The following is a 71,762-nucleotide window of genomic DNA, read 5'->3' on the forward strand; positions in this document are numbered from 1 at the left end:
TCTCAGCCAATACAGCGGACAGATAACATCAAGCAGAGAGGCACAGACAGAATATTGGATGATTGAGTGGGGATCCCAAAACATCTTGACAGTCTGGACCACTGGACTGAATTGAATGAGAGGTAATTGAATAGGGAGGAAAAGGAGGTCCTTCATCCCAAAGTGCTAGTCAACTTCTCTCGTGTTGAGAAGTAACCTGGCAGCAGCGCTACCAATAAAATGATAATATGAGCTACACATGTAATTTAAAATTTTCTAGTATCCACATTTGAAAAAGTGAAAAACCAAAACCACCTCAGGTGAATTTTATAATGTATTTTATTTATCATTCTAATAATATATTTCACCAAATATACCCAGAATACTATCATTTCAACGTGTAATCAATATATAAAATTCAGTTACTTTACATTCTTTATTTTGTACTGTATTCAAAATCTAGTGTGTACTTTATACTTATAGCACCTCTCAATTTGTACCAGCCGCATTTCAAGTGCTAAGCCACATATGGCTCCCATATTGGTCAGAGCAGCTCTAGAGGTTCTCATTGACACTCAGCTCTGTGACTGCACTGCCCTCTACTCATGGCATTCTCAGGCTCGCTGCATCAATAGAGGTACCATACCTAAAGTTGTCCCACTCAAAAGTACTGATTTCATTTAGTGGAAAGAGAAAGGGTCTGGGCTCTTTGACATATAAATCACTGTGGAAGCTGTACCGGTACCCACTGCCTGTGACCTGTAGTCAACCCTTGATCATGAGTACTGGTACCATGTCAGTGACTAAAAGTCTAGAATTTTAAAAAAGTGAATACTCATCAAACCATTTTTTCCTCTCTGCTTATCTCCTGGAGTCCTTGGATGTGTATCTTTGTTCAAGGTAGACGTTTTTACTGGAGCTAATTGCAGCTTATCTTTTGTCAAGGAATAGAGTAAAATCTTCCTTCCATTTCTAAGAACCACCAATGCAACTTTTCCAGTGGTTTTGTTTCCATATCCTGTTCCCTTTTCCAAAAACAGTGATTTCTGAGCACTAACACCCATCTAGGATTCAGGAATCTGGCAACATAAACAATAGTGAATGCAGCTGAGGACCAGGAATTAAACATAGATAAATATGTAGCTAAAATATGTTAGAAATCACAAAAGCTCAAATTAAAATATATCACCCTTCATTATTTCCATTTTGCAGGTGAGAAAACAGGTTCAGGGAGGTTAACTGGCTTGCCCAGTGTCACAGAATTGAATCCCATCCCAGGCCAACCACCCTTTCTGCTTCATTACATATCTCATTGGAGTGACATTTTTCCTTGCAGGGGTGAAGACATTATTATTTGTTCTCTCACCATAACTACCTAGAATACTTCTTCCGCACCATTTATTTTCTCTAAGTAGAAATCATGAATTCATGAGTTAAGAGCACATTCTCTGAAGCAGACTGCTTGGCTTCAAATGCCAGACCCACACTAGTAAGCTGTGAGGTGTAACTCATTTCCTTATCTGCAGATTGAGGATAATACTCCCTCTTCCATACAAACAACCTCATCTATATAAGGCACTTGAACAGAAACTGGCACATAGTAAGGACTCAATAAATACTTGTTACTAAATGAGTAAGAGAGCAAGTTTTCAGTTCTTCACTTGAAAACTCTGTAACACTTAGAAATCTTCAGCTTGAAGGGAACATATACTGACCATTACAACCTCCCAAGCCCATTTCTGGTAGGGAGCTTGCTGCCTCGGGGACCACCGCTCCATTTGGGGGCAGCATTAACTTCTGGGAAGGCAGTTGTACCTTAGTGCAAAAAGCTTGGGCTTTAAAGCCTGGTTTTCCGATCTTCCTGTCATCTCCACCGCACCACCCTGTTACTATGCTTTATTACAAGAAAATCTATGGAACTTTGATACAAGTCTTTCCATGTTATAATGTGCTTCAGAGAAAGCACTTAAAGTAAACTGAAGCTCACAAAGAGTCAATGGTAAAAGAATATTCTTTTTTAACTCATTCATTCATGGCCATCTGGACCATGGATAAACAGTAGTGACAAAGCCCCGTGAACATTCTTATTTATAGAAAAGCGTTATATCTGGGGTCTTTCTAGCTAAGAATAATAACTCTAGTTTGGTATGTGACTCTTTGCAAAAATCTTGGAAAAAATCAGCAAGTGCAAAAAATGATCAAGAGCTCTCCTAGGCTAAGATATAGAAGAGAAATGTTGATAATTACTCCTAAGAAATTTTTAACTACAGCAACTCAGTACATAATGAATATTAAATGTACAAAAGTTCATGAAACACACATGTATTTATATGGGGCATTTGATTTCTAAGCTAGATTTTCAGCATTTCAAATAAGCCTCTGAATTTTGTTCTTTTTCTTCACAAGTGAACACACAGTTGGATCACTCAAGTCCAAATAGTGTCTGGGAGCTTCCCTGGTGGTGCAGTGGTTAAGAATCCGCCTGCCAATGCAGGGGACACAGGTTCAGGCCCTGGTCCAGGAAGATCCCACATGCCGCAGAGCAACTAAGCCCATGCGCCACTACTACTGAGCCTGCTCTCTAGAGCCCACAAGCCACAACTACTGAGCCTGTGCACCACAACTACTGAAGCCCACGTGCCTAAAGCCCACACTCCACAAGAGAAGCCACCACAATGAGAAGCCCGCACACCACAGCAAAGAGCAGCCCCCGCTCGCCACAACTAGAGAAAGAGCCCGCGCACAGCAACGAAGACCCAACACAGCCAAAAATAAAAACAAATAGGTAAATTTTTAAAAAATAGTGTCTGATTGAGGTTAAAAGGTGCGCTTTTTCTTTTTTTAATTTATTTTTGGCTGCGTTAGGTCTTTGTTGCTGCGCACGGGCTTTTCTCTAGTTCCGGCGAGCGGGGGCTACTCTTCGTCGCGATGCGTGGGCTTCTCGTTGCAGTGGCTTCTCTTGCTGCAAAGCACGGGCTCTAGGCGTGTGGGCTTCAGTAGTTGTGGCACGCGGGCTCAGCAGTTGTGGCTCGTGTGCTCTAGAGCACAGGCTCAGTAGTTGTGGCCCAAGGGCTTAGTTGCTCCATGGCATTTGGGATCTTCCCAGACCAGGGCTCGAACCCACGTAACCTGCATTGGCAGGAGGATTCTTAACCAGTGTCACCAGGGAAGTCCTGGTGTGCTTGTTCTTAACTGTTCTAAATGGATGAAATTTCCTCCCCACCGCCTTTCCCCTAATTTTTATAAAACAGGGCAAAATAAATGAAAAGGCAATAGCAGCATTGGCTGCTGTATAGCCAAAGGTGGGAATGTTGCTGGAACCAAACTGATGGCTAGAAGGCAGCTCCACAAACACTCTGCAACAGCAGTTGTTCAACAACATTGAAACATTCACTAGCTAAAGTAACATAAAGAATGTAATTTGACTGTATAATGTAGAAAAGGGAAGGAGGTTACAAAGTCAAATATATTGACGTCACATACCACCTGAATTAGGTTCCACTGGGAGAAGCAAATACAACATGCAACTCTACTGCTTCAAATTCATTTTCTAGGGCCGACAATAATCCTAGTTCCTAACACAAGCCGAAGACTTTTCAAACATGAGGTCAACTGAGATTGGATACATGAAAAGTGCTTTCTAAACAGTAAAGTTTCCATGTCAGATTTGATTATTCCCAAATTAAATGAGAGGGAATATACTTTCTCAAGGACAATTAGGTGGTTGTGTGACCTTGTTTCACCTACTCCAATCTCTAATTTTCTTCAGGCTCCTTTCTAGAAAGTGCCATGTGTGTTTAACTGGGTACAGGGACTGGATCTTCATCACTCTTCCACAGGTTTGTGCATTCATCTTGCTTGATGGGAGGAAAACCCAGCTAGCTCACAGGCCCCAAGGAGGGAAGCGAGGCTGATCAAGGAAAAATGACCAAAATGGAGATGGAAGAGACAACAGGGTAACTACACCAACAAGAAACAGGAGTCAAGAAAAAATTAACAACAAAATTGTATTTAAAAACAGACTTCTCCAGTTGGCATTTCGAATGAAATAGCTAACAATTAACTCCAACCCTTTATACTGTGTCTTTTGCTCCTGGAGTCCTCTTGCAGCTTTAATTCTTGAAACTCAGGTGGCAGCACCAGACATAAATCCCCAAAGGGAGAGGTATTATTAAACCTTTTGCTGGTCATTCTTTTCTCAACACGAATGGACAAATTCTTAAGCCCTCTTATTCATTTCATGACGATCATTAGAAGAAAAAAAAATTAAACCAAACTTGCATATTGAAAATGAAAACAAAAAACCCTGCAGATAATAAATATCGCTGATTCACTTATTTTAAAACAAAGTCCGATTTTATTCGCTCTTAATATCCTTGCAGTCCATTGTATACCTTCTGCACTGACCCTTGATTCAGCAGCTGTTTGATACCTGAGGAAAGAACAAACAAATGACTCCGTTAACAAAAAAGTGACTTCCCCAGAGTTTGAAGACCATGTGTCATGGGGAGGCTCACAAAAGGCCTTATGACAACCAGGGATCTGAATTAAACAAGTAACTACCAATGTCTAACTTTATCGCATGTGGATACCCATACATGCACGTCCAAGGTGAGCCCCTGTCTTTGTGTCTCAGGCACACATACCACACATACATCCCACAAAATCCGATAAGAGGCAATTGAAATGGACAGAAAGCTCTTTGGCTGTCTTCCATTCCTTCTTCTTTGTCCTCTTTCCAGTTTTGACCTCTCTCACCTTTTCCTTTTTACTTAGGACCCACTGACTGGGCCCTCTTCTCAATCAGTCATTGCAGACTTCACCCCTAAGCCTCTAATCCTTCTAATGTAGACCTCATCTTTCCTTGAACAGTAAACATTATACCCTCACCTTCTCTTGCTTCCTCTGATAACTGTTCTTTTGGAAAATCCACATCAAAAGTGATTATCAAAGAGCCCTTGATGTTGTTGTTGTCAAAGTTGGGGAGCCCTTCCCCTTTCTTCCATAGCTTGGCTCCTGGTCTGGTGATCTTATCCCGGGAAATATGTACCTGGAAAGCAAAGGGGATGGACTGGAGCAGGACTGGTACTCTCGAAGCACAACACACAGCTTCCAGTGAGTACTGGCGCCCAGAGCCCATGTCATGGCTCAGAGCAGCAGGATGAAGGGGCAGGGGAAACATCATTAGGACAGTGTGAGCCAAAGAAAGAGAAGGTTTTCAAAAAGAAAAAGAAAAACGAAACACGTAAAAAAGTAAGGCTTTTACCAACGGAGACTGTAAAGACGAGACTGCCAAAGGCTGTGCAATCACCTGAGTAGCTGAGGGGTCTGTGGCGTTGTTACTGCTACACGTTCAGCAGCAGAGTGAGGAAAGATGACAGGACAAAGCCTGAGCACTTAGTTCCCGTGGCTCCAAATGACTGAAGTGGCTGAAGTAACCTCAACAGCAGCCATGTGAAGGCTTTAAAAGGACAGGAAGTGGGAGAACTGGTTTGCTTACCTTGTGACCATCCAAGTGAGCAATATCCATATCGAAGCCCACCAGAGACTCCACGAGGGAGACTGTCACGTTTGTGTACAAGTCATCTCCTCGCCTTTCAAATATTGGGTGCCTAGAACAGAACAAGGTAAAGATCATTAACTTCCAAAGTCTCTCTTTGGGAAGAGTTCAAAAAGTTTTTAGAAAAATCATGGAAAAGGATGAATGCCACTCTTTCAAGAAATAGGCATTTATTAGACACTCCTTCGTGTATAGTATTAATCAAGACTGTAAAGTAGCCTAAGATTTATTAAACCCTAATCTTAAGGAGCTTACAATCAGCAGAAGTCAAAGCACGTAATTAAAATACAAGTAACTAGATTATGGAAAAGAGAGAAGGACAACTTCTGGCTGTGGGACTGGGGGAGAAGGGCATCAGGGACGGGTCCTGGGGGGCTTCTAGAGCTGGGCTTGTAAGGCCCGATCAGCTCTGAAGCTGCAAATAAGGTGGGCGCAGGGGAGGGTGGGGATAGGGCAAGAGGGAATTCTGGCAAAGATAAGGACTTGAGAAGGTACCAGGTTTATTCAGGGAATAGTACATGTGCCAGTTTCTCTGGGAAGTGATGGGAAAGACAAGGTAGGTGAGAAAGGTTGGGGAAAGATCACAGAGATTAAAGAGTGCTATGAGGGAAAAAAGTCCTTGGCACTGGGGGCCCATTTCTCCATATTTGGGTGGGAACCTTGTTTCAATGAATCCTTAGAAACAGAGGTATCACTGGTTTCCAAAGTGGTAACAAGAGACAAGTGATAAACAAGAAAGCCTGAGTCCCAGGTAAAATTCTTATGTAAGTAGAACTGCACGTTGAAGAGAAGCCAACCAGAGAAGCTGCCCAGCAGCTGCAGATCATGTCACAGAAGCTCCTTTCTATGGAAAAGTCTCCCATTCTTGTATGGGGCCGTATTTCCTCAGTTAAAATCTCTGGTCTCCTTGTCTGCCTCTCTTTCACAGCTCCTTACTCATAATATCGATGCTTTCCTCCCAACATCTTTTGGACTTGGAAGTCCTGAGTAAATAAATAAATGGACTCAATCCTAGGCTCCAACCCCAAATTTTCAGTATGGCTGTAGAGTTACATATTTAGGGTATTAAGGGCATGAAACAGAGGAAAAAGTCTGGAAGTGCCCTGGTGGCTACCCATATTTCTTTAACCTGACTCCTCTGAAAAGCAAGGGCTAAAGAGAAGGCCTCTAAACTGAGATTACTTACTTGACAACTTTGATTCGGAACCGTAAGTCTCCTGGCTCTCCATCCACATGAGGCTCACCTTGTCAGAAGAGAAGAGATTACAGCACACTGTAAGCCACGCAAGTTGAACGCTGCAAATCTATTTAGCAGTTGAGAGAATTTTCTAAAGCCACTACCTTAGGCTTTGACTGTCAAGCCTATCTGTGAGAGCAGCGTGTCTGTGTCTACCTGGTTATGTCAAGTCTCAGATTATTAGTGAGGATCACCTGGGACTCAGACACAGCAATAAATAACTTGACCTACTTCCTAAACAAGGAATGATTCACTGGTCTCCTGAATCTGATGTTTTAAAGCTATTTTTCTTCTAGAGATTTAAATTTAACCCCTAAGTGAGGTCTGAGAGCATCTTATTAATGCCAACTAGAGTTACATAACTTCTTTCATTGCTGAGTTAAAATTAATCCATTAAGTTCTGAACATTTAAACTTTGACCTAACTTAGGCTACTTGACAGTAACTTTTGGCCATGATAGTCAAAGGAGAAACAGTAATGCTACTGCTTAAGTGGACCAGCCAGGATGCTTAAGGATGGTCATAAAAAGGCTTTCTGTGTCCTAAAACTGACTGAAGTGTGTTGGAAATGATATATGCATTTACTAGGTGGCCACGAGGTATGGGGTGAGGTGGGGGTGGGAGGCGCTCATAAGCAGGCGAGAGCATAAAGTTACAATAATAAAACATCAATATCAATATTTCACCTTCTCCAATAAAGGGGTACTCCATGCCATCTCTCACCCCAGGTTCAATTTCCACCTCCAGTGTTCGTTCTTCATTCACTAGTCTGAGACAAAGAGCATTTAAAAGAAAAAAAAAAAAAGAAGAAAATATAAACCAAACCCCAGATACAGATAATAAAGTTTTATCTACTCAATCAGACCTTTTCTCTTGGAAGACTATCCTGTATCCCTAAATGACAAAACCACCTGATATCCATTTACACCTTCCACCTGCCAAAAGCCAGGGCAAAGCTACTATATATCACATAACCATGCGACTGCTGACTCCAAAAAAGCCTGCAGTAGACTGATTGTCTTGAAGTGGGTGATCAGTAACAGAGAAAACTACTCGCACTTACATAAACGTGCACCTGAAAGGACAGCATCATGTTTATCAGAAAATCTAACAGAAGAGTTTATCCTATTTGATTTTTTTCACTGATCCCACAAATAACTGAGCTAGTTTTAATATATACAATTGAAGGTTCAATTAAACAGTTGTATTTATAACATAAATCAGCAAATAGTACTTCTCTAATCTGAAATGTTAGCTGTACACATAAGATTGCTCTAAGTATTCCAAGTAGGAAAAAGGAAACATTCCAAGTAGGAAAACGGAAAAATATCAACATTTTTTTAAAGTATATTCAGAAATAAAGGGCACTGCTTATTAGTTCATAAACATAAAAGGAGATATTCTTAATAGATACTTTCAGAAAAAATTAAACTGTACATTTCTTTGCTCTATCCTCTGGCAGAACATGAGGGAGAGAGAGAAGGATGCGGGACAGGGAGGGAAAAAAAATCTAGGTATGGACCATTGGCATTTTATTAGACAAATGAGATGATTAAAGTGTCCCTTGGCAGAGCAAAGAAGGTGCTTGCACTCACTTGACATTCGGGCACTCGTCGCAGACCACCTCCTGGGTCATCTGGAAGCGGCCGGGGCCCAGCTGGGTGGTCCGCATCTCCTGCCTGCAGTTGCACTTCCGTTTGCCAGGGGCCTGCCTTGCCACGGGTTTGTTTCTAACCACCTAGCAAGTACACACACAGGATCAGCTTCTCTCTTGTGTCCCACAGCCTTTGGTTTCCTCACCAGATCGGGACTCTGCGCACCTGCCGGGGTTGGCACTTCCCCTTCTCTCCCAAGCCATCCCTCAGGGAGACCCACAGCTGAGAGAAGTCTTGGAGGAGTTACAGGTCAGCTCCCACATAGGAGTTGAGCAAATGGATCTTTAACTGACTCAAATTCTAAAGTTGGAGAAGAGAGAGGAGGGTAAGAAAGAAGAGAACTGAAAGATAGTATGTGTGGAATCACCTTTTCTAAGCCATGACACAATACTACTGAGTTAAAGTAGTGCACAGAATTACTATCTCTTGAGAAATCTGAGCTGTGTAAAGCGTAAGCCCTGAAGAACAACCACAGCCTTCAAAAGCTGGTTTGTCGCTCCCACCCCACGATTAGTCATGATTAACCTCATGAAAACACTTCCTTGTTTCAGGCAACTCAATCTGGCAGTGTTTTCCAGTGCTGTCTCGATTCAGATACTCTAACCCGTAAGAAAAGACACAACGATCATCTCCTTGTAGCTGACTGCAAGTAAACATTCTGACCCCTCTAAATCACTAGAAGCTAAAATATATGAAGAAATGTACTCTTGATTTTGCCTGTTTAGTCAAACACCTACTAATCACAGGGCACGTGCTCATGCAGTGAGATGACATGAATGCCTGGAGAAAAATCCCTCAATGCCTACAAACATATGAAAGCCCAGGTCAACGGAATAAATAACAATAATTAGAGCCAACACTTTATAGCACTTAGTATGTGCCAAGCAAGGCCCTAATCACATATATTTATGAACTCATTTAATCCTCATAGCAGCTTTATGAGGTAGATGCTGCTATTATCTCCAGTTTACAGAGGAAAGAATGAAAGCACAGAAAGGCTCAGTAATACGACCAAGGTCACATAACCAATGTATGGTAGAGCCAGGATTCTAAACCAGGCAGTCTAGCTCCAAACTCTGTGCTTTTAATCACTATGCTCTCTCAAGGTAATTTTTTCTTAAAAAGAACTTACCATGGGGGCATTTAAATAGCAAGGTCATATACATCCTTTACAATAATTAGATTAAAAAGGAATTTGTTTAGGAGCATGCTAACTGCAAAGAGTGATGCACATTATGTATTAGCAATGATGACAGACAACAGGTCTGCAAGGGAACATGGGAAATTAATATTTTTACCTGGATATATGTACAAGACTTCCTAAAAGCACAGCTTGGAATTGAAAAAACGTGGAGGTAACCTACATGCCTATTGATGCAACGTGGTCACAATGAAATTCTCTTCAGCAGAATTATAGCTATAAGCAAGAACATGGATGAATTCTGACAATATTAAGAGTGAGTAAAAAAGGCCAGTCTCAGAAGATAATATATAGTATGATATCATTTTTACAAAGTCAAAAACAGTGAAAGTAAACAATATATTATTCAGGTATTCCTATATATGTAATAAAACAAACAAACACGAGTGGCAAGAGAACAATAAAGACAAAACTCAGGATATTAGACAGTTACCTGGGAAAGGAGGCAAGTGAATGGAATAGGGAAGTAGCATGTAGGTAGATATATCTCCTGGTATTGTTTTATTTAGTTCTTGGGCTGAGTGATGAGTTCATGAAATAATAACAGCATATCATGAACCAAGAATTATGATTAATTCAATTCTATACACCTCCCCACCCCCTAAAAGACAGAGAAGGTACGTAGAAACCTCTTGTTTTTAGTCATAAGAACACATTCTGGGAGTCAATATGAATAGCTGTATAGTTTGGACTTACTTCTACAAAATTTCCTGCATATACTTCTTCCAAAGTGACTTCTAGATCTACAATAATATCACTTCCTCTTGGAATATTTCTGTCTTGCTGACGAGGGGTTCCTCCAAACATGAAACCAAAATCTCCAAAGAAGCTGTTGGTAAGTGTAAAATCATCGTGAAAAGATATCAGAGTTCACCTCTTACAATTTTAGTTTTCTTCACATTGATAAAATATTGTGTCCCACCAGTGAGCAAAACTGAAAGACATTTTAATACATTGGAGTCATACACCATACACAATTTTTAATTTATATAATGTCAACTATATTGCCCCTACTACAAAAAAATTTACTTTTTAATATTGTCCAGACACACAGTACAGTGTATACAGTATGCCAATGAATTCTTAATCAATGAAAAAATAATCTCTCTCAATACTGACAAATATCAGGATATAATGGAGACAGAGAGAAAGGGTATAGTCTATATAAATTCATGTATTGCCAAACCTAATGGTAATTTTGGACATTTGTAGTGTTCACCTTTACATGCTTTTTTAGAAACTAACTTTGCTGAAACAAGCCACTGCTTTGTACAAGAATCTTGGAAACATAATTAAACTAAAAAAGCATCAGCCTTAGTAAAACTCTGGATCTTACAGAAAAGGAAGTTCTGGTCTCATAAGACGAAAATTAATTTGTTAAGTAACAGAAGCGTCACTTTGAGATTACTATAAACAGTGACTTTCAATTGCATAGGAGTTCTACTCTTGATGTTAAGTTTTGGTTATTAAGAGCCTCAGATGTTAGCATAGTGATGACAAATATACAACAACCCCAACCCCTCCAAAAAACAAAACCAAAACCCAATCTTGGTGAATGGATTCCCTGCATCTTAAATAAAAGCAGAGAGGGAGGATTTTGGTGGGGAAGGAGCAAGGGCAGAGCCTTTTTTCTTTCTGGCATCCCTGGGTATCACTTCTAACTGCTAAGGGGTTCAAACAGGACACTTCCCTGGTAGGCCAAAGCAGCCAAATCAATCCTGGGGAAGAGAAAGATTTCCTAATAATATTACTCACACATCGTCCTAAGTCCTGAAAATCTACTGTCACCCCCAAACACTAAATGAGGGAAGCTGTTGTAGCAACAGTGATTCTTACTTCTTTTGGGGAAGCGTTCACAAATCTGAAGAAATCTGAGAATCTAAAGAAAATTCTCTTTGAGAATCTGAAGAGAATCTGAAGAAAGCAATGCATCCTATCCCCATAGAAATGCATATTCAAACATCTTTTTATTTATAACTTGACTTGAAACCCCAGATCAAGATCTCCTATTTATGCATCATCAGGACATATGAAAATTCAAATGCTCAACAAAGAGGGGCTCAAAGAGCGGGAAGGAAAGATGTTTATTATTCCAGCCTCTCAGCACTCCCAGAAAGCTGGGCCCAGCAAGGGATGAAGAGCCTCTAACCCAACTCCTTCCAACAATGCTGATTATCATAACCATCCCTCTCTGGTGGATGGGATGAAGAGTCAGTTTGGGGTATGAGAGTAGGAATTTCTCTCTCCGCTTGTAAGAATCACCTTTGCTCATTAAGTGGTTTGCAGATTCTAAGACAGCAGGGAGATACAATGAACTGGTTTCCAACATATATCCCCCCCAACACAGTCAGAGTTGATTTAATTGATATGGTTGGCTAGATGGACATCCCTTTTAGTGCCACCTGTCTTTTCTGGAGCTTTGTGAAAATAGAGGAGTATATTCCCACAGAAAGGATGATGAATGACCTCTTGGTCAAGGATCAGTTGAGTTGTATTCTTCATCGAAAGCTTCTGAACAAGGGAGCAAGGATAATTCTTTAATAATCACTAAGTGATCCATTCTCAGACACTAATACCCTGCAGATAGATAAATTACTTACTGTGAAAAAATGTCTCCATGGGAGCTCTGATGCCCATCTTTTAATCCTTCTTCACCATAAGTATCATATTGTTTCCGTTTCTCACTATCTGACAGAACCTGGGGGCAAAAGCCAGTGGAAGAAAAGATTATGAGTTGGTAATATTCAGGTAAGGTGAATTCACATTTATGTTTTTGTTTTTTTAAACTCTGATACTGTGTGTAAAATTTTAGTGGAATTCAGTTTTCATTATGTATGGTATTAAGGCATGTTTATAAAGTTATTTTCTTTATCAGACTAAATTCTTTGATCAGTGCTCATTTTGTAACTTTCCACAATGCTCCATTCATGTTTTTAATTTAAATTGATCAAAACTCACCTAGCCACATAAATATCATGCTGGAGATTAGCGACATGGCTATGAATGTGAGGGCAGTAACAGGAAGAGGTGAGATGAATTCCTCAGGTTTACTTCCCCCGTAGTTTGACTCCAGTGTTTAGGCTGTTAACCACTATGTTATATTCTCTCTCTAAACTATAAACTAGGACATGACTATGACAGACTGTCATTAGTCACAGAAGCAGTAAACTAGGACAGTCGTCAAGTTTGCTCAGCCCTACACATCTATACCATAACCCCTGCACCCCACTACCACACACACATTAAAAGACTGGTAAGTCAAGGGACTCCAATGACAGGTCTCCAGAAAGCTCTACACTGCAATATTTTCATATTCCCTTTTCATTCTTTTGATTCATGTAGAAATCCATTTGTGGAAGAATGCTGTCTGCCACACACAGCTCATAACCTCCTGAGTTTGAACTGCAAAGAGTGAAAAGGGACACTGCTCCATAAAGGACGCTCAAGCTCAATTTCACAACTTGAAAAGACTTTCTGAAGTTTTAATGGTTTTAGCAAACTACATACTCAGTCACAGGTATATGCTTTCTCATTGGGACCATTCCATATATAGAACTAAAGAATGTAAAACAAAATAAGCTTCAATGTTCTTCAAAATTTGCCCTCCCAAAAAAAACCTTCCCATTTACTTAGAGCATTCTGAAATATATGCACACATATAACTTTGAAAATTGAATAACTTTATGTTATTTGATATTCTTAAATGTCTATTTAGATAGCAGACTGAAGGAGAAAGTTATTTCAAACCCATACTTGTGTTGGCTCAGGAAACGTGAGGTTGGAAGTAGATGGGGCTTGTTGACTCAGCAAAAGAAAGGGAAGATCTAACTGGCGTATGTAAATAGGACACACTTTTGGCTCAGGGCCTGAATGATGTGTAAGGTGCCACAGCAAAAATCTACTAACATTTAAGATACATTTAGAAGGATAAAAAGAAATTCAGTGTACAAGAGAGTGAGCATTCTTAAAAGCAAAGACAAATGGGTTAGTCTAGAAGTGACCAGAGTACTCAACTAAAGCCACTGTGATAGACCAGGTGAGAAAAAAATAGTTTGGTAAATATCCTAAAAAAATAGCCACTTTGGGGAAGTAGAAATGGGCAGAGTTAACTTTAAAAACAAACAAAACAAAACAAAACTCATTATTATGTGATCTGGATTTCCAATATTTTCACTTTCAAGTCTACTTCGCTGTTCCTGTCTTGGCAAAGAAATGAACCCCACATTTGGGTCCATAAGAAACACCATTTCAAAACCCCAAAACAAAGACTATTTTTTTAAGTCAGCTTCTTTTTGGACATAGGAGGCTTCTGTAATAACTACCCCCAAATTACTCTTAAAGTTATCTATTACCGTTCACTTACTCCTCACTTTTCTTCTGTCTAAGGAATGCAACTTTATTCCATAGTCTTGGAAACTTTTATTATTAAAAGAAAAAAAGGAGTTTCTTAGTTGATTGGCCAACCAACCAGAGTCTCAACTAATTAAAATGCCAGTAGTAATCCCAGCTCAGTAGAGAAGACAGATTTGTATTCACAAAAGACTCTTCAACTTTACTGGGATTCTGATTTGTGAACACTAATTTATCTAAGGACCAAAGGCAGGCAATCAAGTGAATGATACAAAGAAAAAAGAAAATTTGAACTAGTGACCAGAAAGGTTCTTAAGAGTTAAACTGTAATATCATGAATGATCTATGTATAGCCTTGCCTAGGTCATGGCTAAAGAACATGGTAGAGTTTTTAAAGAGCACGGTAAATTCTTAGCAACAGCTTCCCCAGAAAATATTTTTGATTATTGGGTTCCTAGCAAGCAATGGGAATACTCATGGGAAACACAGTGTGAAATATGGAATCCATATTATCAACGAGAAAGAAAATGTTACATACAGTAATTTAGGAGGGTCCACCAACCCTCTCAAGTTTATTTGTGGGCCCGAGGTTAGGAACTTTGGTCCTACAGGTGTTGAGAGAAGAAAGGGAAACCCCATTAGTTCTAGGTTTCACCTGGGTATATAAGTCACTGTTTTGGTTCATTCACTTCTTTAACCTAGGAGGCCTTGGGATCCCTTCCTTCTGGGTTTTTTCCACTAAAATATTTTTCAGATTTGTTTTCAGTCTTCTCACTATACAGGGATTTAATTTGAATTCAGAAGTTGTAGCTCTCTGACTTTTGGAGTCAAATTATTTTTTTCTGTGCCCTTTTAGAAAATGTGAATAAATGGTGACTAGAATTGATAACACTGTACTGTATAACTGAAATTTGCTAAGAAAGCAGAGCTTAAATGTTCTCACCAAAACAATAAATATATGAGGTGATGGATTAACTAGATGGGTGAAATCCTTTCACAACGTATATGTGTACCAAGTAATCACAATATATACTCTAAATATCTTACAATTTTATTTGTCAATTATATCTCAATAAAGCTGAAAAGAAAAAGTATAACCACAGAATAATAGTATTCTATTTCTAGGGGAAAGGTGAATTGCAACACACACAAAACAGCTAACTCCTAAATTAATACATATGAAAGATTATCAGTGACTTATTTGTAAAATTTTTTCACCACCGTGTTGAAAGGTTCTGTGTATAATGGTTTTTCAAATAGTAAAAAGATTATTAAGCATTCAGTAAATATTCCTCTGTGTTGTTAAAAAATTTTTTTAAAATAGTAATAAGAATATGCCCAGCTCTACTATATCTCAAGGTGTCCTAATGAAGATTAAATGAGATGATACACATGAAAGTATTTTGACCTCTAGATTACAGGTTGCAAATTCAAACTACAGCTGTGTTTTCTTTGATTTGCACGAAAAAGAAAATTTAAAATTGAATCAGTTACCAACATTTTACAACCAGAAGAATTTACCAAAAAATCAGGATTTCCACTCCTCTTGAAAAATTAAATGATCTGGCCACGGTGTGCAAACACAGTGTTTGCATCTGTATATGGCAAAAACTGGCTGGTGTTGAATAACAGCTGTTCCCTTGAAATGGGGCAAGAAGTCTTCAGCTTGTCACAGTCCTCTTCAATCGCTACTGATTCCTAACATGGAGGTAGAATATCCACTCTCCTGTTTTATCTTATACCTGCCCTGAATGTTATCTGCCTGATCCACATGGGCATATGTGGATTTGCAATCCTCATTTAGATTTTATTTCTGTTTCTGGCTCCAACTCTCAAACGGATTGATTGATCATCAGTCTACGTATTAACCTACCGATCCTATTTTCTTTCATTCGTCTTTTTCAACATTACTCTCCTTAATAAGACAAATACTGAAATGAAAAGGGCAGGAAGTAGCACCTACTAACATTAATGTACAATATAGCATCAACTGCTACTTTTATCTATTGTCAATTATTTTTTAAAAAGTGACTTGAAAAATGGGAGTGTTACTCAGCATTACATGGCTTTTTCTGTATCTGTAGGTTTTATTCACACTTTATCCTTTTCCTGACTCACCTCATAAGCAGCACCCAGATCCTGGAATTTCTCCTGCGCTCGAGGATCATCAGGATTCCGGTCAGGATGAAGCTGCAGGGCTAGTTTCCTGTAGGCCTTTTTAATATCCTTTATAGAGGCACTGCGAGGCACCCCTAAGATCTTATAGAAATCTCGCCTGAGGGTGGGGGAGAGGGAGAAGATATTTCATTGAAGAGTTAATACATTACATTTTTAAAAGTGAAATTTTTTCCTTTACATTTAGGTTTGTGTCTGAGCAAAGAGGTAGGAAAATGAAGGTACCCACGTGACACACGAAAAAGAATGACTAAAAAGAGAACACACCAGAATTTGTAATGAGTCTCATATTGAAGTAATCACAATGAGAGGCTATGTACTTTTTGAACAATACTAGAATTATTCAAAATATCTCTGGCATTCTTCTCTTAGAACTACCTTTAGTCAAGAAAGTCATTTTCTTATTTCATGGTCACACATCATTTTCAACCAAGAACTGTATACTCAAATTGACTCTCTTTTTTCTCCCCTATTATTGACTTCAAATGACTTTTGACTGCTTCCAAAGGTCAATCTCAAAGGATGAATTTCTTTGTTCAAAAAGATTATGTCACAGAAATGTTCTAACAGTAGCACTCTTGGAATGTTAAAGATGAAGTGACTGAAGTTAACTTCAGAGGTTAACACAGAGGTTAAGTCAAAGCCCAAATAAAAAGCTTGAAGAGAGAGTAACACCCATTTGAATGGATGAGTTGTGGAGTTTTTTGCTGAGAGAGAAAATTTCAATTTTGCAGTCATTACTAGTGGTTATACTAGTTTGTCTAGGTCAAGTCTTAATTAGAGACAGCTGCTGGAACCCATATGCAGGTGCCTATAAGTCCCAGCAGCTGCAAATATGTACATGGCATGAGCTAGGAGATAAAGTGGAGATCCACTGACCTCCTTGCCAGGAACTATGTTGGAACCAAATTAATTGTAAAGGGAATCTTTGCAGGAAGGGCCAATGGGAAGACAGAATAAGACTAACAAACTTTTAGGGCAGGGACCATAGCCAGCCCATAGAAGACACCAATAAATATTCGTTGAATGAAATGAATAAATAAGCATGCTCACAAAAGTCTATTCATTTTGCCAGAGTCAGCAGAAATTACTCTGAAAATGCATTCTCTCAACCAAAGGGATGGGAAAGTTGTTCACAGGGAGATGATGTAGTAATGATGGTAATTTTAAAATGCAGTGGGGAAAAATGCATTGGGGTATCAAGATCCACGTAATATATGACAGAACTTTTTAAAAAAATGTATTTCATAAGCTCTTAGTCACACTTCAGGAAAATCATTTAATCATTTTATGTATAAATTTTAAAAACTATCACTGACAAGGGGTTCCATGAGGATTATTTAGGTGTTTTATCGCCACACCCCAAAAATCTGCAAAAACTTGACATCTCTTGAGACAAGAACTAAATAAATCAAAAGTTTCACTAATGTTAATGACAAAAGAGCTAGCTATATAAAAAATGAGGCTTAGGATATACTTAATATAAAAATGGTTAAGTAACAGCTGAGAAAAATACAGGGAAAAGATGGCTGGCATAACTCAGCATCAACATGATGGTTCCCAAGAGAATCCTTTAGGAAAAACTGAAGTTTATAGCTACAGTACTAACAGTATTTATCCTGACATCTTGTTTAAACAACTTAAGGTACCCATTCCTTTAAGTGCAAAAAGTACTAACAAAAAACATGTTAAAAAACCCAATAAAGCATTACCTAGGAGAAGTTAATTTTTTCAGAAATTTAATATGTTTCAGAAGAAAAAAACCCAACAAAGTTGAAGCATATATGCACAGGGAAAAAACTTTTAAGAGAATAACAAGTACTTAAAGTTTAAAGCTCTGCTAGGTAGTGCTTTCTACATTCAGAGCAACCTATAAATTTGTCAAAAGCTAAGACTTTACTATTCCCCACATTCTAAAATATGAACCTGGCATATCATACCCTGTGGTCAGCAGGCCTATACGATAGTGGATCTTATTAAAGGCCGGAGAATCTCAAGAGTTCAGGTGGTCCTACTTCCTTCAAACAGGTGGCACATTATCATCCTCATGTCACAGATGAGAATTGAAATGTTCCTTCAAGGTCACATAATTTGTAAGTGGGGTGGGGGTGGGGGGGTGGTCTAGAATCCCAGTTTACTACCTATTGGTGTAGTAGTGGAAATGTTTTTTCCCCGCTCGTAATACCATTCAGCTTCCTAAGAATGCTCCATGGAGAGACAGTGAGGCATGATGACAACTCAAGCTCATCATCTCAAGAAGCTGAGAAGTACAAGGGCTCTCCCAAGGGTCTGCCTTGCTCCCTCAATCCAACTTCCTTCAATCCCAGCATGGCCTCCCTAACCTGTCCTCCCCACTTCCTCACTTGGCCTCGCATCATAACCCACCCACTTAATGTCCGCCCAATGGCTTGTTGTAGGCTCAACACTGCATCGTCCTCTTCTCCAGTTCAGCAGCCCCCTCACACCACGTTGCTTTTGGCACTGCATCCAACCCTCACTTCTCTAGGCAAATCTAGCTCTAGGTCTTCTGGGTCTAAGCCCCTCTCACCCATATCACCCTCTGCTCTCCTCTCCACCCCACAAGCCTGGCCCACGCTACCCATTCCTCCGCTCCACCGCCTCACCATAGCAACGCCCCTCTCCACTCCCCAAGTCTGACAATGCCCCCTCCTCCCTCAAGCCCCCTCCCCAGCCAAGACTGACTTAAGGGCCCCGTGCCCGCGGATGCCAGTTCCTCACCCGGCGATCACGGCCCCGATGAGGTACAGCAGCAACAGGCAGAAGGTGCCCAGGTTCTGCGGGGCCATGGTCTCTCTGTGCGGGCCCCTGACCCCCGCACTCTTCACAGCCTCGGCCGCCGCCGCCGCGTCGGCTCGCCAGCCCACCCGGCCCTGAGAGGCCGCCTCACGCCGGAGTCTCCGACTTAGTCGGGAGCGACAGCTAGCTTGCCCCCCTCCTCTACCAGTCCACTTCCCGGGAGTCCCGAGTCCCGGCGAGAGAAGCACCCAGCGGGCCAGAGCCAATCGCTGCTCGGGACATCACACGCGGCCGGCGCCTCACAGCCAATCAGCGCAGTACACTTCACCTCCGAGGCGGAGAGGCCGGCCAGTTAGGCTTCGGAACTACAGCCGCAGCTCCCGGCCAGTTAGAAGGGGAAACGTCAGAGAATCGTGCCGCCGCAGGAATCCGCTCAGCCCCGGCACCTGCGAGTCGCAGAAAATTACGTAAAGATTGGTGGTGGGGAAGGGTTCCAAAAGCCGGCATCGCGGTACACAAAGTTTCCCTCCGCCCGCCTCCTTGGACTCTCCACCAATCACGGGGCTCCTCCTCCAGCACTGACCAATTGCGGGAGGGCGGTTTTATCTTGGTTACGAGTCTCGGAATTTCATTCACCTAGAGCTAGGCGCTGTACGCCGGAGAGGAAGGACGCGGGCGAAATGGGCGGGGACAATGACTCCACGCCAACAGTACGGCTGATGCACAGCTTAGATCATATTTTATCTTCTAAAAAACCTAGGAGAAAATTGTCTCGGTTTCGCAAAGAAGAGGCTGATGAGGAGTGGCCCTGGAAGCAGACTTAGGTTCGGATTCAGCTTCCACCACTTCCTAGCGGTGAGAACATGCTCCCTCTCCGCTCCCAGCCTGACACTAAGCTGCTTTATCTACAAACCTGAGGCAAAGCATTTACTGGTAGTGTTGTGAATTTTTAGTAGGAGAAAATCTGTAAACCGTCTGGCACATAGTAAGCACGCAAAGAACAATAAATATTACAGTTAAGAAGAGAGCGGATCCCCCCCCCCCATTTTTGCTCATTTCAGTAATTGCACCACCTAGTTGTTCACTACAAAACTTCAGGTGTCTTCCTTGATTCTCTCCTGTATCCCCTATCCAAATCTTTACCTTTAAACCATATATTGAATCTGTCCACTATTCTATTCACTATTCTCTCTGGGCTAAGTCACAACATCTCCCACCTGGCAAGGGCTTCCTAACTGGTCTCCCTGCCTCCACTCGTAATATCTTAGTATCTTTTTTTCACCCCGTCCCTTCCCCCTGCCATGATTTTTTACAAACATGTCAGATCATATAATTTGTCTGCTTAAAAGCCTCGAATGGCTTTTCAATGCACTTGCAATAAGATCCCAAGTCTTTATATTTATACTAGCTTATAGAAACATTATTTCTCAATAAAGCTGGGGAAAAAGAACAAAAATCTTATATGATCTGTACCCTCACCTAGTATACTCCTTACCACGTTCCAATAAAAGTGGTTTCTTTTCTCTTTTCTGAATACGCCAAGCTCATTCCTGCCTAGGGCATTTGTTCTAGCTGTTCTCTGCCTGAAACGCTCTTTCCTCAGATCCTAACATGGGTGACTCCTTTTTAAACTCAGATAACAGCTTAAATTCACCACCTCATAGCGGACTTCCCTGACCAACCAATCAAAATTAGCCCCTACTGAGTCTCTATTCTTACAGTGTGCTATTTTATTATTTCCATCCCTGCCCCCCACACTCAAACACATTGGAATGCCACTTTCATGAAAGCATGAATCTGTACTGTTTTGTTCACAGCTGTCTAGAACAGCAACCTAGAACAGAGCTTGTGACAGAGACAAAGTCGCTTTGACTGTGATCTTCGTGTGCTGGCTTCTTATTCTTCAGGCCTCAGCTCAGATTCGGCACTCACCCCTTTCCCCAAATTTCATAACACTTACTAACAACTGAAATTATTCTATTTTATTTTCCTAATGTATTATCTATTCTCCCTATTAAAATATACACTCCAAGAAAGCAAGAACCTTATCTGTTTTGTTCACTGCTGTAATCCTAGTGCGTAGCACTGTGCCAGACAGAGTGCAGAGGTAAGAGGTAGACCAGGTTACTGCTTTCAGGAAGATGCCTACTAGGGGAGAGAGGCCACATAAAAGAGGAACTAAATTGCATTTTATGGTCTTATTTACCTTTGTATCTCCCATACCTAGAGAGGCCATAAACGAACTAAGAAAGCAGGAAATGACCTTTCCTTTAACATCAGGAACAAGACAAGGATGTCCACTCTCACCATTATTATTCAACATTGTTTTGGAAGTCCTAGCCACGGCAATCAGAGAAAAAAAAGAAATAAAAGGAATACAAATTGCAAAAGAAGAAGTAAAACTGTCACTGTTTGCAGATGACATGATACTATACATACAGAATCCTAAAGATGCCACCAGAAAACTACTAGAGCTAATCAATGAATTTGGAAAAGTTGCAGGATACAACATTAATGCACAGAAATCTCTTGCATTCCTATACACTAATAATGAAAAATCTGAAAGAGAAATTAAGGAAACACTCCCATTTACCACTGCAACAAAAAGAATAAAATACCTAGGAATAAACCTACCTAGGGAGACAAAAGACCTGTATGCAGAAAACTATAAGACACTGATGAAAGAAATTAAAGATGATACCAACAGATGGAGAGATATACCATGTTCTTGGATTGGAAGAATCAATATTGTGAAAATGACTATACAACCTAAAGCAATCTATAGATTCAATGCAATCCCTATCAAACTACCAATGGCATTTTTTATGTAACTAGAACAAAAAATCTTAAAATTTGTATGGAGACACAAAAGATCCTGAATAGCCAAAGCAGTCTTGAGGGAAAAAAACGGAGCTGGAGGAATCAGACTCCTTGACTTCAGACTATACTACAAAGCTAAAGTAATCAAGACAATATGGTATTGGCACAAAAACAGAAACATAGATCAATGGAACAAGATAGAAAGACCAGAGATAAACCCACGCACCTATGGCCAACTAATCTATGACAAAGGAGGCAAGGACATACAATGGAGAAAAGACAGTCTCTTCAATAAGTGGTGCTGGGAAAACTGGACAGCTACATGTAAAAGAATGAAATTAGAACACTCCCTAACACCATACACAAAAATAAACTCAAAATGGTTTAGAGACCTAAATGTAAGACCAGACACTATAAAACTCTTAGAGGAAAACATAGGAAGAACACTCTTTGACATAAATCACAGCAAGATCTTTTTTGATCCACCTCCTAGAGTAATGGAAATAAAAACAAAAATAAACAAATGGAACCTAATGAAACTTAAAAGCTTTTGCACAGCAAAGGAAACCATAAACAAGACGAAAAGACAACCCTCAGAATGGGAGAAAACATTTGCAAACGAATCAACGGACAAAGGATTAATCTCCAAAATATATAAACAGCTCATGCAGCTCAATATTAAAAAAAACAAACAACCCAATCCAAAAATAGGCAGAAGACCTAAATAGACATCTCTCCAGAGAAGACATACAGATGGCTAAGAAGCACATGAAAAGCTGCTCAACATCACTAATTATTAGAGAAATGCAAATCAAAACTACCACGAGGTATCACCTCACACCAGTTAGAATGGGCATCATCAGAAAATGTACAAACAACAAATGCTGGAGAGGGTGTGGAGAAAAGGGAACCCTCTTGCCGTGTTGGTGGGAATGTAAATTGATACAGCCACTATGGAGAACAGTATGGAGTTTCCTTAAAAAACTAAAAATAGAACTACCATACGATCCAGCAATCCCATTACTGGGCATATACCCAGAGAAAACCATAATTCAAAAAGACACATGCACCCCAATGTTCATTGCAGCACTATTTACAATAGCCAGGTCATGGAAGTAACCTAAATGCCCATCAACAGACAAATGGATAAAGAAGATGTGATACATATATACAATGGAATATCACTCAGCCATAAAAAGGAACGAAATTGGGTCATTTGTTGAGACGTGGATAGATCTAGAGACTGTCATACAGAGTGAAGTCAGAAAGAGAAAAACAAATATCGTATATTAACGCATATATGTAGAATCTAGAAAAATGGTACAGGTGAACCAGTTTGCAGGGCAGAAATTGAGACACAGATGTAGAGAACAAACGTATGGACATCAAGGGGGTAAAGCCGCGGGGGTGGTGGTGGTGTGATGAATTGGAAGATTGGGATTGACATGTATACACTGATGTGTATAAAACTGATGACTAATAAGAACCTGCTGTATAAAAAAATAAATTAAATTTTAAAAAAAGCAGGAAATGACCAAAAATCATAATATGGAGTTTTAGAGGAAGGAGTTACGTTCCTATGATGGGTGAAATCCAAAAAAGCTTCCTGAAGGCGGTAATATGTAGGAAAAGCTAACAGTTAAGGAGCTAACCCTGGTGGCTCTCGCTTCAGACATCCTGGGGTTTGTGTTTTAGCTCGGTCTCTGTGTTACTTTCACCTCTCTAAGCCCTCATCAGTAAAACAAACGTACTTAACTTAGAGGGCTCTTAGGAAGACTGAGATAAGATACGTAAAGGTGCTTTAATCGGTGCCCAGCCCACAGTAAGCATTCTATAAATGTAAACTGTCATTATCATTATTGTTACTGATCAAAGCGTGCTGACCTTACCAGCAGCTAGTGGCTGACCACAGCTCTGTGGAGCAATGGAAAACTTCCTAATACCCTGAGTAGAAAGGCGCGACACCACAAAGCGGCCGGATCTGGCTCCACGTTCCAGCATCAAGGACTCTCAGCTTCAGCCAACTGTTTCCCAAATCGCGGAAGAAGTACCGGGCCGCTCTAGCAACGTTTTCGTCCAGCTCTCGGTGGTGCGAGGCCTCGCGCTTGCGCAGTGGGGGGGCGGCGGGCTCTGGCCGGCCTGGCGGGCGAGGTGCGGCTGCGCGCTGGGAGATGCGGCCAGTTGGCCCCTACCTTCGCAGGTAACCGCGCGCGGGCCGGTGCCAGGGAAGGAGGGAGGAACCCATCACGCCTCGGGCTCGGGCTGGGGAGGCCGCCTTCGCGCTCGCCAGGTCTTGGGTCCTTTACGGACCCTGTCAGCTGGGGCTTCTCCGTTCCTGAAGTGAGATTGGGGCGCGCTCGGACGGCCCACTCAGAGCCGCATCCTGGACCGCGTCCTACCCCAGAGAGCGGACGAGGTGGCGGCGAAGCCTCGGTAGGACCGCCTTGGGCCTCACGCCGATCTCCCTGCTTGAATAAGCCGGATCCCAGCGCATCCCAGGGGAGCTCTTGAAGAGGGAAGGAGCCCCAGTTTATGTTTACGAATTTAGCCCTCTCTAGCCCTCTCTAGTTTTGTGGTTAGAATAGAGGGTTCATCCCCAGGTTCTGGCTTTTGATTGCTAACTTCAGGGACAGGGGTCAGTACCTCACAGAGCAGCCTATTTTCATTTTGGAGCGGACTAAGATCTTCCTCACAGAACTTTCATCGTCTGGTGTTACTCAGAGGGACGTTAAGCCATTCCCAATTTGGAAGACAGCTGCCATCTACCCTCTCACACCCTTCTTTTGGGTTTATGCTTCCATGACCTTACACCTGGTCCTTAGGTGGCCTTCCATTTAAGGCCAGTCATTCTGGTCATTCTCTTCTGGATTCACTCCTATTTTCCAGAGTCTCCCAAAACTGGGTTCCTAAAATACATTTGTAAGTAACACGGTTCTCAAGTCAGACAGACTTGAATTCTAATCCAGGGCTCTGCCAACTCAAGTATGTGACTTTGGGTAAGTCCCTTAACTTTTCTAAGCCTCAGTTTTCTCATCTGAAAATGGGGATAATCATATGTATCTCCAGGTGGTTGTGCGGATGAAAGGTGAAGAACATGAAATACTTAGAATGCTACCTGGCACATAGTAAGCACTCAATTGATGTCAATTACTTTTTGAACAGAGAATTCCCGAAAGCACAATTTTCTTAAAGTCAAATGCAAAACATAATAATAGCAATAAAACATTTTGATATAATCAAATTGATGGAACAATTTGATATAATCATTTTGGAAAGCAATGGTAATATATGTCAGGAGCTTCAGAAATCTCAGTTACTTCATTTCACAAATGCACATCTGAAAATTTTCTCTGGGAATTAATCATAATGCAGAAAATATGCAGAAAGATGGTAATTATAGCATTATTTATAAAAGTGAAAACATTTAAACATTTTTTAGTGGAAAATTTTAACATACACAAAAGTAGAATAGGTAAGTGAACCCCCATGTATTCATCATCTAGCTTCAACAATGATAAATAGTTTGCCTATCTTGTTTTTGTGAAAAAGTTTAAACCTACGAAATGTCTGAAAATAGAACAGTTGAATAAACTGGGGTACATTTATTTAGAGTGCTATTAAGCTTTTAAAATAAGACAGAATTGTATTATAAAATAATACAGACTATATAGTATTATCACAACTATGACAATTCAAAAACTAATATCTAACTTGTGTAGAAAAAAAAACAAGGAAGTACAGTAAAATATTAACTAGTTTCCCTTTGGTGGTGGGACTGTGGATGATTTCCTCCCCTTCTATTTTTAGATATTTAACAAATATTTCCTAAAAATCATGTATTGTTGTTATAACAATGAACAAACAAAATCTAAAAATATTGCATCTGAACTAAGGACAGTAGAATATGCCAGAGCAGGTTCACTGTTATAGAGACTAAAGATGCTTTGACTTTCCTTGATCTATTTTTGCAGCCTACGTTTACCTGAGCATTCTTTTTCTTTTTTTTCTTTTTTTTTTTGCGGTACGCGGGCCTCTCACTGTTGTGGCTTCTCCCGTTGCGGAGCACAGGCTCCGGACGCGCAGGCTCAGCGGCCATGGCTCATGGGCCCAGCCGCTCCGCGGCATGTGGGATCTTCCCGGACCGGGGCACGGACCCGTGTCCCCTGCATTGGCAGGCGGACTCTCAACCACTGCGCCACCAGGGAAGCCCTACCTGAGCATTTTTGTCTGCCACCCTGTGCTAGTGCTTCATATTGAGTTCATATGGTCAGCTAACACGTCCAGATCTTTAATCAGGCATCCTCTATGTGTAAGTGATTGGACTTTGAAATTTTATTCCCCTTATTTTGACTAGTGTTTCCCCTCAGGATAGAGCAAGATTTCTGGTGATAGGATGGCTCTTTCCCATTTCTTCTTTTCTTCGTCCTGAGCAGGCATCTATCTCATACCTCATGCATTTACACACTTCCTTGAACAACCACTTTGAACAACTCAAGTGAGATAGTTTTATTACAATATTTTTCTTGCTCAAATAGATTATAATGAGATCTGACCAAAAATCTATTCTGCTTTTGTTTGATGAACTAGATCCACTTTTTAAATTGACATAGTACATTTAAAAACAGTTAAGGGAGGGGTCACCTTACAAGAAACTGTGTAAATGCGTTTTATTTCAAATTAGCTTGTGAAGAAACTTTGTTTCCTAGGTATGCAAAGAAGCCTTTTCACACAGATGTCCTTAGAGATAATATGGATGAGTCCGGAGTTCTCCTCTGGGTGAAAGCAGAACCCTTTATAGTGGGCGCCTTGCAGGTCCCCCCTCCATCCAAGTTCAGTCTTCACTATCTCAGGAAGATATCCACCTATGTGCGAACCCGGGCCACAGAGGGAGGTTACCCACGCCTGTCCTGGTCTACATGGAGGCACATTGCATGTGGAAAGCTGCAGTTGGCTAAGGATCTGGCCTGGCTTTACTTTGAAATATTTGATAGTCTTGCAGTGAAGACACCGAAGGAGCGCCTGGAATGGTCTGAGATTCTGTCCAACTGCATGTCTGAGGATGAAGTCGAAAAGCAAAGAAATCAGGTATGGATTTATGTGTACATGTATGTGTGTTTAATTACTTTGGGAAATAAACTATTTAAAATTTTTGTACTAGCTGTACAGTGTGCAGTTTAAGGTTTTAATGACCATGTGATGCCAAAGCACCATTTAAGTTTTAGCAGTTCCAGTTTGACAATACTTAGTGAGTTAGTCCTTACTTAGCAATCCTTATTCACTTATTTTTAAAGCAGTAATGTTATAGAAACCCTGTAATTGGAAGAGAGAAATATTTTCATTGACATTAAAACTACTGAGATACATGAGTGCTTATGAACTGCTGACATGTTACGGTCCGAGCACCTGACTCTTTTTAAGTGAGCGTCTGCTATATGCTGAGATTCAAAGATGATTAGAACAGCAGCTCTGACCTCATGGAGCTCATAGACTAGTAGGTGAAGCTGGGTGTAAAAAAGTGCTATTTAATAGACATTTCTCCAAAGGAGACATACAGATGGCTAACAGGAACATGAAAAGATGCTCAACATCACTAATTATTAGAGGAGTGCAAATCAAAACCACACTGAACTCTACTCAGTACTCTGTAATGACCTGTATGGGAAAAGAATCTAAAAAAGAGTGGGTATATGTATATGTATAACTGATTCACTCTGTTGTACAGCAGAAACTAACACAACAGTGTAAATCAACTATGCTCCAATAAAAAAGAAACCCACATTGAGGTATTACCTCACACTGTTCAGAATGGCTATCATCAAAAAGTCTACAAACAATAAATGCTGGAGAGGGTGTAGAGAAGAGGTTACCCTCCTACACTGCTGGTGGGAATGTAAATTGGTGCAGCCACTATGGAAAACAGTATGGAGGTTCCTCAAAAAACTAAAAATAAAGCTACCATATGATCCTGCAATCCTACTCCTGGGCATATATCCAAAGAAAATTCTAATTTGAAAAGATGCATGCACCCCAATGTTCACAGCAGCATGTTTACAATAACCAAGGCATGGAAGCAACCTGAGTGTCCATTAATAGATGAATGGATAAAGAAGATGTGATATATTTTGATATATATGTGTGTGTGTGTGTGTGTGTGTGTGTGTGTGTGTGTGTGTGTGTGTGTGTGTGTGTGTGTAATGGAATATTACTCAGCCATAAAAAAGAATGAAATCATGCCATTTGCAGCAACACGGATGGACCTAGAGGTTATCATACTAAGTGAAGTAAGACAGAGAAAGACAAATATTATATGATATCACTTATATGTGGATCTAAAAAATAGTACAAATGAACTTATTTACAAAACCGAAACAGACTCACAGACATAGAAAACAAACTTGTGGTTACCATAAGGGGAAGAGGGGGAGTGATAATTTAGGAGTATGGGGTTAACAGATGCAAACTACCATATATAAAATAGATAAGCAACAAGGATCTGCCGTATAGCACAGGGAACTATATTCAATATCTTGTAATACACTATAATGGAAAAGAATCAAAACAAAGAATATAAATATATAACATATGTATATATGTATAACCAAATCACTTTGCTGTACACCTGAAGCTAACACAATATTGTAAATCAACTATAGTTTAAAAAGTTCTATTTAATAGTATGGAATGTGCAATAAAAGTATGCATAAAGTACAGAAATAGAATAGAGAAGACAATGATTAATTCTGGTGACGAGGAAAGACTTCACAGAGAAAGTATATTATTCAGGATAGGCTATTACAGTAACAGGTGATCCCAGCATTTTAGTGGCTTGGTGCAATAACAGTTTATTACTTATTCATGTGGCAGTCCAATATAGGGCATCTGGTTGGATGAGTCTCTAGGCTGCTGTCATCTAAGCAATGACTGAGGGATCTAGGCATCTTCTGTCTTTTGGAGCCACTCTTATACTAGGTTAAAAACAAACAAAAATGAAATTTCAGTGGCTTACAGTAACTAAGGTTTATTTCTTGCTTATTTTACATTTAGGCTGCACCTTAGCTATGGCTCTTTTCCAGGCTGTGGCTCTATGTGTCTGCCCATTGGGAGACTCAGGCTGAAGAAACAGCTTCTATGTAGGTCATGTCTATTCTTGGGATAGAAGGGAAGAGCAACAGAGCAGGAGAAAAGTCTTGATACCTCTTAAAACTTTTGCTCAGATGTGACATAAACTACAACTACTTTTGTTCCATTGGCCAAAAGCTTTGTCACATGTCCATGCCTGAAATTAATAAGATGGGAGGTAAACTACCTCACAGGAGGCACGGAAATCCCATGGCCATGGGAAGGGCCGTGTAAGCCTCTTGGAGGATGAGGAAGTGAACAACTGCAAATAAAATACAGTTTGCCACAGCCATTCCCACTAGGGCCTGAGTCCTTCACTTCCATTTCTTTGGGAAAGTTTTTGGGAGGCTTAAAAGCAGTATATGTAAACCCGCCCACATTCCATTGACTAACCCAGTTATGCCATATGCAACTTCAAAGGAGGCTGGGAAATGCCATCTAATTGTGTGATCAGGAAGGAAAGGCATTTAGTTAGCATCTAGCCAGTCTCTACCACATGGTATAATATCTAAACAAGGGTTTGGAGATTGAAAAAAAAGTTTTGCAAGCAACCAGGAGGAGAAGGGTATTATAGTTTTCATTAATTAAACATTTATTGAGTGCCTACTATGTGCTAGGTACAGTAGTGGGTGCTGTGTATACAGATATGAATAAAACCTTCAAGAAGCTCCAATTTTTTTGAGTGCTTACTATGTACTAGTTTCTATGCTAGTTACTAGGAATATAAAAATGAAAAAGAGAAAGATCTTACAGTCTCATGGAGAGGCAGGTATATGAAGGAATAATGATAATATAACAAATAATTGTTAAATGGAAGTATGTACAAAATCAGGGAATTACGTTGAGTGAAAAAAGTCAATCCCAAGAGGTGACATACTATATGATTCCATTTATGTAACATTCTTGAAATGACAAAATTATGGAGATAGAGAACAGATAAGTGGTTAGGGGCTAAAGAAGGGGTGAGGTAGGGTGGGAAGTGGAGCCACTAGTATAATAGTGGCTTCAAAAGACAGAAAATGCCTAGATCCCTGAGTCATTGCTTAGATGACAGCAGCCTAGAGACTCATCCAACCAGATGCCCTGTGTTGGATTGCCACGTGAATAAAAGGCTATACATAAAAGGGCAACATGAAGGAACCTTGCGTGGATGGAAGTGTTCTGTACCCTGACTGCATCCGTGTCAATACCCTGGCTGTGCTGTTGTATGATAGTTTTGCAAGATTGGAAACTGGATAAAAAGTACATGGGATCTCTCTGTTCTTGCAGCTGCATGTGAAACTGCAGTTACCTCAAAAAGTTTAATTAAGCAAGTAAAAATTTTTTTAAATATATAGATTCATGAGGTTCCACATTGACAGCTGATTGAATTGGTAGCTTTAGGTGATCCTGAGAATCATATTTTTAAGTTCTCTAGGCATACTGATTTTTAGCCATGTTGGGAATCAGGGTGAATATAGCTGTAGACCCAGATGTATTACTTCACTTTTTTGCCTCTCTTGTATGTGTATGGGAATGGGTATATGAGGATAATCATGAGCTTCAAATCCTGAGCTTCAAACCACACCCTTCTTCAAATAAGAAATGACGTAACATCTGTCAGACCAGTAGTATTTTTTTTTTAAGTCAAACACCCTTTTTAAGAATTTGATGAGAACCTGAGGCCTACTCCCCACAAAATGCATATACACCAAAAAATTGCGTACAGTTTCAGGTGTTGCACTGATATCCTGAACTTTCTTGATAAGTCTGTGATCAGGTTAAACTAACCTCTGTGTCTTGATTAAATTTCCTTCTTCCTTTCTTTCATCTATTTGTTTATTCAGATTACAAAGTTTTTTTTTAATTGTAATTGTAAACTTCTGAAATAATATACTTTAAAAAAGTATGTACTTCATCCTTTCCACTTCATCAGTTTTGGGAGAGAATGACTATGGCCATAGATGCTACATAGCTTTCTGAGAAAGTAAGTGACTCCAGTTTAATTAGTTTTAGAAACTCCTACATCTGGGTATCAGAGACATACATATCCAACGCTAGCAATGTTTCCACATTTGTCTTCTTAGGATCAGCACACTGTTGTGAATTTCTTTTACTATATCTACTTAGTTACTATATCTAATAGTGGTTGATGTTGTTTTAAGACATGTGTTCATCATTTATTTTCTTCTTGGACAGCTTTCAGTGGACACCCTACAGTTTCTGCTCTTCTTATATATACAACAGTTAAACAAGGTCTCCCTGAGGACATCTTTGATTGGAGAAGAGTGGCCTAGTCCCAGACACAGATCTCAGTCTCCTGACCTGACTGAAAAATCCAGTTGTCATAATAAGGTACTGTTTAAATTATGATCTCTTTCTCCGAAAGAGACAATTTGTGAGGGAGACAGTTTGCCTTCATTAAAAATTACTTTGAATTGCTTATATAAGCCAGAGATTTGTTGGCTTGATTTGTTTTGTTTTGTTTTTTCTTTCTTTTCCTAATTATAAAACGAAATCAATATGTGCAATCTTAATCAAGATAGAGAAGTGATTTCAGTTCCTGCAACGACACAAAAATCACTTAGATAATTTTCAGGCAAATCGTTCACTCTACTCTTACTAGCATTCCCATTTTTGCAAATGTTAATGAATTTGATTTCGCATGATTGTAGGCAACTCAGTTAACTTCTCTAGCTTGGCTTCTTTTCTCTAAATGGAGATGATAATGCCTGTTTCTGAATGGCTGTGAGAATTCAGTAATACATAGCATGAGACTTGTTGCATCGTAAGCACCAGTATATGGTGACTTTAGTTTGTGCTATAGCATGACCTCTCCCAGCAACTGATTGGACCAGGGATGGACACTTGACTAGAATAACCCATTCCTAGGTATGTATTTGAAATTGGTCTGATTTGAAATGAAGATCTGGCCCAATCAGTACCCCAGGGATTGAAGAAATTACCCAGTTGGTGATAGGTATTTGCTGGTAGCTCATGTGGCATTGGGACCAGAATAGCTACCACATCCGTGAGTGACCTGGAGTTATGAGGGATTAGCAACTCTGAGATAAAGAAGAGAATGGAACAGACATGCAGAGAGACCTGAGAGAGAACCAGGTTCAAGATGGCTTTCCAGTTCCAGTTCTGATGAGGTTTCCCTGTACTTCAGTTTGGGAGATGATTGTATGTCCCTACAGTAGAATCTCCCTTCACTTGAATTATCTTGTATTCCCCATTCCAGTGAAAGTTACCACCAGCCACCCTTGCTTTCTCTATCACCACCCATACCTAGTTAGTTGTCAAGTCTTACTGATTCTGCATTCAAAATAACCCTTTAGAATTTTGTCCTTTTTTTGGGAATTCCCTGGCAGTCCAGTGGTTAGAACTTGGTGCTCTCACCGCCAGGGGCCTGGGTTCGATCCCTGGTCAGGGAACTAAGATCCTGCAAGCCTCGAGGTGCAGCCAAAATAAAATTTATCCTTTTTCTTCCTCTGTATAGGCCCTAATGTCATTTTTTTTTTGCTTTGATTTCTATAATTAGATCCTACTTGGTCACCCTGCTTTCAATCTATAGCCCACCTACTACACTGGACTTTCTAAAATACAGATCCTTTGTATCCATCTCCTGTCAGAACTCCATCAGTGAATTCTCATTGTCATTGTTGTTTTCATCTTGTACTGTTTGGAGCCTTCTTAGGCCTACTTACCATGGGGGAGGGAGATGCAGCAAGAGGGAGGAAGAGCAGGTGAGGCTCTGGTGGAAGAGCAGGTGGACAGCTCTGCTTTGAAATGTTCTTTGGCGTCCAAATGAGAGTTTATTAAAAAGAAAAATGGTATAGCTATTTACAAAATAGTTTATGTCTCTGGCACACAAAATAAAGTCCAGATATCTTAGTATTTCATACAGAGCCTTTTGTGACTGGTCCCTGCCTACCATTTTACCTTTACCTGCCACTTCCCAGCATGCTCCCTACACCCCACCCAGAACTTCCGTTTCTCTGAAAACAGCAGGTGATTTTACTCCTATGGGCCTTTGGTTGCTGTTCCCTAGGCCTAGAATGCTTTTTTCCCTGCTCTGTTTGCATAACTACCAGCGTCAATCAAGAATCTATTCAAACAGCGGTCCACTAAGATTTGTTTTCCCCAAATGAAGTTCTTTGTTCTTCTCATGCTCATAGAACATCTTACAGATCTCTGCTATAGGTCTCATCCCACTGTGTTATAGTTATTTGTTTATATTGTCATTTCACTACATAGTTGCTGAATTCCTTGAGGACAGGAACTATGTCTTATTTAGTTTGCATAATTCATCACTTAACACTGCTCATATCACATATCTGTCAAATGAATAAGCCAAGTTATTGGTACGTCTGCCAACTCAAAGCTTATTCCCAAGGTTATAACTTCTCTTTTCTTTTTTAATTTATTTATTTTATTTATATTTATTTTTGGCTGCGTTGGGTCTCGTCGCTGCACGTGGGCTTTCTCTAGTTGCAGCGAGCGGGGCTACTTTTCATTGCTGTGCGCAGGCTTCTCATTGTGGTGGCTTCTCTTGTTGCGGAGCACAGGCTCTAGGCACACGGGCTTCAGTAGTTGCAGCACGCAGGCTCAGTAGTTGTGGCTCACAGGCTCTAGAGTGCTCAGTAGTTGTGGTGCACGGGCTTAGGTGCACGGGCTTAGTTGCTCCGCGGCATGTGGGATCTTCCCGGACCAGGACTCGAACCCTTGTCCCCTGCATTGGCAGGTGGATTCTTAACCACTGCGCCACCAGGGAAGCCCCCAAGGTTATAACTTCTCTTAAATCTGGTTACTGTAAGATCAGTTGCCTTGTTTCATTAGATTTTGAAATTCCTTCTGTAATTTGAGAAGGTAAATTTTAAAAAAAACCTAGTGCTTCATGAAATGAATGTCTGAGGTGGTTATTTTTATGTTTGATCTGAAACTTTTAGAATATTTAATACTAGCTGTGTGACCTTGGGCAAGTTTCTGAACCTTTTTGTATCTCCATTTCTTCATCTGTAGAATGGGCACGGTAATAGCATCTATCGTAAGACTGTTGCTAGTTATAAATATGTTAAAGGTTTTATAACAGTGCTTGGCACACACTGAGGGTTAGCTACTAGTATTACTTTTGAATTATCTAAGGTAGAGAGAGAATCTGTTTATACCTATTACGTGCACAGAAAATCTTTATAAGGTTTATATAGCCACTTTAAATGCTTTTGGGAGGATGAGGCAAAGTATAAATACAAAATAATTAAAATATAAAAGTCTCAGGTCTTACTGTTCTGTTGAAACAATGAGTTTCAATCTCATTGATCTGTTAAAAGTGCTTTCTTTTGATATTTTTTAGAACTGGAATGATTACAGTCACCACGCTTTTGTCTGTGATCATCTGTCAGATCTCCTTGAACTGCTTGTAGATCCAGAACAACTCACTGCATCATTTCATTCAACCCATAGTAGTCTAGTCTCTCGAGAAGCTGTTGTAGCACTCAGCTTTCTTATTGAAGGTACAGTGAGTGGAGCCAGGAAGATATATCCACTTTATGAACTTGCACTGTGGCAACCACTACATGCAGAAAGTGGCTTCTCAAAGACCTCTAAGGCCTTTTCTTTCTACAAGCTGGAAGCCTGGTTGAGAGCCTCTTTAACTGGGAATCCATTTGGTGTATCTGCTTGCCTCAAGTCTGGGAAGAAATTGGCTTGGGCTCACCAAGGTATTTATTAATATTTTAATCTATATTAAATTGAATGACAGGTTAAGGAACCTAGTGTTTTCTGGTGTATTAATGATCACATGTCTTTTGTGGAAGACCTAAAAAATATTGCTACTATAAAACAGAAAAAGGGAACGTCTCTTTTGTATATGACTTTTTCTCAAGGCTGCAACAGTTTGAGAGAGTTGATTCATTAGTCCAGGTTGTTTTGGTTGCAGTTAGTAGAAACTCCAACTTCGGTTGGTCCTTTTCTTTGCTCTGCTCTTCTCTTTTCAGACTCTTTTCCCCCTCTCACTCTCATATGCTCATTTACTTGAAGCTTTCCTATTTTCTAGGCACCCTACCAGAAATTGGCCATTCCATAATTACAACCTCATAGAATTGGTGTAAAGATGAGATTCTTTTTTAGCTACACAGACACAAGCAGACTAGCTATTTCTAAATTGGAAATTTAAATTCATAGTAGAGAGAATTACACTTTGGTTGCAAATGTATCTATTCCTGATAGTCCAGGGATGGCTAGAGGGATAGGTTCAGGTACTGTATGACTTCTTCAGGCCCAGATATAAGTTTTAAGAGAAGAGGGGCCCAGATAGAAGTTTAAAGAGAAGTAGGTATCTGTACTAAGACCAAGCAAAATTAATGGGAAAAAACTAGAATATACTTCCACAATCTCTGAGTTTCAAAGGTAAAGAAAAAATAGTTTCCGTGCAAATGTAAAAAAAAAAAAATCAGTTTCATATCAAATGTTTATAATTCTGAAAACCAGAAAATGGTTGAGCAACATCTACAGTGACCCAAGTATTATATATGCAACCAAGCTATTGCTCTAGCGTGAGCTCAGATTCTCAGATACGTAAGGCTCCTACAAATATACAGGAGATACTACATTATTCTTAATGTTGGTAAAAGAATATAAGTAAGTTTTTAAACGTTGTTAAGGTAGGCACTGGAGGAAAAAGGACATCTGACCTTTTAGGATTAAACCAAAACATATTAGATAGTAGGATTACAAATAATTTTTATCTTGTTTTACTACTAGTATTTAAAATTTTTCTACAGTAGCCATATATTACTTTTCTAATAAAAGGAAACAATAAGAATTGTTTTAAAAGAAGAACAGCATACTATGTGACCTCTCCACATTTGGCCAATTTTCTTTACAAGGGTATCCTGATGGTTTTCTGGGAAGTACGGTCTGAGAAGGCAATGATGTGATGGTGGGACTGTGTTAGGAGGGCAGCCTGCACAGATTTCTTGAGGGGTGAGTTTATGTTTAAGGTACCATGTTCGAGAGGAAGATGTGCTCTCACTTAGTAATGATCCTAGGAGTAAAGACGTGAACCCAAATACAATTCATGGAATGATGTGGTGAGTAACTTAGGAGGGGTTCAGAATTAGTATTATGGCAATTTAAAGAGATTATTTAAGAGTTGGGATGATAAATTAAGGCTGGTTGGAGAAGATACTGTTTGAGTTGGGCCAGCTCTGCCACTTACTAGCCATATGGCCTTAGGCACATTGCTTAAGTTAAAGGGTAGGCATGAAAAAATCTTAGATCTATAGGCAATGTTGAATGGATTATAGGTTTAACCTTTTTTTAAAAAACAAAAACATTTGAAATATTGCAAATATACAGAAAAGCACAGAGAATAATATGGCATACCCAACACCCAAATCTAACATTTTTTTAAACCTCACACGGGTCTAATTTGAGACATGTGTAACCTCATATGGTTGATTGTTTTTCTTTGAAACAATCTCATTTATTTATATTTTTCTTAAATAGTTGAAGGGACGACCAAAAGAGCTAAGATTGCTTGTAATACTCATGTGGCCCCTAGGATGCACCGCCTGGTGGTGATGAGCCAGGTTTACAAGCAGACATTGGCCAAGAGCTCAGATACTCTGGTGGGGGCACATGTAAAGATTCATCGTTGCAACGAGACTTTTGTATATCTGCTGTCTCCCTTACGGTAAGCAAGGGTGTTTTGATGTTGTGACGTTTTCTTTGGATCAGGATTTGTCCTTTTATTTGCCATCAGAATAATATTGTAGTCAGATATTTTTCATCGTATTCTTATTCAGAGAAATTTACCTCATTTTTCAGATCTGTAACAATTGAGAAGTGCAGGAATAGCACCTTCATCCTGGGCCCTGTACAGACTGCTGTTCATCTCCACAGCTGTGACAATGTTAAAGTCATTGCTGTTTGCCATCGTCTGTCCATCTCTTCTACAACAGGTTGCATCTTTCACATTCTGACACCTACACGCCCACTTATTCTCTCTGGGAACCAGAGAGTAACTTTTGCCCCCTTTCATACCCATTACCCAATGCTGGAGGACCACATGGCCAGGACTGGCCTTGCTACAGTGCCTAACTATTGGGATAATCCCATGATTGTGTGCAGAGAGAACAGCAGCACAAGTGTCTTCCGACTCTTAGCACCATGTGAATTCTATGTGTTTACTATTCCCTTTGAAATGGAAGGGGACACAACAGAGATACCTGGGGGTCTTCCATCTGCATATCAGAAAGCACTGGGCCAAAGAGAAAAAAAGATACAGACCTGGCAGAAGACTGTGAAGGAGGCTCGTTTGACAAAGTGAGTATTTTCTAAAAGTAGTAATTTGTCTTATGTAAAACTCCATGGGAAAGCAAATGAACCTGCACATGTTTATAATTGTGCTAAAGAAATCAAAAAGACATAGTGTGTCTTTCACTAAGGTCAGTATCCCAGGCACAGTTTGGTTGGGGGATGGGAGCAAGTGGATACTCAAGTATTAGATTCCTTTCTTTTAAGTAGCTTAAGTTTTACTGGCAGATATAAGACTTAAATGAATGAAAGATCATATATAAGGTCAATCATAAATGGATTGGTTTTAGTTTTTAATTTACTTCTCTGCACTATACTAGTGGTTCTCAAACTGCATTGTGCATCAGGGTCATCCAAAGAGCTCGTTGAAAATACAGGTTTCCTGGCTCCACCACTCCACAGGCAGACGTGCAAGGGTGGACTCCTAATGCTGGTCCATGGACTAATGCCAGTTTTTGTCAGAATTTTCCTAATCCATGGTAAAATGTGAAAAATAAGTACAGTGTTTTAAAATAATGCTAAATTTAAGTCAATTTAGAATACTGTCTTTTATTCTGAAATTACTTTTTACTTTGGGGGTACTAAAATATTTTATTTTTAATAACATGCTTGTGATAGTAGATTGTTATAGTTTATTATGTCCACCACAAAATTTTATTTCAAGCGTTTTGATCTTTGAACTCTAGAAGCCAGGGACACGCTATATATAAACCATATATAAAGATTCAGAAAACATCAGTGTGGGTGGTCAGAGACTTATGGAAAAAATAGAATTTGTGTTGGACCTTGAAAAATGAGCAGAGTTTGGAGAAGAAGTGAGGGTTGGGCAGCATACTTTTAACAGCACTAGAGGAGCAGATGTGGAAGCAGAAGCAGACTTCAGGTATCCTGGAAATCAGTTGCTGAAACAAGATTCTGGTTATGGATAATGATATTTAAACTTGGATGGGTAGATTGAGCTAGATTATGTAGAATCTTGAATATCAGGCAATAAAGGTTAGATTTAAGTGGAGTTAAGTAATAGGAGCCATAAAAGGGTTTTGAACAATGGAGTGAAAGCCATTTCATTTATTCAGGAACATTTATAGAATGCCTACAATATGCAAACCACCTTATTAGATGCTATGGCAGATTAAAAAATGTGATTGGCACATATGGAAATCCTCTACTTAGATCTGAAAGAGGGAAGTCAGGGTGATATTACAATATTCTAGACTAAGAAACTGGACTACAGTAGAGATGAAGGGGGTGGAGACCAGAAATACTTTGACAGGACGCTGGACTTGGTGCAAGATTTTGTAAAAAAGACAAGAAAATTAACGATGACTCCAAAAATTGGAGCCCAGTTTAGAAACATTTGATCAGTTTTCTTCTGGACAGAATAGCATGTACAACTTAAAAGCAGTGGATGTTCAGAATAAGTAATTATTGTCTATACAAGTATTTTGGTATTTAATTAAATTTTATTTGTTAGAGATATTAGGAGAGGAAACATAGTACTGAAAGATGGAGGGGTGCTGCTTCTACAGCATTGTCCATTTGGGAGCTGGAGCTAGTTTGAGAAAAGGGTATCAAGTTCTTTTGGGGGATGTTTACATGAAATGTCCTATATTCTGATAATGTCTTGGTCCTTGAGACTTAGAAAAACTATTACTTTAATAATTGGATTCCATTTGCTTGGTATCAGTCTTTTTGTTTGTTGTTGTTTCTTCTGGTTGTCATTATCTTGGAAAATTAGCCATTCTAAAAATGTTTCTATTTCTGATGATCCAGAACTGTGATTTGATGTGTAAGTAAAAATGCCTATTTTAATTAGATCTCTTGGTTTTATTAGATGTTAAAATTAGTATTGTTCTTTGGATAGCTGTGTCTATATTGTAGTGGAAAGTACTCTGACTCAGGAATTAGTACAGATCATGCCACTTATTGTGTGACATTGAATGTGTCATCTGACCTGTCTAGCTCTTAGCTATATCATATATAAAGTATATTTTCTACCTGATGAAATTGATATAAAAGTTTAATAAGATAACTTATAGTAACGATGTGTGTGTAAGACACTGTAGCGGTGTGTGCTGTACTGTGTGTAGTAATGTGAGTGTAAGGCACCCTGCTTAGTGATGAGTTTGTGAGACACATCTTCTGGGTGAGATTGTTTACCCACAATATCTGAGACCTGCCCTGTTAGAATTAGCTTCATTCTAAGAGAAATTGTTGAAGAAAGACTTGATCCAGCCATGGTATTTTCTGGATGCATTCTTGTGGCATATGGATTAAGGAAGGAAGTATATAATATATAATTACATAGTTGCATTTGGATTCTTTAAAACAGTTGCTACCTGCCAAAAATATAAACATCAATAACAGTCACAACTCATGCTTTACCTGGGAATCCACTGTAGTAATACTGCTGTTATCTGTTACAAACATTCCACCTGGTTTGTATCTCATGGATTGAGCCACCAGGATACTAATACTACAGATCAGTCATTCTCAATTTAGCAGAATAGCGCTGATGACCACAATAATAGGTAATATGTACTGAGCACTTACTGTGTGCCAAGTACTGTTCTAAGCACCTTCTTGGTATTAATTCATTTATTCTTCCTAATAGTTCCCTATCACAGATGAGGAAACTGAGGAACCGAGAGATTTAAGTAATTTATCCAAAGTCACACAGGAGCCAGGATTCACACCTAGTCAGCCTGGTTCCAGAACGTGGGTTCTTAGTGTCTTTACTGTTTTCTGTGAACTGTCATATATAATATAATCATTATACCGATGTGATATAAAAATGGATCATTGGAAGAACGTTCTTTTAAAGGAATTCTGTTGTTTGGATGCTGCTAGTATTTAGATGGCTAGATTTTCTTACACATATGAAAAGCTTATACACATGTGTGGAATCTGGAATGTGGTAAGCATTTAATAAATATTGACTCTGAATTATAGCATGTTGAGGTGATGAGATCCATGATAACACTAGAAACCAGCAAGAGCATGCAATTTAACTTTGGGAACATGGGAAGACAGAAAAATTATTGAATAATTTGAAAAGAAACTGCCAACACGATCCTTTTAAAGTGATAAAATGATGTCATTTCCCTGCTCTGTCCCCTCTAATGGGTCCCCATCATACTTGGAATAAAATATAAAACCTTCACAGTACCTACCAGGCCCTCTCTGCCTCATTTTCTGTCATTCTTTTCCTCATTCACTTCCCTCCCACCATACTATAGTGTTACTTAGTCATTGCTGTCCAGCCAAACACCACCAGGAACGTATCTGTAGAATAAAGTTGGATTTTGTTACTCATTACAAGGAGGGAGAGAATTAGTTTCATCTCTATAAAAGCGTGTTTAAAAGAACTGATAATTGGATTTTGGCTGTTAGGTGATTTGGGGGAGGGGTGTAGGAAGCAAGGTTTTGTTGTGGGTTGGATGCAATCTGGAAGTGAGGGTAATTCTATGATTTGGTATTGTAATAATTTTTATATTAAAGAGGAGGGAATAGAGCGGCTGAAACTATAATTGTAAAGAAACAGCAGTCACTCATTAGCCAGGAAAGGGTGATGCTCGGTCATTTTTGTGGTTTGGACCACAAAATGGTTTTGTTTTTTGTCTGGACCTGAGATATGATTATGGAATGAGTTTTTTTTTTTTGCCTTGATCTAGCATTGTCCCATGGTGGCCTCGTCCCCTGTTGGTGTGCTATGGGATTATTTATGTTCAACAGAAGAGCAGCAGGCCAGATCCCAGCTACACGTAGGCCTAGCTGATGGTGCTAAGCTAGCTCCTGGCTGTCAGGAGCTTCTCTTCTCTTGCTTATCCTGAACATGATAAATATTCTCTCACTTTAGAGCCTTTGAACTTTTTGTTTCCTCTGCCTGGAATGTTCTCCAGATATCTATTTTGCTTAATCCATCACTTCATTCAGATCTCTGCTTACACGTCATCTTAGGCTTCTGTCCATCCTTTTTCTAAATTAGCATTCCAAATACTCTTGATTTCCCTACTCTGCTCTATTTTTCTCCAAGGCACTTACAACTACTTAAGTTCATATACATATTTATTTTATTTATTACCTATCTCCCCTACTAGAATATTCAGTCCACAAAGAGCACAGACTACATAGTTCACAATGTGAATGGCGCCCTCTAGAATCATGCAGTGCAAACCTGCCCGGACAGAGGCCATTTCTCTTCTCTTTACACATTTATCCTCATCAGTCAGAACACTACCCAGCATCACTTGGTCCTCAGTAAATATCTGTTGAGTGAATAACCACAGTAGAACAAAATATATAATTACTGATAAGTTTTTACAAAGAGGGAATTGTATCTGACCAATCTTTTTTTTGGTGGTGGTGGTGGTGGTGGTGGTGATTCAGTGTATAGAACTGAACAGAGCAGTTATTCGGAGAGAACAAATGGATAAGTAGAAATAATTTAACATTTACCCCATTAAAGTATTTTATAATCACGTGGAGTAAAATTAATATGAATTAGTATTGCTACATTCTTTTTGCAATTTTAGGGATCAAAGGAAGCAGTTCCAGGTACTTGTGGAAAACAAATTTTATGAGTGGTTGATTAATACAGGACATCGTCAGCAGCTGGACAGTCTTGTGCCCCCTGCAGCAGGCTCCAAACAAGCAGCAGGATAAGACTTCCTCATCAAAACACTGGTAGGCATTTATAATGGAGAGCACTTAAAACAAGTTATTGGGGGAGATATTACAAGCATACCAAAAAACCACACAGAATATTATGTCACCAACTATTGCTGATTTTTTCCACCGCTCCCCCCAGCATATACAGATTTTTACATACCCATATCTACTACATTTTATAGTGAGAAGGCCAAGCAAAATATTCAGGTGGAGCCTATAGAGTTACGGGCAAATATAATAGCCAAATTTGTCTTTTTTGTCTCTTGCCTGGCACGAGTTAGACCGTCCAAAGCTCTTCTGTACTTCCCCATATATGGTTTTAAGTCTTACCCTTTCTGACACATTTTTCCTCTTTCCCATAATCCCACACATAAATCAATTAATAAATTAGCTAATCTTTGTTAATTGTACATATGGGCATTAATAAATTACCAGAATTAGTCCAAATGAAGATTTGAATACTAAACTCTAGGAGACCTACAGATTCAGTAGAAGAGAACATGGATACAGGCAAATTTATTGGAAGTTATTTAATCCAAATACATAGTATTCTTTTTTTTTTAATAGAAATTAGCTTATTTTGCTATTTTAAAGTATCTTTAGAGACTAACAATAGAAAAACACAAAGGACATAAATAGGCAGTTCACAGAAAGATACTTACAAACACAAAGATGCTCACTTTCACTTAAAATTAAAGAAATGTAAGATACTATTTTTCATGTATCACATTGGCAAGGATCAAAAACATAGTACACAACACTGATAAGACATTTCAGTTACCTCTGGGGAAAGTGTAAATTTGTGCAACCTTTTTGGAGGATAGTTTGACAAAATCAGAATTAAAAATGCACACATTCTTTGACTTTGCAATTTCACTTCTTAGATTTATCTTACAGATACATTCATGTATGTAAAGATCTGTTTAAAAGAGATGTTCAGAAACTAACACAACATTGTAAAACAACTATACTCCAGTAAAAAATAAGTACATACGTACATACATATACAAGAGATGTTCATTGCAGCATTGTTTGAAATAGCTGTAGGCTGGAAACCAGCCAAATGCTCCCCATTAGAGGGCAGGTGCCTAATGAACTGATTCATCCATGCCACGGAATGCGTCTTTGAAAGGAATGAAGCACACCCGCATGTGCTGATCCTGAATGACCTCTAGGGGGTGATGGTGAAAGCTGGCAGGGGGCATAAAATGTTGCCTCGTGTGTTTGAAAAAAGGAAAGGGATAATCACATATTTTTATGCTAGTTATATGCCTTAAAAATTTCTGAAAGGATATAAAGAAATTGTTAGCAGTGTTTGTCCTTGAGGAATGAGACTGGGTGTCTAGGGTAGGAGAAAACTTACTCTTAATTTTTATTGAGATATTCACATACCATAAACTTCACTTTTTTTTTTTTTTTTTTTTTTGTGGTACGCGGGCCTCTCACTGTTGTGGCCTCTGCCGTTGCAGAGCACAGGCTCCGGACACGCAGGCTTAGCGGCCATGGCTCACGGGCCCAGCCGCTCCGCGGCATGTGGGATCTTCCCAGACCGGGGCACGAACCCGTGTCCCCTGCATTGGCAGGCGGACTCTCAACCACTGCGCCACCAGGGCAGCCCAAAACTTCACTTTTTTAAAGTGAAGAATTCAGCAGCTTTGATTATATTCACAAGTTTGTACAATCATCACCATTTAACAAATCCAGAACATTTTCATCACCCTAAAAATAAAGCCCGTATATATTGACAGTCACTCCCAATTCCTCCAACTCCCCATATCTCCTCTGCCGCCTGGTCCCTGGCAACTTCTAACTTCTACTATTTGTCGCTTGAGTTGTCAGTTCTGGAAATCTCATATAAATGGAATCATACAATATGTGGCCTTTGTGTCTGCCTTCTTTCACTTAGCATAATGTTTTCAAGGTTCATCTATGTTCTAGCATGTGTCAGTACATCATTCCTTTTTATGGTTGGATACTATTCCATTGTACGGATATACTGCACTTTATTTGTTCATCAGTTGATGGACATTTGAGTTGCTTCCACTTGTTAGCTATTGTGAATAATGCTGCTATATGTACTTTCGTGTACAAATTTTTGTGTAGAGATGTTTCTATTTCTGTTCAGTATACTATGCAGAGGAGTAGAATTGCAAGATAATATGTTTAACTTTTTGAGGAACCGCTGAACTGTTTTCCAAAGCTGCGTAAACTTATTCTTTATTTTTCATATATTGTTTACATTTTCAAAGTGTGTATTACTTTTTATAAAAAAATAATTTTACAATATTTAGTTAATAAATACTGAGATTAAGAATTGGAAATCTGATGACGATTATACAAAGGAAATGGGAACTATAAGAGGATAAAATCTTACTTTAGACTAACCCCACAGCCTGCTACTTTATGCCTACGTATGAATTTCTTTTCTTCTATTATGAACTAATGTGACCCTCAGAGAAAAGGAATGTAATTAACTTTTAACTTCACATATTTTATCACTCTAAATCATCATCTGACCAATTTATGTGATTTTATGAAAAAGATTTTTTCCTATTTTTACACGAAGGTGATAGAAAGTTAGTTTTTTTGTTTTGTTTTGTTTTTTTCATATTCAGGGCCCTGGAAGCAGGAGGATGAATGCAAGATGGTGCACGTGTTGAAACTAAACTGGAAAGGTGCTCTTGCTGCTTAAGAGACTTTGGGGATTTTTCTTCCTATTTAAGACCTTTCCTTAAGTTTCCTTCCAATGTCATTTGCTACTGTTTACATTGAATTTTAGATAAACTTCTATTATATAAACATATAGTTTATAGAACATCAGAAGGCTCATTCTGTGATGCTAAAATGAAAAAGTTGATGAAGGCATTGTATATATGTTAATATTAAAGTAATTGAGAATAGGTTTTATAGTTCTTTGTAACTATTTAAAAGGAAATTACTACTCCTTTTAGAAAAGAATTGGAATGAAGGTATGATTTTTGGAGTATAAATATAGCAGGAAAGATTTTATACAAAGATATTTTAGTCCTTAAAGTATGCAACAATGAAACTGTATAAAATCTTTATTTTTCATTTCACTTTCTGCTTCAAATTTTCAATAAACAAACTCTAAAAAGTAATCTTCTCCTTTCAGTAAAAAGATAAAGCTTTACTTTTAATTTTAGAAAAGATTTCCAATGTCATTCTGTGATGTTATATCAAAATAAAGTTTACATTTGATGGGAAAGCTATGTTCTTTAAGGTAAAACAGTTACCAGTTTAATGAATCTGATTGCTGATAAACATTGTTTCATATGCTTTTTGGCCATTTAATTAGTAATTATATCTAAAAGCGCTTGATCTCTTATTTCTAAAATGAAAATTAACCCTCAGAATGTGTTTTAATTATAATTGGAGTTTTTATTTTAAACTTGCTTGATGAAATTCAAGCAAGGAGAGCATTACCAAATAAAGAAACACTGGAATAATAGAAGTGTCTTTTTGGAAACCACTATTGTTTAATGAAATTAATGGTATTAATTAGATACTTTCTTTAAAGTTTATAAAGTTCAGAAAACTAAGCATATAACTTAATACTTTGTAACCAACAGTCTTCATATCAAGGCACATTTGTCATTTTCTGGCTGACCAAAATATATTTTAGGGGCATCCCATTTATAAAAATATTTGCTGGAGGCTTTGTTAAGGGGAAAGATGAGGAAGTTGGGCTTTTGAGAAGAATATATTTGACCAGGAAAATTAAAATGGAGAAGAGTTGATTTGTTGTTTCTTTGAGTTTCAGTAAGATGTAATCTCATTCCTAAAATCAGACGTATATGAAGCACCAAAAACTGTTCCCTACACAGGTTCCAATATGATATCATGCAGAGCAATGTAAACCTTTGCAAATTCAGGATTTCCACAGTAACTTTCTGTCTCTCGGGCTACACATTGTAGCACCCTTTCTTGTGGACTGGATCTTTTGGGTGTATGTGTGTGTTTTGAAAAAATTTCACACTTAAAGAACAGTGGCAGGAATGTAAATTCCCACATGCCTTTTGTCTAGATTCACCAACTGTTAACATTTTGCCACTTTCACTTTACCAACCCTCTGTATAGTGTTACTATTTTATTTTTGCTCAACAATTTAAGGGTAGGTTGAAGACATCTGGGACCTTAACTCCTAAATATATTAGCATGTATTTCCGAAAACCAGACATTCTCTTACATAGTCATAGTACATATGATTAAATTCAGGAAGTTTAACAATGGCACAATAGTAGTACCTAATATATAGACTGTATTAAAATTTTCTAATTATCCCCCAAATATCACTTGTGTTGACTTTTTTTCCAAACACAAGATCATGCATTGCCTTTAGTTGTCATGTCAGTTTTATTGCTTTGGAACATGTTTCACTTCTGTTCAGAATTAGAGGGTGGTTTTTTTGACTCATCTCCTGCAAGTTCTTTTGAAGAAAAAAAGACATGGGGGATTTCAAGGTGGCTACTTGCTAGAAAACCAAATTGCCCAAGTAAGAGGAACTTTTCTGTTTTCAATTTTGAAAAATTTGGCTGGGTTTTGGTGTCTTGAGTCAGCAAAGTCTATAATGCAGCAAGGCTTGGTAAGCATTAAAGAGGGTACTGAAGCTTTCCTTTATTTCATAATCCTGATTGTTTTTCTAGAAACCATCAATAGCCTCTAAATGACTGACTCAATTTTTGGATCCTATTCTCTTGACTAAGCAAATGTTTGATTTGAAACCAACCCAGTATAAATGTCTCTGTGCCTCTAACTCTCTGTAGCTATTCCTGGATTTCAGCACTGGGGAAACCAATCTATGCACCAAAAATGTCTAAAGCTGGAACCAAGGTAAGTAAATGGTCATGCTGATTTCTAGCCTACCCACTTTTTCACCTAATGGTACATTGAAAGAAACATGGAGAAAAGCTTTTGCTTCTTCACCTGGAGGTGAGTATGATAGTGGATAGAAGGCTGGGATTGATTGAAGAAAAGATTAAGGAATGCTTATTTTATTTTCTATTCTAACAGAATTACCAAATAATTTATTAAGGGTTTATCTTCATGTGTGGTACTTACTATGTTGAATACTGTACAGGTATGTAATGTGTAAATATCGTCATGATTTCTGCCTTCCAGCAACTAATCTCTGTATTTCCACAGGAATAAGACATGCAGATAAGAGGATTATATGGAGTAGAGAACTTTCAGTGTTCAATTAAAAATCTGTCTTTTGAAATTTAGCATCAACCATTAATATTCTAAATGGCCAAAACGGATGGACCAATCAAGTGAATTAAATCCTACATATCCCCTTCATTCAGCAGCTACTCTTATCCCTTTTCCCCCAAAAATTGTTTACTTACGTTAGGAAAATTGCCTCTAAAATATGTGATTCACGATTATTGGACTGGAAATTGATTCTCTTTGGGAATGAGGGAATATACCTTCATTCTCTTTCTAGTTCTTCACTGACTGTAGGTCTAAAGCAAAGCCTCTGGTGCCTGATTTTTCCACCTAATGTTTTACTGTGTAAATGTTCAAGCCCATTGAATCTTAAAAGAATAAGTAAGAGATGGTAAATGAATACTTGTCCCTTACTTATATTCTCCAATTGTTTACATTTTGCCATATCTGGCTTCTCTCTGTGTCTCTTTCTCTTTTTACTAAACCATTTGGAAATAAATAGCAGACTTCATTATACTTTTGCCTTAAGTTTTTAGGCATGTATATCCTAAAATCAAGGGCATTCCCTGTATAAACATCATATCATTATCAGGTCCTCCAAATTGATCAGAATATAATACCTAATATTTAGACTATATTCACATTTCCTCCAGTTGCTCCCAAAAATGTGCTTCATGGCTGGCTTTTCCCCTGATGTGGGATCCAGTCAAGGGTCATGAATTTCATTTGGTTGTCAAGTTTCATTAGCCTCTTTTTTTTAGCCCCTTTAATATAGAGCAATCCCCCTAGTTTTTGTTGTTGTGAGACACTGACATTTTTCAAAGTCCAAACCCAGGTGTCTTATAAAAAGTCCTGACATCTGGACTTGTCTAATTGTTTTCTCATGTTTAGATTCATACTAACCACCTTGGCACAAAAACTACATAGGCAATGTCAGGCACTTTGCATTGCATTTTTTCAGGAGGCACCTGTTAACTTGTTGCGTAACTGGTGAGCGCCTGATTTTTTTTCCCGTTTGGAAAATAGAATAGTCGTATTTGCATCCAGAAGGTTTTGGGAGAAAAATGAGACAGTGTCTTTAGTGCTCTGAGGTTTTTGAAAAATATGCCATGAAAATCCCACTAAAAAGCATCTGAAGTCCTTAGAGGGCTATCCACGTGCCTGGAGGGAAGGTTGTTACAGAACAGCCCCACTTTCAATGATTTCCAGTGTAGGGATAATGTACTCTTTTATTTCTTGTAGCTGGTCTGTTCACTTAGTAAAAACTTTTGCTTGCTAAGCCAAAGGAGATAGTAATAGCAATTTTATCTTTTACTTTTTTATTTCTTCTCCCTTTCTCATTGTCTTGCTAGCAGTTTAATCAGAGGAGTTATGGGCATTTTAATAAGTTTGTTCTTGTTACCTGTGGAATAGTCAAGACATTTTCCCCTCTGCTATATTGGATTAGTAGGCTATTTTTCAAAAAATTAACTTGACAATTAGAGTAATTTTGCAATAACTTCTAGGAAAATCTCCTGCACGTTTCTTAGCCTTCTCTACAAAACTTTTTGTCCAAGAGTCCCAACCTCTCAGCTGACCATAAAGTGGATTTCATGGTCTTCTACAAATGGAAATTGAGTAAAGGTGCAACATTCTCTGGGCCCTGAAACCTGGAAGGTCTGCTGCTGAAGGAAGAGCTTGGCCCTGGAGCTCAGTAATGGTTCTGTGGCAATGCTAGTGCTTTGTTTCAGCCTTGGGATGGTTGGCTGGTCTGCTGGAAAGGCGGACAGCAAGGAAAAAATCATATATATTTCCACTTTTCATATACTGAAGTCAGTCAGGTAAGTGTGCAGAGGGTAGTAAGTGTGAGAAACAATGAAGGAAGAAAGATGATATTAATTTCCCATGGCATATCCCTTGCAGAGCCTCTTCTTTGGTGAATAGTTGGCCAAAAACCAAAGGTAAATTTAATTAAGTTTAGAATCTATCTTCTTAAGAGAGTTTACCTTGATTTTCTTGAAGATCTTGCCACAGGTTTTGGGAAAAGCCTCTGAGATTCAGGATTGGTCTTGTTCCATTGCTAAGAGTAAATGGTATATTTTGAACAGAGTTAGCTGTGCAGGTAGGAAGACAACAGAGGGAGATGAAGTGAAATAAAATGAACAACAGATTACTAACCAGGAGTCTGCACTGTTGTCCACTGGTTTGCCTGCAACCAACTTGTAACTAGCTAATGACCTTAGGCAAGTCATTTAACTTCTTTATCTGTAACAGTTGTAGCGAAAGCTTATTGGAAATCCTGAGGCAGCTATTAAAATTGCTCTATTGGCACTGTGCCATCAGACCCTCAGAACAACCCTCTACAATGCATAATGTTACCCAGATTTAACTAGTGGTGCTGCGATTTTGTTTTCTCACCTGTACCACGTATCTAAATCTGTGCTGTGCTAAAATGGGAAAGGGAGCGGGAAGAGATCGAGATGACTGTGGGAAGGGAAGAAAGGAGGTGAAGTAGGTGATTTAGGGGCAGGAAGGGTAAGGAGCCTTTTAGGGAACAGGAAAGGGAAGAGTTGAGAAATGGGAAGGGCAGGAAGGAGGAAGTTTACAGTGGAAGGAAAAGCTATTAGTAGGTTGCTATGTAGAAAGGCTCACCTGCGTAAAAAAGAATGAGGCCCAGCTGCGAACTATTTTTAGTGTCTTCCTTCATTCCCTGCATCTAATTAGTCACCAAATCCTCATTTCTTGTGACTGTCCTCATGGTCATTCACATTGCAGTTGCCTTTGGTTGGTCCTCAGCATCTCTCACCTCCGCCCATAGCAATCAGCTATTTCTAGGTACCAACCATTACATTACATTTCCCACATCATCACCAGAGGGATTCTAGCATGGCTCTTGTGTCACTTCTGGCTTTATTTCCTAACACTTCACCACATGCTCAGTCTGCACTAGGCTTAATGAACTACTTGTCCCTATAGTGGGCCATGTCCTTCCACTCCTTTATTCCAGTAAACAAGCTGTTCTTTTTGCTCTGCCTCTGGAAAACCCCCTACTTATCCTTCAACCCTTGCCTCAAAGATCTTCTCCTCAAAAATCTTCTCCAGACTCTAACTGGCTCTGTCTGCTTCTTTCATCTGAAATGGCTGACCTGGTTTTTCTCCTTCTAAACGTATAAAGCAAATTAGCCACAAGGTGGCGGCACAACACCAGGGAATTAACTGCTCAAATCAATGACACCTGTGATTTCAGTTTAAATTATAAACTGGCATTGATCTTGGATGTGGAATTACAGAACAAGAAGGGACAGACTGTGTGGTCCATTTGGTTTTCTAGTGGTTTTCAGAAACTGCATCATGAATCCCTGGGACTTCCCGGGAACTCTGTTGCCTGTTTCAAACAGAAAAGTTTTATTTTATAGCCAGGGCTTCAAATCTAGTCCAGTCCTTTCATTTGACAGATGGGAAGCTGGAGCCCTGAGAGGTGGCTTGACTAAAATAGTAGGGCTGATTGTAGAGATGCAGCTCTAGAGCCCAGGCGTAGTATTTCCCGTTTCTCAGGGCTGCATATTTCCCAGTGCCATCACAGGCTTCAGAGGTTTACCCCAAAGATTGTGATGCAACTTGGTAAGAGTTTGAAGCAAAGGACATTCTTGCCTTGTCATTTTGTTACTTCGCAACTACTTTGTTGGCAACAAAATAGTAATACAGAACATATGATATATTTTCATGTCTGTATGTTCTATAGCCATCTAAAATAAGCTCTAATGCTAAGGTCTGTGTTTTCTTTTTCTCTATATATCTCTTGCATATCACCTAGAATGGATTTCTGTATTTGGAACTCACTCATCTTCATCTAGCATTTGTAGAGGGTTTGTCAAGTGCAGGGTATAGGGGTCCATAGCTGAAATAAGGCTTGGTCCTTGCCCTTGGAAGAAGTCTAGTAGGTGTCGGTGGGAGAGACAGATAGAAAAGTGGAAAATTTATTACATAAGCACAGTGAGAAAGAAGCCATGAGCTTGAGTCTGCAAATGCTGGCTTACAGTAGAGCATTCTTTTGTTTTGCTTCGTTTTAAGGCCTCAGAAAGTGCTCATTCCTGTTGTTAACAACTAAAGTTGTCTGCCAGAAGGCAAATGTTGTGAGGTATGGTAGAACTAGATATTTTCTCCTCAAAATGGAGGAGAAAGGAATTCCTAAAGTGGGGAAAGTGTTCTTAATTTTCATTTTTCTACCAACACAGCCACTTAACCCCTCAGTTTTTCCACTTTGTTTGCCCTGTGCTCCAGATTACTTTCTTTGAAGACAAAAACTTTCAAGGCCGCCACTATGACAGCGATTGCGACTGTGCAGATTTCCACATGTACTTGAGTCGCTGCAACTCCATTAGAGTGGAAGGAGGCACCTGGGCTGTGTATGAAAGGCCCAACTTTGCTGGGTACATGTACATCCTACCCCGGGGCGACTACTCTGAGTACCAGCACTGGATGGGCCTCAATGACCGTCTCAGCTCCTGCAGGGCTGTCCACCTGGTGAGTCTGCAGAGGATGCGCGTGCTCCCTCTCTTTCTGTCTCTTACCCCCTACCCCGCCATTTTGCTTTTACGTGAAAGAGTTTTCTTAAGATTTTCCCACCTCTTAATGGGTGGTTGTCTCTTGTTGGCTGCTGAGGCTTCAATAAAATCTTAGGTCAGTTCATCACAAGACTACGTGACTTATTTCCATAGTACTTTCTCTACCTCTTGTATATTTTAAGGAATTGTTTTTCTTATTGAACGTCAGCTGTTTCAGTCAGTGCACAGTGGGGATGGGCGTTCAGATCATCTCACGTTCAAGATGGTGGGTCCCAAACCTCACTGTTCTCTGAGTTCCTGGCCTGCTGTTGATTTTGCTAATGTTTGCTGTTCATTTCCCCCTTTGTTTCTTTAGTCTAGTGGAGGCCAGTATAAGATTCAGATCTTTGAGAAAGGGGATTTTAATGGTCAGATGTATGAAACCACTGAAGACTGCCCTTCCATCATGGAGCAGTTTCACATGCGAGAGGTCCACTCCTGTAAGGTGCTGGAGGGCGCGTGGATCTTCTACGAGCTGCCCAACTACCGTGGCAGGCAGTACCTCCTGGACAAGAAGGAGTACCGGAAGCCCATCGACTGGGGCGCAGCTTCCCCAGCTGTCCAGTCTTTCCGCCGCATTGTGGAGTGATGATACGGATGCAGCCATAAGCTTCTTCCTGGGGCCAAATGCTGGCTGGCCTTGTCGTCCAAATAAGCATCATAAATAAAAACAATTGGCATGCATTCCACTGTTTACTATAATGCCTCTCCTTAAACACTTGTAGGCACCAGTAAAGTAGTGCCCACCACAGCAGGCAGTTACACAAAGCAACTCATCCTTCAGGTTATATCTTTGTGCCAGACGAAATGGGACTGGATTAAAAGGTTAGAAAATCGTACTGCCATGTGGTGGTTCTTGTTGCTTAAGGTCTGTATTAATGGTGCACTAGGAGGATGCGGAATTCGCGTCTCCTCACAACTAGGGCACCTATCAGGCACCGGTTGGGGGCCACGGACACCGAAGGGGATGGGAGGAACCCCCAGTAACCGGGTAGGATGTGGGGCAGAGTGAGGGGGGAGGAGTAGTGGAGGCAGGACGGGACTGGCACCGCTGAGGGGCAGCTGGGGGAGAGAAAAGGATCCCACGCCCAATGGGGGAAATTGCGGGACCACTGGGAGGGCAGAGTATCAAAAGGGAGCGTGGCCAGGTTTCCCCTGTCCACTTGGGCCCCCAGGAACCTGTTGAGATTCCAGGCCTGATCCTCTGCCCACCTAGGCCCCCTCCAGCCGTGCGGGTCCTGAGGGAGTGGGAGGGAGGGAAAGGGGAGCAAAGGTAAGGCCGGACCTCCAGGACCAGCACCCCTGAGGGGCGGCTGGGGTAGGGGAGGAGTTCCTACACCCAGGGGGACCCACCCACGGTTAGGGGGCCAGCGGGACAGGGGAGACCCTGGGGGAGACGGTGGGGGAGGGGCACGGAGGAACGTAAGGGAACAGGGCCAGCGCTTTCCCTGTCCACTTAGGCACCAGGAAGCCTGTCGGGCTCCTGGGCCTAATCCTCTGTCCTCAGAGCCTCCCTCCTGCTGTGCAGAACCCAAGCCCCACGCCTCACCCCCACCCAGGGCCCCACCTCTACACGGTCCCCCTCCAACGCACGGGGCCTAAACCCCACCCACACACCCTCACTCAGCGCCCTACCTCCAAACTCTGTAACTCCACATTCCAGAGGCCCTTCTTTCCACGTGCAGCCTCTCCCTTTCTGCGCAGGTCCTGAGCAGAGGCCCCGCCCCACCTTGGCTGTGCCCCGAAGGCCTTTTCCAGCTGAGCCTAAGGTCCTGAGCCTAGACCCCGCCCACGCTCAAACGTCACCGCCCCACCTGCCTAGGTCCCGCCCCACCCTAAACCCCACCCCTGCCTAAGTTCCACCCCCACCACCCCCCCCACCCCCCCCCCCCGTCTAAACTCCACCCCCATAGCCAAGGGTTGTGTTTTTTTCTTTTTTTCCTCTTTTAGATTGGGGTTCTGTTTTGCCTTGTTGACTCATTGCTGTTGATTCACTTATATTTTGATTTTTTCTAATCGTTTATTTTTCTAATTTTATTTTATTCTTTATACTTTGTTATTGTTCTGCTCCTTTTGGCTTGTTTCCCCCCCTCCTTTTTTTTTTCTTTTTTCTGTTGTGGTTTTATTCTACCTTGTTTCAATTATAGTTTTATTTTTCCTAATATATTTTTTATCTTTCTAATTTTATATTTTTTTATTCTCTGTTATTGTACTGCTCCTTTTTTTCTTTTTCTTTCTTTTTTTATTTTGCCACGCCATGCAGCTTGTAGGGTTGGGCCTGAGCTCCTGTGGTCTGAGCTCCAAGTCCAAACCACTGGACTAACAGAGAACCTCAGACTCCAGGGAATATTAATCGGAGTGAGGTCTCCCAGAGGTCCTCGCCTCGGCACCAAGACCTGGCTCTATCCAACTGCCTGCAAACTCCAGTGCTGGACGCCTCAGGCCAAACAACAAGTAAGACAGGAATACAGCCCCACTCACACACACACACACACAAAATGAAACGACAAAAAATTATGTTACAGATGAAGGAGCAAGGTAAAAATCTACAAGACCAAATAAATGAAGATGAAATAGGCAAACTACCTGAATAGGAATTCAGAGTAATGATAGTAAAGATGATCCAAAATCTCAGAAACAGAATGGAGAAAATACAAGAAACATTTAACAAGAATCTAGAAGAACTAAAGAGCAAACAAACAGTGATGAACAACACAGTAACCGAAATTAAATACTCTAGAAGGAATCAGTGGCAGAATAACTGAGGCAGAAGAACGGATAAGTGAGCTGGAAGATAAACTGGTGGAAATAACTGCCAGGGAGCAGAATAAAGAAAAAAGAATGAAAAGACTTGAAGACAGTCTCAGAGACCTCTGGGACAACATTAAATGCACCAACATTCAAATTATAGGGATCCCAGAAGAAGAAGAGAAAAAGAAAGGCTTTGAGAAAATATTTGAAGAGATTATAGTCAAAAACTTCCCTAACATGGAAAAGGAAATAGTCAATCAAGTTCAGGAAGCGCAGAGAGTCCCATACAGGATAAACCCAAAGAGAAACATGCTGAGACATATTAATCAAACTATCAAAACTTAAATACAAAGAAAAAATATTAAAAGCAGCAAAGGAAAAGCAACAAATAACATACAAGGGAATCCCCATAAGATTAACAGCTGTTCTTTCAGAAGAAACTCTGCAAGCCAGAAGGGTGTAGCAGGATATATTTAAAGTGATGAAAGGGAAAAACCTACAACCAAGATTACTCTACCCAGCAAGGATCTCATTGAGATTCGATGGAGAAATCAAAAGTTTTACAGACAAGCAAAAGCTACGAGAATTCAGCACCACCAAACCAGCTTTACAACAAATGCTAAAGGAACTTCTCTAAGCAGGAAACAGAAGAGAAGAAAAAGACCCACAAAAAGAAACCCAAAACAATTAAGGAAATGGTAATAGGAGCAAACATATCGATAATCATCTTGAATGTAAATGGATTAAATGCTCCAACCAAAAGACACAGACTGGCTGAATGGATACAAAAACAAGACCCTTATATATGCTATCTACAAGAAACCCACTTCAGACCGAAGGACACATACAGAATGAAACTGAGGGGATGGAATAAAATATTCCATGCAAATGGAAATCAAAAGAAAGCTGGAGTAGCAATTCTCATATCAGACAAAATAGACTTTAAAATAAAGGCTGTTACAAGAGATGAGGAAGGACACTACATAATGATCAAGGGATCAATCCAAGAAGAAAACATAACAATTATAAATATTTATGCACCCAACATAGGAGCACCTCAATACATAAGGCAAATGCTAACAGCCATAATAGGAGAAATTGACAGTAACACAATAATAGTGGGGGACATTTACACCAATAGACAGATCATCCAGACAGAAAATAAATAAGGAAACAGAAGCTTTAAAAGACACAATAGGCCAGATAGACCTAATTGATATCTTTAGGACATTCCACCCAAAAGTGGAAGAATACACTTTCTTCTCAAGTGCATACAGAATGTTCTCCAGAATAGATCACATCTTGGGTCACAAATCAAACCTTGGAAAATTTAAGAAAATTGAAATCTCATCAAGCATCTTTTCCAACCACAAAGCTATGAGATTAGAAATCAATTACAGGAAAGAAAAACAGTAAAAAACACAAATACATAGAGGCTAAACAGTGTACTGCTAAATAACCAAGAGGTCACTGAAGAAGTCAAAGAGGAAATCAAAAATACCTAGAAACAAATGACAACAAAAACATGGCGATCTAAAACCTATGTGACACAGCAAAAGCAGTTCTAAGAGGGAAGTTCATAGCAATTCAAGCTCATCTCAAGAAACAAGAAAAATCTCAAGTAAACAATCTAACCTTATACCTAAAGGAACTAGAAAAAGAAGAACAAAGAAAACCCAAAATTAGTAGAAGGAAAGAAATCATAAAGATCAGAGCAGAAACAAATGAAATAGAAACAAAGAAAACAATAGCAAAGATCAATAAAACTAAAACCTGGTTCTTCGAGAAGATAAACAAAATTGATAAACCTTTAGCCAGACTCATCAATAAAAAAAGGGAGAGGACTCAAATCAATATAATTAGAACTGAAAAAGGAGAGATTACAAGTGACACCACAGAAATACAAAAGATCCTAAGAGACTACTACTAGCAACTCTATGCCAATAAAATGGACAACCTGGAAGAAATGGACAAATTCTTGGAAAAGTAGAACCTTCCCAGATTGAACCAGGAAGAATTAGAAAATATAAACAGACCAATCACAAGCACTAAAATTGAGACTGTGATTAAAAATCTTCCAACAAACAAAAGCCCAGGATGAGATGGCTTCACAGGTGAATTCTATCAAACATTTAGAGAAGAACTAACACCTATCCTTCTCAAACTCTTCCAAAATATAGCAGAGGGAGGAACACTCCCAAACTCATTCTATGAGACCACCATCACCCTGATACCAGAACCAGACAAAGATGTCACAAAGAAAGAAAACTACAGGCCAATATCACTGATGAACATAGATGCAAAAATCCCCAACAAACTACTAGCAACCAGAATCCAACAGCACATTAAAAGGATCATACACCATGATCAAGTGGGGTATATCCCAGGAATGCAAGGATTCTTTAATATATGCAAATCAATCAACGTGATACACCATATTAACAAATGGAAGGAGAAAAAACATATGATCATCTCAATCGATGCAGAGAAAGCTTTCGACAAAATTCAACACCCATTTATGATAAAAACCCTGCAGAAAGTAGGCATAGAGGAAACTTACCTCAACATAATAAAGGCCATATATGACAAACCCACAGCCAACACTGTTCTCAATGTTGAAAAACTGAAACCATTTCCTCTAAGATCAGGAACAAGACAAGGTTGTCCACGCTCACCATTTTTATTCAACATAGTTTTGGAAGTTTTAGCCACAGCAATCAGAGAAGAAAAAGAAATAAAAGGAATCCAAATCAGAAAAGAAGTAAAACTGTCACTGTTTGCAGATGACATGATACTATACATAGAGACTCCTAAAGATGCTACCAGAAAACTACTAGAGCTAATCAATGAATTTGGTAAAGTAGCAGGATACAAAATTAATGCACAGAAATCTCTTGCATTCCTATACACTGATAATGAAAAATCTGAAAGAGAAATTAAGGAAACACTCCCATTTACCACTGCAACAAAATGAATAAAATACCTAGGAATAAACCTACCTAAGGAGACAAAAGACCTGTATGCAGAAAACTATAAGACACTGATGAAAGAAATTAAATATGATACAAACAGATGGAGAGATATACTATGTTCTTGGATTGGAAGAATCAGCATTGTGAAAATGAGTATACTACCCAAAGCAATCTACAGATTCAATGCAATCCCTATCAAAATACCAATGGCATTTTTCACAGAACTAGAAAAAAAAAGTCACAATTTGTATGGAAACACAAAAGACCCCGAATAGCCAAAGCAATCTTGAGAAAGAAAAACGGAGCTGGAGGAATCAGGCTCCCTGACTTCAGACTATACTACAAAGCTACAGTAATCAAGACAGTATGGTACTGGCACAAAAACAGAAATATAGATCAATGGAACAGGATAGAAAGCCCAGAGATAAACCCATGCACATATGGTCACCTTATTTTTGATAAAGGAGGCAAGAATATACAATGGAGAAAAGACAGCCTCTTCAATAAGTGGTGATGGGAAAACTGGAAAGCTACATGTAAAAGAATGAAATTAGAAAACTCCCTAACACCACACACAAAAATAAACTCAAAATTGATAAAAGACCTAAATGTAAGGCCAGACATTATAAAACTGTTAGAGGAAAACATAGGCAGAACACTCTATGACATATATCACAGCAATATCCTTTTTGACCCACCTCCTAGAGTAAGGGAAATAAAAACAAAAATAAACAAATGGGACCTAATGAAACTTCAAAGCTTTTGCACAGCAAAGGAAACCATAAACAAGACCAAAAGACAACCCTCAGAATGGGAGAAAATATTTGCAAACGAAGCAACTGACAAAGGATTAATCTCCAAAATTTACAAGCAGCTCATGCAATTCAATATAAAAAAACAAACAACCCAATAAAAAATGGACAGAAGACCTAAATAGACATTTCTCCAAAGAAGACATACGGATGGCCAACAAATGCATGAAAAGATGCTCAACATCACTAATCATTAGAGAAATGCAAATCAAAACCACAGTGAGGTATCACCTCACACTGGTCAGAATGGCCATCATCAAAAAATATAGAAACAATAAATGCTGGAGAGGGTGTGGAGAAAAGGGGACCCTCCTGTAATGTTGGTGGGAATGTAAATTGATACAGCCGCTATGGAGAACAGTATGGAGATTCCTTAAAAAACTAAAAATAGAACTACCACATGGCCCAGCAATCCCACTACTGGGCATATACCCTGAGAAAACCATAATTCAAAAAGAGACATGTACCACAGTGTTCATTGCAGCACTATTTACAATAGCCAGGACATGGAAGCAACCTAAGTGTCCATCGAAAGATGATTGGATAAAGAGGATGTAGCACATATATACAGTGGAATATTACTCAGCCATAAAAAGGAATGAAATTGAGTTATTTGTAGTGAGGTGGATGGACCTAGAGTCTGTCATACAGAGTGAAGTAAGTCATAAAGAGAAAAACAAATACCATATGCTAATGCATGTATATGGAATTTTAAAAAGTGGTACTGATGAACCCAGTGGCTGGGCAGGAATAAAGATGCAGACGTAGAGAATGGACTTGAGGGCACAGGGGGGATGGGGAAGCTGGGATGACGTGAGAGAGTAGCATTGACTTATATACACTACCAAATGTAAAATAGATGGCTAGTGGGAAGCAGCATCATAGCACAGGGAGATCAGCTTGGTGCTTTGTGACGACCTAGAGGGATGGGATAGGGAGGGTGGGAGGGAGGCTTAAGAGGGTGGGGATATGGGGATATATGTATACATATAGCTGATTCACTTTGTTGTACAGCAGAAACTAACACAACAACAACAGTGTAAAGCATTTATACTCCAATAAAGATGTGAAAAAAAAAGATTCACAGATTACAGATTCTGTAAGAGCCACACAGTTTATCTAAGCCAGTGCATGTAAATCTATTTTTAAAGCAGCAGAACCTTTCATCAAACAAAATTTTATGCTCTAATAAGCATAACAAAGAACTTAGGGTTAGGAAAATGTAAATTAAACCACCTTGACATACCACTACACACTCACCAACAGCTTAACCTGACTGACAGTACCAAATGTTGGCAAGAATGTGAAGCAACTGGAACTCTCGTGCACTCCTGAAGGGAAGGAAAAATGGCGCAGCCACTTTGGAAAACAGTCTGATGGTTTCTTATAAAGTTAAACATACACTTACCATATGTAGTAGGCAGAATTTTAAGATGGTCCCATGACCTTTGCTCCCAGATGTTACTCCTGTGATTAGGTTACATTACATGGCAAAAGGGAGATTGTTTGGATGGGTCCAATCTAATTACACCAGTCCTTTAAAAGCAGAGTTTTCTCTGGCTGGTAGCAGAAGAAGAACCAGAGAGACTGGAAGTGTGAAAAGGACTCAACATGCATTGCTGGTTTGAAGATGCAAGGGGTGTGTGAGAAAGAATGTGGGCAACCTTAAAGATCTGAAAGAGCCCCACCCCGCCCCCCTGCAACGGGAGGAAGAAGTGGATCTTTCCCAGCTCTCCCAAATAAGCACCCAGCCTGACCAATACCTTGACTTCAGCCTTGTGAAACCCTAAGCAAAGAATCTGGTCGAGCCCACCCAGACTTCTGACATAGAGAATTATCAGGTAATAAATGGGTGTTGTGTTAAGGCATTACATTTGTGATATGTAGTTACACAGCAGTAGAAAATTAATATGTCATTTGACCCAGAAATCCCACTCCTAGGTATTTACCCAAGAGAAATAAAAATGAATATTCACACAAAGACTTGTACTTCAGTCTTTATTCATGATAGCCAAAAATCTGCAAGTCCCAAATATCCATCAGTAGGTGAATGGATCAACAAATTGTGGTATAGCCGCATAATGGGCTACTACTCACCAGTAAAAAGAAATGAAGTACTGATAACACACAGCAATATAAATGAATCTCAAAAGCATTAAGCTAAGTGAAAGAAGATAGACACATAAGACCACATACTGTATGATTTCATCTATATGGAATTCTAGAAATGGTAAAACTATAGTGCCAGAAAGTAGATCAGTGTTTGCCAAGGGTCAGGGATGGAGAGAGGGGACTGACTACACAGGGGCACAAGGCAACTCTTTGTGGTGATGGAAATCTATACCGTGATTGTGGTGGTATTTACAAAACTGTATATGTTTGTCAAAACTCATCTAGTTGTACAGTTAAAATCAGTGAATTTTATTGCATGTAAGTTATATCTCAATAAAACTGATTTTTAAAATGTAAAAAAAAAAAAGGTCTGTATTAATTCAACAGGTACAATAATCACAGCTGCCATTTATCGTGTGCCTTCATTATCCCATGTTCTCTTCACAACAGCCCTATAAGAGAGGGGGTCCATCTGCTTTTTACAGATGAGGGAACTGAGATCTAGAGAAGTTCAAATTTGCCCAAGTTTACCAGCTGGTAAATGGAGAAACCTGGATTTGGTCCAGGATATTTATGTTTCCAAAGTCCTTGTCCTTTTTAGTTCCAACTCGTTCATTCAACACATATTGGCGGGGGATCTGTGTGCATAATGTAAGAATAAGACCCTGAGAAATTTAAAAGGTAGGAAGGACAGGACCCCTTGAAGTTCTGCTTGAGGAGACAGAACACCTATCAAGAATAGCCAGTAAGAACAGGGCTACTACTGGAAAATAACAGAGCCACAAGTCACCAGAATTCCCTTGTTTAAGATCCAGAGACTCCTAGGTCTCTTACTTCTCAACCTAAGTTCAGTTCCTCTAAAACAAAAGGACATATTAAACAATTTGTCCCTACTCTACAATAGTTGACATGGAGTTTTATTTACTTTGAGTGACCCCTGGGATCTTACCTATTGAATCTTAATGAAGAATGATGAAGGAAACAGTATTGTTAGGAATATTCTGTGAGCAACCAAGTGAACCTGGGGATATGCTGAATTCACCTGTCTTTAAAAGAGACAGCAAAGCCCGTCTCCTAGGAGCTGTCCCCAGAAGGACAAGTTAGGATGGCTGGGGACACGGCCTCTGTGTGTACTCTAGTCTACACTCTAATGTGTGGTAGATACTTACCCTCAAGTATTTTAATGCATTTTGTTAACTTCCCCTGCCTTTTGCCATTTTGTCTGTTTTGAGTGAGGGGCTTTGAGAAAACTGAGTGAAAATAAGGGAAGGACCCTCGAGGAACCGGGGCGGAGGAATGGGAGGCCGTTCGCTGAGCCTCAAAGGGCTCTGGGCCCTGTCACCCTACCTGAAGCTAACTTTTCTGATCTCCAAAACAGTGAGTTGAACCAAATGCTTACTCAAATCCCGTCAAACATCAACATTTGGATTCTCTGGAGGCTGAAGGACTAGCTGATGACCAAGGACTACTGACACTCATTTTTAGAGGCACAATTTCTGGAAGTGGCTCAGAGATACCGCTTCTCCTTTTCTGCCCAGGAAACTGAGGCAGTGAGTTAGGGCCAGTCTCTCCTCCCGTATCAACTGCTGCCACGTTCCAATCCATGGTAAGTCAGCCACCGTCTGTTCAAAACAACCAGAAAAGCAGTTCTGGCAGCAGGGTAGGAAAACAAGTGTCAGGATGACTAACCACAGCCTCAGAGAAGCAGAAGATGGCTTTTGACAGATAAAACTGAATTATAATTTTGAGATATTAGATGTCTTTTTGTTCATGCCCTGATCCAGAAAGAGATTGCAACCTTTCTCCCCAGCTGTAGAGACATCAGTCAACTTGCACTTAAAAGGAATTTTATTAGCAATTGATATTAGAGGTCAGGAACACATTATGTCCTTATCCAGCAATCAGTCCCAGTTCTGGTACGATATTCTGCCATTAGAGCAAGAAGCCAGCGTTCTCCCACGAAGCACACCCAGAAGAGCACCGGGGGTGTTACTTAGAATTATTAACTTCCTCTACCTTTTATTGTTTTGTTGCTCTGAAATGGGGGGTTTCAAGAAAATTGGGCAAAAGCATTCTTAGACCATTTTAGCTCTGCTTCCATCCTGAACATTCCTCTGAGACAAGTCTCTGGTTATCTCCCAACGGTGGAGCCCACTTCCTCAAAATGCAATGTCAGGGACTCCCATTTAAGTTACCAGGGTAGGGTTGCCAGATTAAATACAGGACAGTGTTAGTAAGTCTCAAGTGTTGGGATACAAATACAGTATAAGTATATCCTAAGTATTGCAGGGCATACTTATACTAAGAAAGTATTTGTCTGAAATTCAAATTAAACTGTACATCCTGTATTTTATTTGCTAAATCAGTCAACCTCATACATGACGGGTAAGGCAAGTTACACATGAGTGACATGGGACTAAAAGCGAGTGCTGCAGGCTGTGGCACTGGGATACATGTCCCACAGGGCATTTACATACAATTTTTAAAAAACACTTTTGTGCTTTTTGTGAGGCAACAAAACATGTCTGCAGCTTGATTTGACGTGTGGACCACCAATTTCCAATCTTGGCTTGTTGGAGAGCTCTGAATATCAGGAAATATTCCTTACACCCAGTCAAAATCTGCTCCCTGTAACTAACTGTCAGCCCTCAATCCTAGTTCTGCCTTCCATCTAGTTCTGCCTTCCCAAGATAACCCTTCAGATATTTGAAGATCCCTCCCTGTTTGCCTCCATGCTCTCATTTCTAGGCTGGACAATTCCTAGTCCTTCCATTGTTTCTCTCTGGACATGGTTGGCTCCCAGTCTCCTCACCACACTGGTGCCTCTCCTCTGTGCTGATCGCAGATTGGCTTTTCCCCGCTGTCCTGGCTACAGTCTGATCAGTGCAGACTGCAACTGGAGGGTCGTGTTAGTTCTTTCACCCTCCTTTCTCAGATCTATACTGTTCTTGACCAAGCTCAGCTCTCCTTGTGCCCTCCTACCAGCCCTGATATGAGCCTGATTACACTTCCCTAAGAACTGGCATTTCAGCTCAAGGGCTAGAGAGTTCCTTTCCCCACTGAAGAGTTAGAAATGGGTTCAAATCCTGCCACTTTCACATGTTAGAGAAGTCACATAATCTAATATATATAATGTCAATTTCCTTATTTGTAAAATATAACACTTTGTGGGCATTAAAATGAGATAATATATGAAAAATACAGAGCATATATTATTTGTAGTAGTTATATTCTATGACTATAGAATCCTATGGGAACCCTGAACAGCAGATACAATACTGAAGTACTTTTTCCTAAAGGAAATATAGGGCTGGGTTCCTGTGAGCCTCTGGTCACAACATTCTTGTCAACTAATCAATACATAACCTTTTGTTGACGTGTATTTCTGTTTAGAGACACCTTATTTAATATACATTGTTGATTCATTAACCTTGAACTCATAGCTAACTCATACCTGAAGGAAGACTATATAACACACATTTTCTCTGTAAGGCACATCGCAGCCTTCTTGTGCTTGGGAACACTGGACAGCACTTTAGCACTGCCTTTGTGGGTTATTTTATACAGTGAAATCATGAACCAAAGGAAAATAATGCAGAAAACATAGCACTAAACACTGCAAAAAGGACACTTGTTTACAGTATGAGAGCTGAAACAAGAAGGCAGAGCGTTTATTCTACCTCAACTGGGAACGTGCACACTGGGCGACAAATTTTTTGCTGCTGTGCTCATGTCCAGGAATGACCTCAAAAGCGCCATGAGCAGTGATGTGGGAATTACAAATAAATTTTAGTGAGTGGGTGAATTCACAAATACAGAATCTGTGAATGACGAAGATCGACTGCACTTCCCACCGTGGCCAACATGCTGGTACCACCTCCTAGACCTTAAGTACCTCTGTTACCAAGTTGCTCTGTTTTCTGGTTTTTGTTATTTTACTTGTTTAGCTTTTTCATACCTCTTTCTAATGCCCCAGTTGTTTTCAGAAAAGCATCACGGCATTTTTGGCAGATGCTTCATAGTCGGGCAGAAATACATCAGGATCACCCAACCCATCCTGCTGCCTTGAAAAAGAGCCGCTTTCCACAGGAGGCTGGTTTCCCTTAGTTCTCCCATCTGCCTCCCTCCTGGTTCTGGCTCCCACCAGTCCCAGGGCCAGCAGGGTCGCCCCGAGACCTCACACACACACACACCCTGTTTTCTCACTTCCTCTCAGCCTCTCTTATTTGGGGTCGCTTAGGCAACAGAGGGCAGTGAATCACCAAGCTTTCTTTTCAGCTCTTTGCCTGATTAGCCTTTGGTACATCTGGAGAGAAGGATCCCTTCTATGCAGGGGAAACCACTCTGCCCGCAGGCACCTCCCACCTCTGCCTCTTCACTCAAGCCTCAAACTTCAAAATCAGGGAACTCTATACCTGGAGGGGCTGGGGGCCTTCCCTTACACTGTAACAATGGGGTGAGATGGGCTTACTAACCCCAGTTTACAGACAAGGAACTCGGGCTCAGAGAGGCTGAACAACTTGTCCAAGGTCGCTGGTTCCAAAGTTCTGGTTCTTTCCACTGTACCATGCAGCTTCTGCTTCTCAACCTTCACGACACAGAGCCAGGATACCTTGTCAGTCATAACATGAGCTATTTCTTTTTAAATAGCTTTATTGAGATATAATCCACATACCATACAATTCACCGGTTTAAAATGTACAGCTCAATGGTTTTTAGTATATTCACAGATATGTGCAACCACCTCCACAGTCAGCTTCAGAGCATTTTTGTCACCTCAGAAGGAAACCCTGCATCCTTTAGGGATCACTGCTATTGTCCCTCAGCCCTGAGTGATCCCCAGTCTACTTTCTGTATCTATGTTTTTGCCTATTCTGGACATTTTACGTAAAAGATACCATATACTATGGGGTCTTTTGTGACTGGCTTCTTTCACTTAACCAAATGTTTTCAAGATTCAGCCATGTTGTAGCACGTACCCATGCTTCATTCCTTTTCATGGCCAAATAATATTCCACCGTGTGAATATTCCACATTTTGTTTATCCATTCACCAGTTGATGAACATTTGAACAGTATTGCTATAAACGTTGGTGTGCAAGTTATTATGTGGACACATAGCTTCATTTCTCTTGAGTACATACCTAGCAGCGCAATTGCTGGGAGCATGAGCTACCTCTTCTCAAATGCTGGAAGCCTGTGGGGACTTGAAGCCACACAGACCTTGGTTCAATTCTAACTCTGCTACTTTGTAGCTGTAGGATTTCAGGCAAACACACCTCTCTCTTAGTCTTAGCCTCCTCATATGTAAGATAGAGATAATTACACCCACTTCCCAGTAGTTTTGCTGGCACTAGATGAGATAGTAAGGGGGAAATTCTTTGTCCAGGGAATGACCCAAAGGAGCAGGTACTCAATAAAGGCAGCTATTCTAAAATCTCTCCAAATATGGAATCCCTGCAGGAGGAGGCTTAAGAGGAGCCACTGATGCTGAAAAGGTTGGGAACAGTGGGCTGGTGGTCTCTTCAGCCCCTCCCCACTTTCATGACCAGTGACTTACGAGTCTGTGAGTGGCTATGAGATGGTGTCTGGGGAGCAGGTGGAGGGGAGGAGGGCGCGGTGGAGCGAGGTGGGGACGGGGCCGCAGGAGAGCAGAGAGCTCCGTGCCTCGGAGGGGGAGAGGAGCAGCTACTTGCACAGAAAGGGGAACGTGATCTCTCTCCCTTCATTTCTGCCAGGCCTTGTGCTGCCCCCTCGGTCTTCTCTTATCTCCGCTGAAGGATCGCATTTCCTTTCACTTGCGCGAAATGGGTTCCTGTTTCCCCGGCGCCCACGTGGCCCTTTGTGAGTCAGCAGCCGCCGGGGCTCAGCACCCTGGTTGAGTGGTTCCGGAATTGATGAGCTCCGAGGGAAAGGCTGCCAGCACTTTGTCCCCTGGGAGCGCTGTGGGCACAGATTTGTTCCCATTGTTCCCGCCCCGCCTTCCAGAATAGGCCGCATTAGCCGGCGCGCTGACTGGGGCCGGACAAGGGGGTCCCGGCTGGGGTGCTGACCTCGGCGCTTCTCAGCACACCCGCACGCTATGCGGAGCTCACGGGAAGCCGATGACCCTGGCTTGGCGGGTCCTGCAGGATCCAGCGCTCAGGACAGCGAGAGAAATCTTTAGATTGTGTTCCGGTGAGCGGGGGAGGCGAAGGGGGCTTCCCGCAGGTCGGTTATAAACTAGAAACGAAAGTATCTCGACCACTAACCAGCTCCGGGGGCCTCCTCGAAAGGCCAGGGGTCCTTGCAGTGGGGAGGGAGTCGCTTTTCACACCACGCTGGCTGTGTCACACAGCGGCTCAGCAGCAGCTGCTATAGGCGCTGTGTCGGCGGGTGCTAGTCCAGAGTTTACAGGGCTGTTTCACGTGCAATTCCACACGTGCCCCTAACCACGGGTTATGTGAGAAAAAGAAGACAGTTGTTGTTATTCCCATTTTACATGTGAATAAACTGAGTCCCTGAAGGACTGTGGGGGTCATTTACAGACTTCTTGGGCTCCCATAGTCAACAGCAGCCCTTTGGTATGACAGGTTCATGCCAAAAGCCTCTCCCATGATATGACAATTTTGAAAAAGTCCTTTCTCTCATTTTTATCACACGTAGAACGCATACTTTCAGAGTAGGTGGCTCCTGTGATTTCATGGAATGTTAGTGAAATCCAAGTGAGCATGGGGGTGCTGGGCTGGGGGGGAATGTGCGAGTGTCTGTGAGTGTGCATCAGAAAGACAAATAGAAGCGCTTTCTGTTTATCCATTGTTTCGTGTTATCTTCTTCCTTTCTGCCCTCCATCTTTCTGGTTTCTAGCTGGGCCCTGCCACAAAAGAACGACACATCTGGCAGGTCTGTGGAGCAAAACGGAGGTGTGATGGCTTCTCCTTCAGGTATACTCCCTTTTAAGCAAATCCAATTCACGAAGAGTTTCAAATGTGCAAAACAAATAAATCAGGAAGAATATCAACTTTAAAGTGACTACCTATGGGAGTCTTTAAAAAATTCACATTTAAAATTTCAGCAAAAATTCAATGCTCACAGAACGCTTACTATCAAAGAATTTGTGAAAGTGAGAATCTATTGGGTGGTAGAAGTTGAGGTACCCAAACTTATCAAAGGAGATGCTCTCAGCCATGACAGTCTCGTGCTATTCTTACACCCTGGAAAGAGGACCCTTTCCCTGCCTCGGGGCCCGTGCTTAGGAGGACTCTACATATCACAAACTCCAAAATATAGAATGTTTTCTGTCTTTCTGTCTAAATCTGTCTCCCGCTGTCTCTGTCTCTGTCCATCTGTCTTCCTCTGGTTTGATAACCAATTGAATGAAGAGGAATTACAGGAGAGGGTCACTTGGGCTGAAATGGACCCCCTAGACCAAGGAAGAGGGAGAAAACCACAGCCTCTGTCCTGGGAAACCAGAGAAAGCGGGTCGGATTAATTTACTTATTTGGGGGTTAGCTTCATTAAATTCACCCTTTTTAAAAGTATTTGGTTTGATGAGTTTTGACAGATGTATGCAGCTGTGAAACCACCAACACAATCAAGAGGTAGAATACTTTCATCACCCAGTCAAATCCCCTTAGGTCCCACTGCAGCTAATCCCCTCTGCCCTCCCTGCTCTGGCAACCCCTGATCTGTCTTCTCTCCCCATAGCTCCTCTTTTCTAGAATGTCATAAAGGTGGAACCGTGCAGTATGCACCCTTCTGTGCCTGGCTTATTCTACTTAACATAAAATGCTTTTGAGCTACATCTAAGTTGTTGCTTATAGTAGTTTTCTTCTTTTAATTACTGAGTGGTGTTCTGTTGTATGGATGTACCACATTTTGTTTTACCGTTTACCAGTTGAAGGAAATTGGGGTGCTTCCAGAAGCCCTGCTTTGTTGACAGTCACTTCAAATCACCCAGAGTAGGTACATAGCCAGAGTCGTTTCCACAAGATAACTATGCGCTTTCCCTTCTCTCTACACGGGTGATGTAGTTTGGGGAGGTGCTTAGAATTGCCTGGAAATCCTGAGTCGGCAAAATGACACGCAGGGAGGGGAATCTGCTTGCCTCAGCTTCCTGGGAGACCTTGATTGTGTCCATCCGTTTCAGTCCCGAGGGTCTAGTCACCAGTTGGGAGTCCTGGGCCCAGGTCCAGCTTCTACCCCATCCTGGCTCACAGGCTCACAGGTGGCCGGGCTGACCCAGGGAAGAGCTCACCTCCTTTAGCCTCTGGGATGCAAGGGTAGTGCTTGGGAACAGGCTGCGAGGCCCAGCTAGGAAAGCAAGCCCGTTGGGGGGACAGCTTCGCTGAGTTTCTACATGCTTAGCCAGCTGGTGTAGGGGTTATATGGGCCTCCGTTTGCACTCTCGCTCCAGGCCTGCTCTTGCTGGTAGCTGGGGAGGCCGGCTGGGAGCCTCTTCCCACACTCCCGCAAGCAAATGGCACCGGTGGCCCTCTAGCGGTTCAGACGAGTAAATTCTGTGTCTAAAAGCACCTGCTCTGCCCCCAGAGTGTAGCTTGTGTGCTGGGAGGATCTTACCTCATTGTTCCATCTGGTCCCCTGACTGACGGCAGCTGTCGGGCCAGGAGAAAACAACCCGTGCTTGGCAGTCCTCCCCGGCGTCCCCCATCCGCTGCCTCTCCAACCCCCTCACAGTAGCTGTTTCCTCCTTGCCATCCTGAGCCCTACCACACGCCCCAGCCTCTGCAGATACCTCCACCTCCTACTCAGTGGGGAAAAGAAACACCACAGGGCCAGGTTTGCTCGGCCTCCTCCCCGCTCCCTACACGTTTCTTCCTGTCTCTCCCTCAGGGGCCCCTGACATTTTGTTCTGGATCCTCTTCCCTCTTGACTCTCTGACGGATTCACCTTCCCCTCTCTCTCCACATAAATGACTCCCACATCTACGTCTGCAGATCCACAGGCCCCAGCCACCGTCGTGTCCTCACCTCCTCCCATCTCCACGCGGTCACAAAATCCTGTCCAGTTTACCTTCTGTGGATTCCTTGAAGCCTCCCTTTCTGCCAGCACCCCCCGCCCCCCGTGCCTCTGCTTGTGTCCTCAGGGTATCCTCCCCCAGGCCTCCAGCCTTCTCTCTCTCCTCAGCAATCCAGAAGCCTTCCTGTGTTCAGAGTGTTCTTTCTAAACCACAGCTGTGATTGTGTCACTTCCTTGATTTAAACCCTTCTAGTTCATTTCTCAGGTTCGGAGTGTTCTGAACAAAATCCAGATTTCCCAGACCATGACACACGTCCCTGCTGAGGCAGCGCGCTGTGCCTCGGGCCTCGGGGTGCAGTTGTGCAGCGTGTGCATGGAGCCATGCAGCCAAGGGGGGTGCCCACACGCAGGTAGAGAAGGGGGCATGGGGAGGCCCCAGGCTCACAGAGGGGCTCACAGGCCTCAGCTCCTTCTGCTTCCCCAACTCCCTCACCCTAAACTCTAATCCCCTGCAAATCGCTGATAATTCTTCAAAGGCAGCAGGCTGTTTCCTGCCAGGAGTAATCCTCCTACCTTCTTCCCCCCTGTGAGTCTCCTCCTCATCTTTGCTATCAGCTCAGATGTCCCCTGGGGGGACGTTGGGGGGAGGAGAGGGTCTCCTCTGACCACATCGCCTCTTCCCATAAGGCTAGACACTCTCTTCCGAGCTCCCGCAACTCTCCATCCTTGCCACTACCCCAGTCCTCAGTATCCTCAGTCGTCATTGCCTCTCCACGTTTCTCTTGCTCTTTAGACCGTGAACTCCTTGAGGTCAAAGGCTGTGTCTTGTCCAGCGCAGATGTTTGTGGTTACATGGACGTTTATTGTGCACCTACTAAGCCTGTTCCATCACTGCAGCACTCCTGAGCCAGAAATGCTAAATGAGAAGTTATAGGTCAGGAAGCTAAAGCTCAGAGGGATGAAGTAACTGGCCCAGTATCACAGAGACACGAGCGACAGAGCGCAGATTCAAACCCGGGCTGCCCACTCTCTTTCTGCTCCACCCACTTTCTTACCAGGCAAGATACCATAACTTCCAGTTTTGAGCCACAGACAGGGGTCATGAACCTCCACCTGTGCTGATGCCAGCTGCTACTTTAACTCAGCACTAACCTGTCACTGCTGCTGGCAATGCCCTCTCGCAAAGGGAAGCCCCAGTCAGGCAGAGCTGGGTTCTTCAAATGTTTTCATCAGCTCTGTGGAGTTGTGGGCTGGCTTTTTCTGGTGGACAGAGTTTTTTTTTTCCTGCCGTTGTATAAACACTGGCGTAGACTTTCCTGTTTCTAAACGAAAAATGGTTGATATTTTAATAAACTTAAATATGATTTTAAATATCATATAAAGCGATGATAGTATGAGAAGAAAAGCCCCCGGGGTGTGATTAGCAATTTGACATTTCCATTCTGATGGGAATATTAATGGCATTCTAGAAACAGTGTCATTATGATTAAGACATTGCAACTGTAGAAACTTAGAAGTGTGAACTGCAGCATAGGAATAAATGCCAATATCCCACCAGGGCCAGTTGTGTATGTCAGTTTCATTGGCTCCCCCTTCACAACTAAAGTTCTAACCTCATTGCAAGGAGCACCAAGAGGTTTCCTAAGATCAAAGACTATCTGAGCTGCTGGGGATGCTAGAGCATCTAGTCCATTACACTGCCTTGCAGAAGAGGAAACTGTGGTCCAGAGAGCAGGCATGCCTTGCCCAAGGTCACCAAGTTCATCAGGGGCACAGCCAGGAGTAGGATCCAGGTCTTTCTCCCCAGACCAGCACTCTCTGTCTTATACCATGCTGCCCCTATGTGCCCCTCTCTGAGCTGCAGTTTTCCCCTCTGTAAAATGATGCCTTAGTCAGTTTGGGCTGCTGTAACAAATTACCTTAGACTGGGTAGCCTAAACAGCAAATATTTATTTCTTACAGTTCTGGAGGCTGGGAAGTCCAAGGTCAAGGCATGAGCAGATTTGGTTTCTGGTGAGAGCCTGCTTCCTGGGATGCAGACGGCCATCTTTTTGTGCCCTCACAGGCAGAGAGCAGAAAGGAAGTCTCTGTTCCTGTTCCTGAGGGCTCTGCCCTCACAACCTAATTTTCTGTTTTATAGTTTATCCTGACAGATAATTTTATTTTATATTTATTTATATTTATTTTGGCCGCACTGGGTCTTAGTTGCGGCACACGGGATCTTCATTGCGGCATGCGGGCTTCTTAGCTGCCGCATGTAAACTCTTAGTTGCGGCGTGCGGGATCTAGTTCCCTGACCAGGGATTGAACCTGGGCCCTCTGCATTGGGAGCACAGAGTCTTACCCACTGGACCACTAGGGAAGTCCCCTGACAGATAATTTTAATAATATCTTAAGCCTTGACCCAATTGAAATCTGAGTAATTTGTATATGCCATAGGTAATTAAACGTTTCTAGGTTTTAACAAGACTTTGTATAACTCTTGGAAAAAGAGCGTGGTGTCTTTGGAGACACACTGATGTGAAACTTTTTCTTTTTTTCAGTTATATATATATTTTCAGATT

The 71,762-nt window shown here is 40.8% G+C and overlaps 3 protein-coding genes and 1 pseudogene across 5 annotated transcripts; 3 read left to right on the forward strand and 1 right to left on the reverse strand.

The window, feature by feature from the left end:
* Window positions 1-3,970: 3,970 nt before the first annotated feature.
* On the reverse strand, window positions 3,971-23,738 carry DNAJB11 (DnaJ heat shock protein family (Hsp40) member B11). The gene is made up of 11 exons (XM_060010975.1): window positions 23,623-23,738; window positions 18,896-19,359; window positions 16,100-16,256; window positions 12,232-12,329; window positions 10,328-10,460; window positions 8,371-8,513; window positions 7,462-7,544; window positions 6,726-6,783; window positions 5,480-5,591; window positions 4,870-5,029; window positions 3,971-4,411 (listed from the first exon to the last, which is right to left on the reverse strand). The coding sequence occupies exons 2-11, from the start codon at window positions 18,961-18,963 to the stop codon at window positions 4,347-4,349; spliced, it is 1,077 nt and encodes a 358-aa protein (XP_059866958.1). The 5' UTR covers window positions 18,964-19,359; window positions 23,623-23,738; the 3' UTR covers window positions 3,971-4,346.
* Window positions 23,739-23,869: 131 nt separating this feature from the next.
* TBCCD1 (TBCC domain containing 1) lies at window positions 23,870-46,207 on the forward strand. 3 transcript variants are annotated; one of them, XM_060010976.1, is made up of 8 exons: window positions 23,870-23,933; window positions 26,440-26,818; window positions 31,031-31,186; window positions 34,188-34,554; window positions 36,344-36,530; window positions 36,665-37,162; window positions 41,689-41,839; window positions 44,440-46,207. In XM_060010976.1, the coding sequence occupies exons 1-7, from the start codon at window positions 23,905-23,907 to the stop codon at window positions 41,816-41,818; spliced, it is 1,746 nt and encodes a 581-aa protein (XP_059866959.1). In that variant the 5' UTR covers window positions 23,870-23,904; the 3' UTR covers window positions 41,819-41,839; window positions 44,440-46,207. The 3 variants fall into 3 exon arrangements, with proteins under 3 accessions (XP_059866959.1, XP_059866961.1, XP_059866960.1); XM_060010978.1 differs by having other exon boundaries at window positions 23,885-23,933; window positions 26,725-26,818; window positions 44,440-46,199; XM_060010977.1 differs by lacking the exon at window positions 23,870-23,933 and adding an exon at window positions 24,281-24,729.
* A 90-nt stretch (window positions 46,208-46,297) lies between these two features.
* CRYGS (crystallin gamma S) lies at window positions 46,298-52,269 on the forward strand. The gene is made up of 3 exons (XM_060010979.1): window positions 46,298-46,675; window positions 51,272-51,514; window positions 51,911-52,269. The coding sequence occupies exons 1-3, from the start codon at window positions 46,655-46,657 to the stop codon at window positions 52,181-52,183; spliced, it is 537 nt and encodes a 178-aa protein (XP_059866962.1). The 5' UTR covers window positions 46,298-46,654; the 3' UTR covers window positions 52,184-52,269.
* A 13,778-nt stretch (window positions 52,270-66,047) lies between these two features.
* The window catches only part of LOC132424419 (mitochondrial assembly of ribosomal large subunit protein 1 pseudogene), an 8,348-nt pseudogene continuing 2,633 nt past the window's right edge, over window positions 66,048-71,762 (forward strand).

The sequence above is a fragment of the Delphinus delphis genome, chromosome 4 (genome assembly GCF_949987515.2).
Source record: "Delphinus delphis chromosome 4, mDelDel1.2, whole genome shotgun sequence".
NCBI classification, from domain to species: domain Eukaryota; kingdom Metazoa; phylum Chordata; class Mammalia; order Artiodactyla; family Delphinidae; genus Delphinus; species Delphinus delphis.

Coding starts and splice junctions, on each gene's coding strand:
- DNAJB11 (XM_060010975.1), bottom strand. CDS start 18,963: ATGGCCCCGCAGAACCTGGGCACCTTCTGCCTGTTGCTGCTGTACCTC. Junction 12,330..16,099: donor ATCTGGGTGCTGCTTATGAG/GTGAGTCAGGAA, acceptor TTTTGCCCCCAG/GTTCTGTCAGATAGTGAGAA. Junction 5,030..5,479: donor CTCACTTGGATGGTCACAAG/GTAAGCAAACCA, acceptor TTTGCTTTCCAG/GTACATATTTCCCGGGATAA.
- TBCCD1 (XM_060010976.1), top strand. CDS start 23,905: ATGCGGCCAGTTGGCCCCTACCTTCGCAG. Junction 23,934..26,439: donor GTTGGCCCCTACCTTCGCAG/GTAACCGCGCGC, acceptor TTTGTTTCCTAG/GTATGCAAAGAAGCCTTTTC. Junction 37,163..41,688: donor AAGGAGGCTCGTTTGACAAA/GTGAGTATTTTC, acceptor TTGCAATTTTAG/GGATCAAAGGAAGCAGTTCC.
- CRYGS (XM_060010979.1), top strand. CDS start 46,655: ATGTCTAAAGCTGGAACCAAG. Junction 46,676..51,271: donor TGTCTAAAGCTGGAACCAAG/GTAAGTAAATGG, acceptor CCTGTGCTCCAG/ATTACTTTCTTTGAAGACAA. Junction 51,515..51,910: donor CCTGCAGGGCTGTCCACCTG/GTGAGTCTGCAG, acceptor TTGTTTCTTTAG/TCTAGTGGAGGCCAGTATAA.